The sequence below is a fragment of the Prunus mume genome, linkage group LG2 (genome assembly GCF_029339155.1).
Source record: "Prunus mume cultivar Tortuosa linkage group LG2, ASM2933915v1, whole genome shotgun sequence".
In the NCBI taxonomy this organism is placed as follows: Eukaryota; Viridiplantae; Streptophyta; class Magnoliopsida; order Rosales; family Rosaceae; genus Prunus; species Prunus mume.
The window spans coordinates 42,792,910-42,864,845 of record NC_142699.1 but is presented as its reverse complement, the minus strand read 5'-3'; the positions used below and the strand labels follow the sequence as shown (position 1 = coordinate 42,864,845).

The following is a 71,936-nucleotide window of genomic DNA, read 5'->3' as shown; positions in this document are numbered from 1 at the left end:
AAACCCAAGTGTTAAAAAACCAAAACAACATTTCCTCTAGTACCACGAGGGATCTAGAAATCCCCATAGCATAAACCAATAAGTGATCCACAACAATTTAAATCCGACCCACGTAAACAACATATAATCCATATTCGCAGTCAAAGCCGTACGTCCTGAAAATAAAAAAAATATTACCGGAGTCAAAATATATAAAAGTATGTAGGAATTGGGAATATAACAACAGAAAATAAAATTCCGATCAACCGCATAAAACAGATTATCGCCGCGACATTTTTTACTTTCACTACTATCAACACTTACTGGCGCCTGCATTTCTTTACTTCCTTTAATATTTTCTTCAGGTGCGAGTTCATTTATGGAGGATGTGAAAATATCTGATGAGACGTGGGATGACAAAATCCTTGTGGTATTTTAATAAATTTGGTATTGTAGTTTGGTGCCCATCTAGGCAAGTTAATAGTCCATCCCGTTGTAATCACAATGATTAATCATTACGGCGAGCACATGTATGGTGGGGACTGGGAAGGGTCGTGATGGGTAGGCGAAATATCTTTTCACAATGATTAATAATGTGTATTATCTTATGATTAATTCAGGATTGGGTTATTACAACATCCTCCATATTTGTTTCTATGTTGCCATTTTATCAAGCAACATACTCCAATATTTTTTGCACTTTTTAACGTCAAAATATCTTTTCACAATGATTAATAATGTGTATTACCTCATGAATGAGCTTCATCATTCCCTGGTCAGTGTTGCATATGTTTTAATGTAAACTTCGACATTAAAACTACATGGTTTATTGGACCACAAAAACCCAAGTGCTCCAAAACCAAAACAACATTTCCTCTAGTACCACGAGGGATCTAGAAATCCCCATAACATAAACCAATAAGTGATCCACAACAATTTAATTCCGACCCACGTAAACAACATATAATCCATATTCGCAGTCAAAGCCATAAGTCCTGAAAATAAATACAATATTACCGGAGTCAAAATATATAAAAGTATGTAGGAATTGGGAACATAACAACAAAAAATAAAATTCTGATCAACCCCATAACAACAGTTATTGCCGACGACATTTTTTTATTTTCACTACTATCAACACTTACTGGCGCCTGCATTTCTTTACTTTCTTTACTATTTTCTTCAGGTGCGAGTTCATTTCTGGGGGATGTAAAAATATCTGATGAGACGTGGGATGACAGGACTCGATGTGGGATGACAGAAGCCTTGTGGTATTTTAATAAATTTGGTATTGCAGTTTGGTGCCCATCTAGGCAAGTTAATAGTCTATCCCGTTGTAATCAGAATGATTAATCATTACGGCGAGCACATGTGTGGTGGGGATTGGGAAGGGTCGGGATGGGTAGGCGAAATATCTTTTCACAATGATTAATAATGTGTATTATCTTATGATTAATTCAGGATTGGGTTATTACAACATCCTCCATATTTGTTTCTTTCTTGCCATTTTATCAAGCAACATACTCCAATATTTTTTGCACTCTTTTAACATCAAAATATCTTTTCACTATGATTAATAATGTTTATTGCCTTATGAATGAGCTTCATCATTCCTAGGTCAGTGTTGCATTTGTTCTAATGTAAACTTCGATATTAAAACTACATGGTTTATTGGATCACAAAAATCCAAGTGTTCCAAAACCAAAACAACATTTCCTCTAGTACCACAAGGGATCTAGAAATCCCTATAGCATAAACCAATAAGTGATCCACAACTATTTAATTCCGACCCACGTAAACAACATATAATCCATATTCGCAGTCAAAGCCATAAGTCCTGAAAATAAATACAATATTACCGGAGTCAAAAGATATAAAAGTATGTAGGAAGTGGGAACATAACAATAGAAAATGAAATTCCGGTCAACCTTATAACAACAGTTATTGCCGCGACATTTTTTACTTTCACTACTATCAATACTTACTGCGCGCTGCACTTCTTTACTTTCTTTACTTTTTCTTGGTGCGAGTTCATTTCGGGGATGTAAAAATATCGATGAGGCGTTGGATAGCAGGACCCGACCCGAATGCCACTTTGGAATGAAATGAACCACATTGCTTGTCCGACACACGGCGTGGTGTAGCATTTACTGATAATTTCCTTCTAACGGACCAAGGTTACCTCAACTTTGACTTCTAAAAATTCGTGAGTCTCACACAGTAAATTGTCGTTTCCCAAAATTTTCCACTGTACAAAATGCAATATATAACTCCAATCGTTCAGCATGCATCAGATTTATATTCAAGCAATCCAACCTCAGAACTTTATGGCCCCAGGCCTTATAGAAATCATAGGGCAATTTCAGAGCAATACTAATCAATTTAATTACATAAATAGTGCGATTACAAAGAAATCCTACATAGTGGAATGGATGAGTGAAGAGTGGTGACTGTCCTGTGGTGGCGCTTTGGTACACGACTATTGCTGAGAGGTGCAAAACATTTAAAAGTGTGAGTGGACTAAAAATAATGTTTTGGAAAATAGAATATTAACATACTAACCGCATTGTTAAAACATTTAGAAATCCAATTATTCTGATGTACCATATTCGTACAAAAATTCAAGCTTGCGTATCTATATACATATAACTAAGCAAGCATTCAATCGAATCATCAAAATCTTTTTAAAGTATTGAAAAGAAATAAACTCTTTTCCACCTAGGTGTACCCATCATATATCCGTCAATTCCATGATCTATATATTCATTTCCCACATTATACCGTCAATTCCTGGTGTCACATAATGCGACACATCCTCGCAGGTTTAGGAAACAAAAAAGTCACCCGAGCCACATTCCTCGCAAGACTCGGGGGATTGGCTGCGCATAAATCTCAAGGCACATTGTACTCAGGCGGGGATGTCGTTAACACGTGACGCGTCCTTCTTTTGGATGCGGTGCGGTTGTGCGCACGTGCACGGTCTACCGTCGTCGAGATGGTGATGAGGTTTGGGTATAAGATGGTTAAATAATCGCCTATTTTGAGTTCGACTCGATCAAGCGATTATGGCGAGAGGAATCCGATCTCGGCCCGTCGAGTTCACTTTGAGCTAGAAGGCATTTAGTAGTGGTGTTGGTGGCGGGTTTTAGGTCATAGCTCGGTGCGTTGCTCAAAAGCAACGGTCGTATGATATATGGGATGAATGAGATGATATGAGAGATGGTGCTAAGCGCTTGAAAACCAAAGAATTCGTATGTGGCGTGAGAAATAACTAACGCTACAAATTAAACCCTATAAATTATGCAATGCGTAATACAGTAAGTAAGGATCGTTCTATTCCGAGGATTAGGAGGGATGCTAATCAACACAAATTAGACTTGTTAAACTGGAAACTAAGTTAAGGGACAATAATTGGGGAGAATTTGGACGATTTAGAATAAAGTAAAACTGACAGCAGCAAACAACTAAGTTGTGAAGGAAATATGGATTAAGGGATAGCTAGAGGATTCTTCTCCACACATGGAACATATGCACACAAATCGATCTCCAGTTACTCTTTCTATAAAGTATGAATGACAAAGCCCCAAATTAATTGTGAATGCACTAATTAACTCTCAGATTTTCCTAAGTTCATTGAATTGGACTCAGACGCAATCAAATTATCCTTATCAAGTTCCCTATATGAACAACATGATAGAGATACATATCAAAGATCATTAAGTTCTATGAAAATCATAAGCCTTGACAAGGCAATTGTAACTATGAAAAGCATGATACTCCTGCCAAGAATTTACTTAACATAATCATGACTAGTGACTTTACTACTTATGAATATAAGTTCATAACGATTAGGTGAAATTCCTTATATTCTAGCATCAAATCCTGCATACAAACTAAGTATGCATCCTTAATAAACATGCAAGAATAAGTCCTCAATAAAACAGAAAAGTAAATCACATTCATACTTTATGAAACCATAACTGGAAGTAATCAATTCATGTAAAACATATGTCCATGGCTTCGAATTCACCTCTAACTAAGAAGAAATTCAGTTACACATGTTCATAATAATTGAAAAGCAATCTAGAATAAACATTTGAACTAATCAAGGGAAGAACTCTGAAAAACCTAATGGATGCAGCAGGTTCCGCCAAGTTCTTCTTCTCCCTTTCTCCTTTCTTGCTACGGCACCAAAAAACTCCCTTCTCCTGCGGCAACCCCTCCTTTATATATGTGGTAGATCTAGCGTAAAAGGGCCAGTGAGAAACCCACGAGTAGGGTTTTATTTGCAGATTTCTTTAGGCATTATAGGGCCCAATAGAAACCCATGAAATTAGGGTTTTTAGGTTTCCTAATATGAAATTAATCCCCCCCTTTTCCATTGGAATTTAGGTCGAATAGGATTAGGATAAGGTAAAATAAAATAAAATCAGTTAGGGTTTTTTACTTCCCAGAAACTGATTCTTGAATTAATTTCCCCATCTTTTTAGCACATTCCTAGCCTATTCGAACTTCAAAAACGTCCATCCATCTTGGCCCATGCATATATCCATTTCAAGTCCAAAACTGCTCTAAAATGCTCCAAAATGCCCTTTCTTGCCAATCTTGCCATTTGGACCTACAATAGTACGAAAATAAGCTAAATCACTCTAATAAATGGGAATTAACTAAGTAAATGCAAAGAAATAAGATAGCAAAGTCGTATAAATTTGCTCCTATCAAATTCCCCCACACTTAGCTTCTGCTAGTCCCTAGCAGAACAAAGAAAACAAAACAAAACCTAAACCTTCCAACAATTGCCTCAGGGATTTCCAATGAAACATGACATGTTAAAAATCACTACTCACACAGATTTGAGCTATCCTTACCCTCGAGCTCATACTTAATCACAGTAAACACGCACTAGCTCACATTTAATCAATTAAAACAACATTTGAAAGTGGTAACATGCCTTAGAGAATTCACTCAATTCCTCACCCGATATACTCTCTATTTTCACACAGATTTTCTGACTACACTCCCTATACTAAGTATATGTGAGAAGATTGATGTAAATGTGTAGACTAGCACTCACATATGTTATAACAAAGAAAGCACTTTCTGGAATTATTAATACGAACGTGTATATGATCTCATGAACAGAATGCTACTACTTAGAAGCGAGAACCAGGGATTCCATAAGCTCATACCAATTTCAAACTCCACATATTGAAACACATAACAATCAAGATAGAAGTCTAAGGGTTGTATTGGGGCTAAGGTATTGGCTAACAAAGAAAGGTTGAGGATAAACAAAGGTTATTAAAGTAATAGTAAACAGAGCAATGAAATCAACACTTGGAATTCAACTTGTGATTGCAGCACCCTAATTTTTAGCACAAATGGGAGATTTATACAACTTTAGGGTCAGATTCACATATCCCTTCTTCTTCTTTTTCTCTCTTTTTTTTTGTTTTTTGTTTTTGTTTTTTTCTGCAAATCAGTAAATCAAAAGGAATTCCCAACAAGTCATGCTTGACTATTCTTTAAGAACAAGGGTATGGATATTCTTATACTAGGCTTGGTAGGGATAATGCAAGCTAACAAAGAAAATAAGCTAAATAAGGCTTCAAAAGGGTTAAACCTACAATGCATATGCAAGGGATAAGGCTTTTTGGCTCGATGGTAACTAAACAACTTCATCTTATTATTTGTTACGCAATCAATTTGATGCTTTGAATGGAACGGGCATGAGTTCTAGTATTTGGAACTAAAGAGATGAAAAAGCATTCTAAGTAGCAACAAGCAAAGAAATAATGAGATCATGCAACGACTTTAGAAAACAAGAATATCAAGATTAATAACTCTCCAAACAAAGAACAGGCTCAAGTCTCTCAGGGTTGTAGCGCTAGTTTGAGTTCCTTCCTTCCAAAGATGTTACAAAAACAAATGATCTTTTTTTTTTTTTTTTTTTTTGTTTTGTGTGATTACATGTGAATTCGTAATTGACAACTATAACTAAGTATTAACCAAAGAGCATATCAGACTTCCACCCATGTTTGTAACTTTCTTTAAAAGTCATGCAATTAAAAACCAAATCCTCATCATTGTGTTGGAAGGTACCCTAAGACACAAACAAACAACAAAAACGACTCTTGACTCTTTTGGTTTTTTTAAAATTTTAAATAAAGCACGAAAACACTTTTTAAAACAGTGAATAACAACATTAGTAGTGATAGGTGGTGAATTTTGAAAATAAATCACGAAAAGCACTCTGTTTACACCCCCACACTTAAACTAAACATTGTCCTCAATGTTTCAAAAGAAAACTTTAAACAAGAAAGCAATGAGAGACAACTAGCAAACAAGACAATCATAGCAAAGTAAAAATAATAAAGAGAAGAGTAAAAGAGAGCAAATCTGGTTATAGAGCTTGGAGATTCCGTTGTCTTTCTATTTGAACACATGGGTTGCCTCCCAAGAAGCGCTTGCTTTAACGTCTTCCAGTCGGACGGTACCTCCCTTTAAGCTTCACTAGGGCCAATGGCATGGAGAGGTACATCCTCCACTACATGCTCCTCAAAAGACTCATACTATGGCTTCAAACGGTGTCCATTCACTTTGAATTCATGTCCCATCTTAAAACTTTGAATTTGGACTGCACCATAGGGAAAAACATTAGTAACAACAAAAGGACCAATCCATTTAGAACGCAACTTACCCGGAAACAAACGAAGGCGAGAGTTGAAAAGTAACACTTTCTGCCCCACAGAAAACGTTTTAATACTGAATCATCTTGTCATGGACAGCCTTTGTTTTCTCCTTGTAAATATGAGCTTTCTCATAAGCTTCAGTCCGAATTTCCTCAAGTTCATTCAATTGCAATTTCCTATGAAGTCCAGCGGCATCAATGTTCATGTTGAAAGTCTTGACTGCCCAATGTGCACGATGCTCCAACTCAACTGGAAGATGGCATGGTTTCCCATAAATGAGCCGAAAGGAGACATTCCAATTGGTGTTTTGTAGGCAGTAATATGCCCACTGAATGCATCATTCAAACGCAAGCTCCAATCCTTTCGAGTTGGTCCAAACTGTCTTTTCCAAGATCTGCTTGATTTCCCGGTTGGAAACTTCGGCTTGTCCACTTGTTTGGGGATGATAAGGTGTTGAAACCTTATGCGTGACATTATACTTCTTAAGTAGTGCCTCTATGGTCCGATTACAAAAGTGAGAGCCCCCATCACTTATAAGTACTCGTGGCATTCCAAATCTTGCAAATATGTTAGTTTTAATAAAATCTGCAACCACTTTGGAATCATTGGTACGGGTGGCTTTTGCTTCCACCCATTTTGAAACATAATCCACAGCAAGTAAGATATAATTAAAACCATGTGAAGAAGGAAAAGGGCCCATGAAATCAATACCCCAAACATCAAAAATCTCAACATGAAAAGATAGGGGTTTATGCGGCATTTGATCTTTTGCACCTATATTGACCCGTTCTTTGACAACGATCACAAGTCATACAAAAAATTCTAGCATCCTTAAAGATAGTAGGCCAATAAAATCCACATTCTAAAACCTTAAGTGCTGTGCGTTGTGTACCAAAGTGACCCCCACATGCATAAGTGTGATGAAGGTTAAGATTGAATTAAACTCAGAATCATGCACACATCTACGAATAATTTGATCAGGGCAATATTTCCACAAATAAGGGTCATCCCACACATAAAACCGTGCAATTTTTTTAAGTTTATCGCGTTGGTGCCTAGTTATGGTGCTTGGAACTTGTTTAGACACAATATAATTCACAATATCAGCATACCATGGCTCACTTACCTCAATGGTCAGCAATTGTTCATCTGGGAATGCCTCTGGAATAGGTAGAAGGTCTTCTTCATGTACTAAACGGCTCAAGTGGTCAGCCACTACATTTTCACATCCTCTTTTGTCCCTAATTTCCACGTCAAACTCCTGAAGAAGAAGCATCCAGCGAATAAGCCTTGGTTTGGCTTCTTTCTTTGTGAGTAAGTACTTCAAAGTCTGCATGGTCGAGTAAATTATAACTTTAGTACAAAGTAAATAAGAACGAAACTTATCTAAAGCAAACACAACAGCAAGAAGTTCTTTTTCAGTGGTGGAGTAATTCAATTGAGCATCATTCAAGGTTCGGGATGCGTAGTAGATGACGTGTGGCTTCTTGTCCTTCCGTTGTCCCAAAACAGCCCCTAAAGCATAATCTGATGCATCACACATAAGCTCGAACGGAAGGCTCCAATCTGTGGAACAATGATAGGTGCAAGTTAACAATTCTTTGAGGTGATTGAACGCCTTCTCACATTCGTCATCGAACACAAATGGCACATCCTTTTGTAGAAGTCGGCACAAGGGTGTTGAAATCTTCGAGAAATCTTTGATAAAACGTCTATAGAATCCTGCATGTCCAAGGAAAGAACGAACCTCTCTCACCGAAGTGGGAGAGGGTAAGTGGCGTACAAGACCTATTTTTGATTTATCAACTTCAATTCCCTTTTCTGAAACTATATGTCCTAAAACTATGCCTTGTTTTACCATGAAGTGACATTTTTCCCAATTTAAAACAAGGTTGGTTTCAATGCAACGTTTTAATATCAACGTGAGATTAGTTAAACAGCCATCAAAAGAGTCACCAAAGACACTAAAATCATCCATGAAAACCTCAATAATCTTCTCAACGAAATTGGAAAAGATACTTACCATGCATCTTTGAAAGGTGGCTGGTGCATTACATAAACCAAATGGCATTCGTCGATAAACAAAAGTACCAAACGGACAAGTAAAAGTAGTCTTTTCTTGGTCATTTGGGGCTATAACAATCTGATTATATCCCGAATAGCCATCAAGAAAGCAATAAAAAGAATGACCGGCTAACCTTTCAAGCATTTGATCAATGAACCGCAAAGGGAAGTGATCTTTCCTTGTGGTGGCGTTAAGCTTCCTATAATCAATGCAACCTCTCCAACCTGTTTGGATACGAGTGGGGACAAGTTCATTCTCTTCATTTTTTACCACAGTGACTCCTGATTTCTTTGGTACAACTTGATCCGGTGAAACCCAACGACTATCCGAAATTGGGTAAATGACCCCACAATCAAGAAGCCTAATGATCTCCTTTTTCACAACTTCCATCATTGGAGGGTTGAGTCGGCGTTGAGCCTCTTGAGTTGGTTTAGCCCCCTCCTCTAGAAGTATGCGATGCATGCATGTTGTAGGACTAAGTCCCTTGATGTCAGCTAAAGTCCATCCAATAGCTGTTTTGTACTCTTGCAACACCCGAACTAGTTTTTCCCCCTCCACGCTGTGTGAGTGATGAAGAGATTATGACAGGCAAAAGTCTCTTTATCTCCCAAGAAGACATACTTCAAAGATTCGGTACAGTTTAAGCTCGAGAGTGGGTGCCTGAATCACCGAAGGTAACAACTTGTTAGTAGAAACGGGAATTGGGATTGGGATTGGAGACTTACCAACATATTGTGGCAGTGACTCAAGGGCAGCCACCATCTCGCCAATTTCTTCATGATTAGGTTCGGCCCCATTTTTGATGAGTTCAATTCCCTGAACAATGGTGGTTTCAAGGACATCCCTATCTAGGGATTCGAGATATTCCTGCGCCAAAGAATCAAATGCATCAATAGAGAAACATGAGTGATCATCAATAGGGTACCTTATAGCTTCAGAAATATTGAAATCAATGATATTACCATCAAATTCCATTGTCAACGTCCCCTTGAACACATCGATCTTGGTTCGGGCTGTTTTCATGAAAGGTCATCCAAGTAAGATTGGCAATGGTGTAGAATGGGCCGAATCCTCCATCTCAAGCACATAAAAATCTGCTGGAAATATCAAGTGGTTAACCTGCACCAAAACATCTTCCAAAACTCCTTTCGGATATGCATTAGAACGATCGGCTAATTGAATTATAACGCCATCATTTTTAAGCTCTCCTAAGTTCATAGATGCATAAATAGAGTATGGCATGACATTAATGGAAGCACCTAAATCTAACATGGCATGTTCAAACTTGGTGTTACCAATAACACAAGGGATTGTGAAACTACCTGGATCTTTGCATTTAGGTGGCAGTTTTCGTTGCAAAACTGCGGAAACATTCTCACTTACCCTTACCACTTCTTTGTTTGAAATCCTCCTCCTTGTTGTACAAAGCTCTTTCAAGAATTTAGCATATCTTGGAACTTGCTTTATTGCGTCAAGAAGTGGGATATTGACTTGTACCTTCCTGAAAGTCTCTAAGATGTCTTTTTCATTCTCTTCTTTCTTAGATTGCATAAACCTGCGAGGGAAAGGCACATTTGGTGGGATAGGGTTAGAATGAGTTGAATTTGGAACAACCTTACCTGAGTTTGGTTGTGTAGGAGCTTTGGGGGACTGCAGCAAGGGTTGTTCCTCCCTTGCCGTGGCTTTGTCCACCTCCTTCTCTTTGAGCAGCAGCTTTTCGTTCTCTTTTGGGCTTTGTTTGGACATTTTGGGATTGGTTCCAATCTCTTTACCACTCCTCAAGATGATAGCTTTAGCCGTTTCAAAACCTCCTTTTGGATTGACAATGGTTGAGCTAGGTAGTTTGCCTTCTTCTCTAAACTGTCCCATGAACTCCGCCATCTGCCCAATTTGCTTCTTCACTTCGCTCATCTCTTTGGCTTGATTTTGTAAACCCTGAGTCAAAGAAGTTAGTACTTTAAGCATTTGATCATTATCCAATGGCGAACCTGAATTTGATTGGGCAGTTTGTGGTTGAGGCTGTGGTGGTGCGAACGGCCTTTGATAGAGCCCTGGAGGTGGCTGTCTATATCCGCCTTGTTGTTGTTGAGGCTCCCTCCACTTCAAATTTGGATGATCTCTCCAAATTGTAGGTGTTTGAAAACGGGTCATACCTAGGTTGATTTTGGCCTTGATAACCTACGGCATTGGCACTTTCCCATCCCCATTCTCTATTAATTGAGGACATTGATCGGTGGGGTGTTCATGCATAGAGCACACGCTACAAGTGGCTGTACTTTGCACTTTGGATCCTTCAACAACCTGCGAAATAAGAGTAGAGAGATTAGCCATTTGAGATTGAAGTTCCGAAATAGCACTTACCTCATTAAGGACTGGCCGTGTATGATCTCTCCCTCCAACTCCTTCGTATTGTTGTGCATTCAAAGCTCGGTTTGCTATTAAGATCTTCGCAGCAACTGGTGTTTTGTCAACCAAAGCACCTCCCGCTGAAGCATCAAGCATTTGTCTCTCCAGTGGAAGTAGTCCTTCATAGAAATATTGAATTAAAAGCTCTTCCTTCATTTGATGTTGTGGGCAGGATGCAACTAACGTCTTAAAACGCTCATAGTACCCTGGAAAGGATTCTCCCGGGCCTTGTTGAATTCCACTAATTTTCTTCCTCAAAAGAATGACTCTTGAAGTTGGGAAGAATTTCTCTAAGAATGCTTTCTTCATACTTTCCCAAGAAGTGACGGTTCCAGTGCTAGTTCATAGAGCCAATCTTTAGCCTTGTCCATAAGAGAGAATGGGAAGGCTTTCATCTTCAAAATATTCCCATCCACGTTAATGGGTGTCATACTTGAACATACTACTTCAAATTCCTTCAAATGCTTGTTTGGATCTTCCATGGACAGCCCATGGTATTTGGGAATGTGATGTAGCAAACTCGACTTCAATTCAAACTCATCGGTCTTACCTGCAGCTGCCCTAGGGTATTGAATGCAAAGAGGGACTGCAGTGTCCAATCCAGAGGCTGAAAGTTCCTTGATTTTCGATTGTCTACAGCCATGTCTTGTTCCTCTTCCAAGTCCGTTTCACCTTCAGATTCAGGTTCGAACTAGAACTAGAGGGATTGAGTTCTGGCTGCTTCCTCTTCCTTCTCAAAGTTCATTCGAAATCGTCGTCAAAGTCCAATATGTGCGCACGAACAGGGTGTGAACTTCGAGTCATAAACTAGTACCTAAAACAAAACAAAACAAAATCAGAAACATAAGAAAAAGGAAACAAACGGAAGATTAGCAATTTTGCTAATCCCCGGCAACGGCGCCAAAATTTGGCACGAGAAATAACTAACGCACAAATTAAACCCTATAAATTATGCAATCGTAGTACGAGTAAGTAGGGATCGTTGTATTCCGGGGATTAGGAGGGATGCTAATCAACACAAATTAGACTTATTAAACTGGAAACTAAGTTAAGGGAACAATGATTGGGGAGAATTTGGACGATTTAGAATAAAGTAAAACTGACAGCAGCAAACAACTAAGTTGTGAAGGAAATATGGATTAAGGGAGAGCTAGAGGATTCTTCTCCACACATGAGATTTTCCTAAGTTCATTGAATTGGACTCAGCGACACAATCAAATTATCCTTATCAAGTTCCCTATATGAACAGCATGATAGAGATACATATCAAAGATCATTAAGTTCTATGAAAATCATAAGCCTTGACAAGGCAATTGTAACTATGAAAAGCATGATACTCCTGCCAAGAATTTACTTAACGCAATCATGACTAGTGACTTTTACTACTTATGAATATAAGTTCATAACGATTAGGTGAAATTCCCTTATATTCTAGCATCAAATCCCTGCATACAAACTAAGTATGCATCCTTAATAAACATGCAAGAATAAGTCCTCAATAAAACAGAAAAGTAAATCACATTCATACTTTATGAAACCATAACAGGAAGTAATCAATTCATGTAAAACATATGTCCATGGCTTCGAATTCACCTCTAACTAAGAAGAAATTCAGTTACACATGTTCATAATAATTGAAAAGCAATCTAGAATAAACATTTGAACTAATCAAGGGAAGAACTCTGAAAAACCCAATGGATGCAGCAGGTTCCGGCACCAAGTTCTTCTTCTCCCTTTCTCCTTTCTTGCTACGGCACCAAAAAAACTCCCTTCTCCTGCGGCAACCCCTCCTTTATATATGTGGTAGATCTAGCGTAAAAGGGCCCAAAGAGAAACCACGAAATTAGGATTTTATTTGGCAGATTTCTTTAGGCATTATAGGGCCCAATAGAAACCCACGAAATTAGGGTTTTTAGGTTTCCTAATATGAAATTAATCCCCCCCTTTTCCAGCTGGAATTTAGGTCGAATAGGATTAGGATAAGGTAAAATAAAATAAAATCAGTTAGGGTTTTTACTTCCCAGAACTGATTCTTGAATTAATTTCCCCATCTTTTTAGCACATTCCTAGCCTATTCGAACTTCAAAAACGTCCATCCATCTTGGCCCATGCATATGCTATCCATTTCAAGTCCAAAACTGCTCTAAAATGCTCCAAAATGCCCTTTCTTGCCAATCTTGCCATTTGGACCTACAATAGTACGAAAAGAAGCTAAATCACTCTAATAAATGGGAATTAACTAAGTAAATGCAAAGAAATAAGATAGCAAAGTCGCATAAATATGCTCCTATCAGTATGATATATTGATGAATGAATTTTCCTTACAATCTACCACTACTCCTAGGAAAGCAAATAAAGGTATTGAAAGTGCATGACAGGAAAATATAATTTGCTCCGTGAGAGGCTTTTGGTTTGGTGTTTGAACCCCTTGAATGTAGTCTTGAGCTTAGTATTTATAGGGGGAGTCCTGGAGGGACAATCGAGGCCGAAAATATCTGCATGGTGGAGTCTGATCGGGGCAAGTGGGTAGTTAAATCGGCATTTGGGATCGTGAAGCATGGTGGTGTGACCCCATAGGTCCTGGTAAATCTCGCCACCGCCTGATCGTGGGTTCGCCTCCTTGGCCGTGGGAACGTATTTAATGCCCCAGTGTCCGGTGGTTGTTGATCCGACCTCAAGTTGAAAGATTACTTGTGAGAATATTGCACCTAACCACTCGATTTCCATTACCAAATCCTGACGACTTCACTACTTCCCTCTCCCTCATGCATTAAATGTTTCTTGCGACTAGTGGGCTTGCTGCGATAGTCGAGGCATTACTTCATTAAATGGGGAGTGGGACCCCGAGGCCACGTGGCGATTTAACCACAATATCTTCAACGTGGCCTTTACGGTCTTGGCTTCGGCCTACAATACCGCGTAGCGAGGCCGAGAGGTTTTCGCTTTGCAGCTTTTCTTTTGTTTTTAGGAGGGTAATGCCTAACGAAACGTGGCGCTTCAGTTCATAAGTAGGTGCTAGGGCCTTAGAGGAAGTCCCTTTGGTCAGTTCATGACGGTGATTTATTATGCACAAACAGGGACACTTGGTCAACTGAGCCGCATCCTCGCTCCTCAAGGTCCGGATATCTCTAAGATCTGCGGGGCAATCTGTTAAACGAGCGCTAACTCAACTGAAGGCAACTAGGATGTCCGTGGACATCGTTATATCCGAAGGCCACAAGTTATTCGAAGGCAACATTTAATCTGAAGGCAACCTTTTTGGGCACTTAGGGTGGTTTAAAAACCTTTTTTGGAAAAATTAAAATTATATTTATCATTAAATCCTTAAATTCTGTTGCCATTTTCTTTTCTACTTTCTTTAGCTTAATCATGAAAAATCCTTCGAAATCATTTTCAAACTAGATTTGAAGATGCATAAAATTCTATTTAGAAAATTGGAAATCATAAATTATCCAATTCCATAAGCAAAACAATTAATGACCACAGTTCAATAATTTCTAAAAGCTAGTTTAAAACACAAATGTCCACTCACTGAATGTCCGAGCTAGCTTGACCCTTTGACGGTCCTTCATGCGGGTTCAACAAAGCCCGAGTACCTTGGCTCGACGATCAATTCCACCTTTAAAGCCATCGAACGAAGCTTTTTGTCACTTGAAAACCTAGAATTTTTTGGGTTTGATTTCGTCAATTCTACATGAAATTGGGTTGGGTCTTTGAGGGAAACTAGAAAGGGAAGGTAGGGGAGTGTTTTGGGCATGATTGCATGGCTTGGGGTGGCCGGAGTTGGCTCGAAAAGCACTGTTTTAAAGCTGCCTGATTTTGGGCGGAGTTTGTTAGTTTATAAGTGTATATGCTGAAATGTTATAAGAACTAAGAGTTGAATTTTGTTTAAATGTCAGCCCTTGGATGATAGTCCAGGTGTGCAGCTAAGATGTAATCTTAGAGTAAGTGATAGTTTATGCCATATGTCACTATCTTATAGGGTAGATGAATGGATGGCTAGATTTGAATGATGTAATGAGGGAATATGTTATTCCCAACGGTTTCATATGCACAGTGTGGGAGCAATTTTTGTCCAACAAGAATATTCACCTAAGATTCTTTCGTCTTCTTCACTTTTCTTTCTCCCTGGAAAACAAATCGGAGTAAAGGACCACACCCAGTGTTGTCCAAAGGCCTCCAATGCCTAAGTTAGGTTGGGTGTCCGAAGGAAAACCGGGTGGCGGAGCCGTGTGTGGTGGTCGGAGCCTTGTGTGTGAGAAAGAAAGAATATGGCAGCTAGGGTTTGTGAAGGACAATTTCTGCAGAGTTTTAGTCGGAATTTAGACGTACCTCAATCCTTGTGTGTAGCCAAGTATTTATAGGTGGCCTCAGAGGCTAGGGTTTCAGAAGGATAATTCCGTAGATTGAAAGGAATTATCCTTCCTTAATTTGGCGAGGTTGGTGTATTTAGGGATTTGATTTAAATCAAACGTAATTAAGTCAGGAATCGATACATCCCATTTAAAATCGCTCCCACGCACAGAGTGCGTGTGAATGAAAGGAAACATCTCATTTTACTTCTTCTACAAACTCTCTCTCTCTGAAATCTCTTTCTCTTGAACCTTTCATCTTCTTAAGATTACCAGCTCCATTGTTTGTAGATTTGGAGCTCACATACAAGATAATAGTCTGCAAAGTCTAACATGGTATCAAAGCCAGGTTGGATCAACTGATACTGGGTGTTTGGATCTGTGAAAGAGCTACCGAGAAACTCGAAATTGAGCTCAAGTTTTTGTGATCTGAGTCTAACATGGCTGGGTCATGTAGTGGCGAGTTGAGAGCGCCGATCTTTAACGGCGATAACTATGAATTTTGGAGTATAAGGATGAAAATCATCTTCAAGTCTCATGGGTTATGGGATTTGGTTGAAAAAGGATTTGACAGCACAGATTTGATGAAGGCTGATGAATCCGATGCAAACAAGAAAGAAAAAGAAGAATCAAGTGGTGCTTTGGGAAGATGACTCTTATAGAGGTACTCATGAAGGATGCTGAGGCTTTGGGACTGATTCGAGGAGCAGTTTCATATGTGATATTTCCTAGAATTTCTCATGAAGAAACCTCAAAAGGCGTATGGAACATTCTACAGCAAGAATATCATGGTGATAAACAGGCTAGAAGTGTTAAATTACAAGGTCTTTATAAGGAGTTTGAATACACAAGAATGAGAGATGATGAATCACTTTCTGTTTATCTTACAAAACTGTTTGATTTAATAAATCAAATGCGGAGTTATGGAGAGGAATTATCAAACAGTTTTGTAATTAGTTTGCCATCAGCTTATGACTCCATTTGTTCTGTTATTGAGCATTCGAAGGATTTGGATGTGATTAAGGTACAAGAAGTGGTAGCCTCTTTGGAAAGTTTTGAGCTAAGGCTAGATAGGCATTCTGAAAACAAAACTAAGAGTGCATTTGCTAGTCTTAGTGAGAATCCCAAACCAGTTAAGTTCACTAGAAATCAAAATGCTAAGCACCAGAAGAATTGGAAGGCAAAGGGTAAAAAGTGGGATAACAGCTCCACTGATGGTGCTAGAAATCCTTGCAAGCACTATGAAAAATTGCATTTTGGTGAGTGTCAATTTAAGGGCCAGCCAAAGTGCTACAACTGTGACAGGTCACCTTCCAAGGGACTGCAATAGTAAGAAAACAGTGCAACAACTCAATTATGCCAGTCAGGTAGAATCTACACCAACTATGTTTTATGCTAGTAATAAAACTAATACTAGTGTAAAAGGATATGATGATGTATGGTATGTAGATAATGGATGTAGTAATCATATGGCAGGTAGGGAGGATCTACATGATGATATTGACAAGAATGTGACTGCAAAGGTTGAAATGGGTACTAGACAACTTGTTGAAGTGACTGGTAAAGGGAATCTTGCGGTTGAAACCAAAATAGGCAAGCGATACATCAAGGAGGTTATGCTTGTGCCTGGACTGAAAGAAAATTCGCTCAGTGTGGGTCAAACGATGGAGCATGGCTACTACTTGGTGTTTGGAGATCACAAGGTGGAAATATATTATGACAGCTCATATTCCAACATGGTTGCAAGAGTACAAATGAGAGGAAATCGAAGTTTTCCAATGAAGTTGCAGTTTGGAATACACATTGCCTACAAGGCGAGTGTATGCCACTCTACTACTATGTGGCACAGAAGATTGGGACACTTGAACATGATCAGTTTGAAGTTGATGCAGGAGCAAGAAATGGTGGTAGAATTACAGTAAATCAAAGCAGTTAAAGGAGTGTGTGAAGGTTGTGTTCTAGGTAAACAATGCAGGGAGGCATTTCCAAGGGAAGCTACGACTAGAGCTTCAACTCCTCTAGAGCTTATACACAGTGACATTTATGGTCCAATGCAAATAACTACAAAGGCTGGGAATCGATATTTTCTCACTTTCATAGATGACTACACAGGGATGTGTTGGGTCTATTTTTTAAGACACAAGTCTGAAGTTCTTAGTGTGTTTAAAAGATTCAAAGCTATTGTGGGGTTGCAGAGTGGTTATAAGCTGAAGAAGCTTATAAGTGAGCGAGGAGGAGAGTACACTTTAGTGAAGTTTGACAGATTATGTGAAGATGTAGGCATGGAAATACAACTCACCACTCCATACACACCTCAGCAAAATGGTGCGGCAGAGAGAAAGAACAAAACTATTGTGGAAATGCCTAAGTGTCTTATGTTAAAGAAGAAAATTCCACTTGAATTTTGGGCTAAGGCAGTCAATACCTCTGTGTATATTCTGAATAGATGTCCAATCAAAGTCGTGATTAAGAAAACACCTTTTGAAGCATACAGTGGGAGGAAACCAGGAATTAAGCATCTAAAGGTGTTCGATTCATTGTGTTACTCTCATGTGCCAAATTAACAGAGACAGAAATTGGATTTGGCAAGCAAGAGGTGCATTGTATTGGGGTGTGGTAGTAGTGAAAAGGGATATAGACTATATAACATTGAAACTAGGAAAGTGATTGTTTCCAGAGATGTTGTATTCAATGAAGATGCATGTTGGGATTGGAATGCACAGAAGGAAAGAAGTGTGAGTGTTCAGATTACTGAAGTATTAGAAGGAGAATAAGGGCATGAAGGAAGTTCTTGTGATTCTGAAGCACAATGTGAACTAAGTGAAGTACCCAGCTCAAGCACTGAAATCTGTGATCAAGAAAGGATGATAGGTTCACAGGATATTGATCACACTCCTCTCAAGTACAAAAGTATTGCAGAAGTGTATGAGAAGTGCAATCTGTGCATTATAGAACCAGAAAATTTTGTAGAAGCTGCCAAGGATGAATCTTGGAGGTAGGCTATGGAAGATGAAATTACCATGATTGAAAAGAACAACACTTGGGAGCTGGTTGATAGACCATTTGATAAACTAATCATTGGAGTCAAATGGGCCTATAAGACTAAATTGAATATGGATGGATCTATGTAGAAAAACAAAGCACAGTTGGTTGCATAGGGCTATTCTCAGAAACCTGGAATAGATTTTAATGAGACCTTTGCTCCAGTGGCAAGACTTGATACTGTAAGGACCTTGGTGTCCCATGCTACATAAAAAGGTTGGAAGTTATTTCAGTTGGATGTAAAGTCAACATTTCTAAAAGAAGTGTTGAATGAAGAGGTGCATGTAGATCAACCATCTGGTTTTGTGATACAAGCAAAGAAGATAAAGTGTATAGGCTTAAGAAAGCTTTATACGGTCTGAAGCAAGCTCCAAGAGCTTGGTATGAAGAAATAAACTCTTACTTTACAAAGGCTGGTTTTCATAGAAGTCCAAGTGAAGCTACACTGTATACCAAGACATCTCACAATGGCATTCTTACTGTGTCACTATATGTAGATGACATTGTCTACACAAGAAGCTCGAAGGAAATGATGACTGAGTTTAAGAATGAGATGATGAGACAATATGTGATGACTAATCTAGGGTTGCTTCACCATTTTCTTGGCCTTGGAGTATTGCAAACATATACTTGTATTTTCTTGCATCAAAAGAAGTATGCAAAGACTTTACTTGAAAAATTTGGGCTCAAGGATTGTAAATCTATTGCAACACCATTAGCTGTGAATAAGAAGCTTTCAAGAATAGATGGAAGTGATCTGGCAGATGAGACTTTGTATAGGCAAATGGTAGGGAGTTTGCTATATTTAACTGCAACTAGGCCATATATCATGTTTGCAGCAAGCTTATTGGCTAGGTTCATGCATAATCCTACCAAGAAGCATATGGGGACAGCTAAAAGAGTTCTGAGATACATACAAGGCACTGTGAATTATGGTATTGCCTATGAGGAAGGTAAAGGTGCAGTGTTGATTGATTATTGTGACAGTGACTGGAGTGGAAGTGAAGATGACATGAGAAACACATCAGGTTATGCTTTTAATCTGGGTTCAAGGGTGTTTTCTTAGGCCTCAATCAAGCAAAGCAGTGTTGCTCTCTCAATCGCAAAGGCGAGAATACATCGGTCTGTGAAGCAGGTTTGCACAAGCCATTTGGTGAGATTTGTGCTCTCGATTTTGGAGAAGAGCAAGAACCAACTCATTGTTGTGTGATAACACTTTATATTCCCATATCAAAGAATCCAGTTCATCATCACAAAACCAGACACATCAATCGAAGATTTCATTTAATCCGAGATGCACTTCAAGATGGCGAGATTGATCTTCTATACTGCAAAAGTAAAGAACAGATTGCAGATATCTTCATCAAAGCTTTAGCAAGGGATCAATTTGAATTCCTGAGGAAAGCTCTAGGAGTAATTTCAACGCAACACTTAGAAGGGAGTGTTAGTCTATAAGTGTATATGCTGAAATGTTATAAGAACTAAGAGTTGAATTTTGTTTAAATGTCAGCCCTTGGATTATAGTCCAGGTGTGCAGCTAAGATGTAATCTTAGAGTAAGTGATAGTTTATGCCATATGTCACTATCTTATAGGGTAGATGAATGGATGGCTAGATTTGAATGATGTAATGAGGGAATATGCTATTCCCAACGGTTTCATATGCACAGAGTGTGTGTGAATGAAAGGAATCATCTCATTTTGCTTCTTCTACAAGCTCTCTCTCTGAAATCTCTTTCTCTTGAACCTTTCATCTTCTTAAGATTTCAAGCTCCATTGTTTGTAGATTTGAAGCTTACATACAAGATAACAGTCTGCAAAGTCTAACAGAGTTTGGCTTCAATTTTGGCTTGATTTTTCTTAGATTTGGGGCTGGAAACTGGTATAGATGTGTAGAGGAAGTGAAAGACGAAGAGAATGGGACCAATTTCGCGGCCGGAGACCATCGGACGTGGCCGGAATCGTCATCGCATAAAGCCACAGAGGTCGTGTCTGTTTTTTGAACAGAGGAGAGAGAAAGAAAGGCTACGCAGGAGGAAGGAGAGAGAGAGGTTTCTGGTTTTTAAAAACTGACTTTGCAAAAATTACGATTGTCCCACTGAACTTCTTTTGATCCTAACTTCTTTGTTACAACTCCGATTTGGGCCTGTTATGTGTCTACGGACTCATTTCGATGTGCTTGGGTAGAGAAGAAAACAGAGAGGAAGTGGAACTGGGTTTTGAGGGCAAAGCTGTGGGTTCTGTTGGTTATTCTTGATCTTCTTCTTCGTGAGAAGATGGTAGTTAGCTAGAGAGAGAGAGAGAACTAAATTTCAGAGAAAAGTGATATGTGTGCAATAAGTGGACAATAAATATATATTTATAGGTGATATAGTTGCAAAAAAAATTGGGGAGAGGTAGTATTTCCAGAAAAAATTATAAAAAGGGTGGCATTTAGAGCTATTTCCCTAATTTTTTTAAGGGCTTTAGCGAGGGGGTAAGATTGAGGTTGCGGCGGTTAGATGGGTGCCCGATGAGCGAAGAGAAGGTTGTTTGGCTTGAGAGACCATTTGAACAAGAGGAGGTTTAGAGAGCCATTTACGATTGTGGAAAGGATAAATCTCCACGCTCTAGTGGGTTTTCACTGGTGTTGTATTAGTATTGTTGCGTTGTTTTGAAGGTTGATTTAATGAGGGTATTTAAGGAATTTCATAGAACATGGTTAATAAATGCGGCTACTAATGAAACTTACATTTGTCTCATACAAAAGAAGTTTGAGGCAGTTAAGGTGGGGGATTTTAGACCTATAAGCTTGGTGTCAAGTCTATATAAAATTATTGCAAAAGCTTTGGCTTACAAGTTGAGATAGGTAATGGAAGACATGATTTCCAAAGCTGAAGATGCATTTCTGAAGGGGACGCAGATTTTGGATGCAATTTTCATAGCAAATGGGTGGAAGAGGTTCAAAAGATAAAAAAGGAGGGTCTCATTTTTAAGATTGAGTTTGAAAAAGCCTATAACCACGTTGATTGGGGCTTTCGAGATTATGTGTTAGAACATAAGGGTTTTGGGATTGGATGGAGGAGATGGATTGAAGGGTGTGTAGAATCTACCAATTTTCTGTAATGATCAATGGGAAGCCGAGAGGAAAATTTGGGGCTTCTAGGGGTTGAGGCAAGGAGACCCACTCTCACATTTTCTATTCATTCTTGTAGTTTGTTGATGCTCAAATTGGTTAGGCCAAGAATGAGTCCAACTTAGTGATGATGTGTGATGGATGATGGATGAAGGTGAGGACCTTAAGCATGTATGTAAAGACTTGGGCAAGCGATAAATGTAAAGAAGACAAGATATACGTGGTTCACCCTTAATGAATGGGCTACGTCCACGGAGAAGTGTGTTCTCATTATAATAGTGTATGATTACATTTGTACATTGGGTTGGACCCGAATATAAAGATGACAAGTGAGATGCCTAGGTCAGGGATCTAGAAGAGAGTCCCCGGCCCTAGGGTCTAGCTTTGAGACCCGGATCCTCTTCTAAGTGGAGAGAAGAAGTCCCCTTTTCATATGGATACTATTCCCTATTTATAGGGAGGTGAAAGTGGGAGGTTTGTGTAGATTTCCGATGTGGGACTTTGCGCAAGTCGCTGTGGTGGTGACATGTGTCATGGTGTTGATGCTCTTGGTGCTGGGTATGCTCGGTTGATTATGGTGTAAACAGTAGTCCCCCAAGTTCGCAGTTAAGAAGTGACTTCTGGGTTGGGAACTTGTGAGTTTTTGTGTAATCGTGGACTGAGCATTCCAGGTTCGATGGGAGCCGTAGGGCATTCCCTAGTCCCCCAAGTTTGCAAGCTAGAAGTTGCGTCAGATCGGGAAGGTATAATAAAAGCATTGTGAGCCTTTAGAACTGTTGGTAGTGGGCATTTTGCAAGGAACTTGGGCCACGGGTTTGGGCAAGGAGGTGTTAGGCTTGCCGAATCCAAAGAGGAGCTGGGCTTGCCGAATCCAAAGAGGAGTTGGGCTTTAGGAAGCTAGGTGCCTAGAGCAGTTTCGAGGTGAGTTGGGGGCTGTGAGTTTGACTCGGAAGAACTTCACATCTCGAGAGCTGCCCATTTTAGTGTTTGCTCAACCCTTGCCGTTCGGCAGGGGTTGATTGGGACTTTGGAAATTATTTTTCAGTTATTGGAAAAGACACAGGGTCAACAGGCTAGGCTTTTTGTGTAGGCACGGGAGCTATGAGTATTGGCCAAGGATTTGAGGAGCTGGGCCATTTTGGAGCTGGACTAGTTTGAATTGTGGTGAGCCATGCAAGCCATGCAAAATTTTTTTTTTTTTGGATGGCCATGTGGCTTGGGCTATTGATTCCTTTGGTAGGGGGCCATGTGAACCTTCTTGTAGTTTCAATGTCCAAGACACCGCACGTTGAAAAATAGTCTTGGGCCCTTTGTGAGCACAAGGGTTTGGTAGAGCTAACCCAAGGTCTTGTGTACAGGGTGAATGGGTCTTTGTTGGAAAGGGGAGAGCATCCTATACCAGTACAGACCCTTGCCGTTCGGCAAGGGGAGAAAATTTCGAAACAAAATAAGGAGCTGGGTCCTTGGGGTGTGTTTAGGTTCTTGACCAAGGCTTGGGGTTTTAGAGGTGGGCCTTTAAAGGTTGCCAAAGTCCGAGCTAGGCTTCGCAAGGGCTTAGAGGTGTGGTGAGCTAGGGTAGGAAGTTGTTAAGAGAGTATAAAATTAGTTTGACGAGATAGCTGGGATATCCTGTAGAGCACTAAAAAGGGCTAGGCAAAGAGATAGCTAAGACTTTCGAGTTCCTTGGCCACAGGAACCAGCGGTTTCAGCGTGAAGGTGGAGCCGGGCTCGAGACACCGCCAGGAGGAAGGATTCCGCGGCGGGTGCCGATCGCAAGGGACCCAAGGAGGGCTGATCTGTCTTCGGCAAGGAGTGGGTCTGAGTGCATGGTTTCGAGACGATCCGAGCTGGGTCCGTAGTGTCGCTCATCCCGTGAGCTGGTTCCTTGTCGGATTATTTGGAGCGTGAGCATAGGTGAGTGTGGAACCGAGGATGGGTGGCCCTTGTTTTGAATCCATATGGACCTTGCCGTTCGGCAAGGTCAGTTTGAAATTTTTTGGTGGACATCGACGCGTTTGTTTATTCGGCAGGTTGGTGAGGCCGAAGGCTTGGAGGGCTCAGGTCCGCATTTCGCAGTGCCCGGGCAAGTCTTGGCCATTTTGGTTTGGGCTCGGGGACTTGGTGAGTATGTTTTGAGCTGAACCTTCGGCAGGAGCAGCTAGGTGGCTTGAGTAGATGTTGGTTCCTTCGGCAAGCTAAATTGCCTAAGTGTTTGGTGGGTGTCTTGAGCAAATCGGAGCTGGGAGTGTGGCCTTGGAGCTGGGCCGAGAGAGATCCTTCGGCAAGCTTGTTGGAGTTGGTATTGTTGTGAGTTTCCTCGAATTCTTCCACGACCCTTGCCGTTCGGCAAGTTGTGTTGGTGTGTGGCTGGCTTCCTTGTAGCCGGGCATCAAGGAGAGGCCGGGTCAAATACCCAAATGAGTGGTGTTGCGTCTTGGTTTAGCTTGAGCTTCGAGGTAGGCACTTGAGCCTGGGTGCCCGCCGCTGGAGCTAGACCTTCGGCAAGGTGGAGCCATCCGTAGCTGGGTACTTGGCGAGTGTTCTAGAACAAATTTGGGGCTGGGACATTGCAAAAGTAGGCGGAGCTGGGCTTTCCTTGTGGCCTGGGTGTCTAGATCAAATCATGGCTCCTCTGCTTTGAGTTGGTTCCAAGTCCTGAGCAAGGTGAGTATACTTTTGAAGGTCATCGTGACTCCTCCGTTTGTCAAGGAAAGAGCTGGGTCCTTGTGAGATTTTTGTTTTTTTTTTTTTTTGGGAGTTAGACCTTCGGCAGGTTCAAAAAGACTGGGTGTGGGTTTATGAGGACCTAGGTCCTGCCTTGGGCTGAACCGTAGATGAGCTTTGGAAATGGTTGGGCAAGGAAGTGGAGGTGAAGAGAGGGGGTCCAAAAAAGGGTCAGCATGACCCTTGCCGTTCGGCAAGGGTAAGTTGGGAAAAGTTTTGGGGCTGACCTAAGTCTGTACTTGAGTCTTTGGCATGTCCGAGACCTGTCTTCTGTCCTAGAGTGGGCTGAACCAAGGCCATGGAGTCATGCATTTTTAATTATTTGTTTTTTTATTCAGCAAGGTAGCCAAGGCAATTTTGGGGCTTAGCTGTGTATTGGGGCTGGGCTTAGCAAGTTTGGTTTTGTTGATGAGCCTCCCCATTTGGTTTTGCATGGTCCTTGCTGTTCGGCAAAGACCCTGGAATATGTATTGATGGTTATTGTTGTGACCTTGGAGTGGGCGTATGAAATTTCATGGAGCTGGGCTCGGGAGGCTGGGTGCCTTGATCAAAATTTTTGGTTTTTGTTTGGCTGTGCTCGGATCAATTTGAAAGAAGGGGCAAGGTGGATTCGGCAAGGGAGCTAGCTGGGCACGAATGATTTTCTTTTGGAGTTTGGCTGTACTTGCGGTCAAGCACCTGGGCTATTCGGTTTGGTTGTTGACTGCCTGATTTGGCAACTTAGTGTGGGCCTTTGTGCCTTTCTTCAAATGGGCCTTGGGTAATTTGTCGCACGGGCTGCTGAGGATTCAGCGTAAATTGGAGTTGGGCTCGGGCCTTGGAGCTGGCCCGTGCCATTTTCGGTCCCCAATCTCTTTCATGAGTTGGCCATTCGTTGTGATCAGTTTGGGAAGCACTTTTGTGGGCCTGTGCAGCTGGTGCGAAACACTTGATCACTTGAAATTGGAGCTGGGCCATTTGAAATTTGGTGAAAATTTTCCGGAGAAGGTGGGGTATGGCTGCCATTCGGTGTCCTTGGGTGCGCCATTGAATGCCGTTGAATTTGAAGCTGCTTCCCATTGGGTGTTTTGATAGGTTTAGTGGCTAGGTGCCGTATGGCTCGGCCATCTAAATTGCTCCAGGCTTTCAGCTAGTTGTCATGTTGGCTTCTCATTAGATTGAAATGGTGGTTGGCCTCCTTAGCCCTGCAAAGTGATGCTGTCGGTGACTTGGAATATTTGGCACTTGCCAAATTGGAGCATCTTCAAAGTGGCCCGGACAGCTTTTACTCACATGCAATATTCATGAACCATATTGTTGAATAGAATTGTGCAATAAATTATTTAAATATTACATGCTCGTATGCAATATTTATATGTAAGAAGAGAAATCTTATCTGGAGTAATTTTTCCTTGGCCATGCGCAAGCCATGCATGGTGATATCCTTGGTGCATTTGGGATATTTGGCCACCTCTAAATTGAGACTCTTTCAATGTGACTGAAATGTGGTTCCTTGGGTTGAAATGATGGCTTGGAGCTGTGATTTTTTTTGAGCCTCGTGTGCACGGGCTGGGCTTTTTCGTTTTGGTAATGGTGAAGTTGCTGGGCCTTGGATGCCAAAAGCACAAGAATTGCACGTTGCAAGGAAATGGGCCTAGGCACGAGGGTGCCGAAGGCATAAGAATTGCATGTAGCAAAATGATGGGCCTAGGCACGAGGGTGCTGAAGGCAACACAAAGCTTGCGTGTCGCAGAGCGATGTAGCTAGGCACGATGGTCCTGAAGGTGACACAAGGCTTGCGTGTTGCAAGGCAATATGGCTGGGCACGATGGTGCCGAGGGCAACATAAAGCTTGCGTGTCGCAGAGCGATGTGGCTAGGCACGGGGGGTGCCGAAGGCAACACAAAGCTTGCGTGTCGCAAATGTGGCTGAGCACGAAGGTGCTGAAGGTAACACAAAGCTTGCACGTCGCAGAGCGATGTGGCTAGGCACAATGGTGCGAAGGCGACACAAGATGTGGCTAGGCACGATGGTGCGGAGGCGACACAAAGCTTGCGTGTCGCAAGGCAATGTGGTTAAGCATGATGGTGCCGAAGGTGACACAAGATGTGGCTAGGCACGGGTGTGCCGAAGGCAACACAAAGCTTGCGTGTCGCAGAGCGATGTGGCTAGGCACGATGGTGCAGGAGGCGACACAAAGCTTGCGTGTCGCAAGGCAATGTGGCTAGGCACGATGGGTGCTGAAGGCATCTTTCACGCGGTTGATAGCTGGGTGCCGAAGGCACGCTCAAGCTATATGATGAAGATTGTATGGGTGCCGAAGGGCACTGAGGAAGGAGAGAACGACATAAGCCTTTTGTATCGATTCCCACAGACGGCGCCAAACTGTTGATGCTCAAATTGGTTAGGCCAAGAATGAGTCCAACTTAGTGATGATGTGTGATGGATGATGGATGAAGGTGAGGACCTTAAGCATGTATGTAAAGACTTGGGCAAGCGATAAATGTAAAGAAGACAAGATATACGTGGTTCACCCTTAATGAATGGGCTACGTCCACGGAGAAGTGTGTTCTCATTATAATAGTGTATGATTACATTTGTACATTGGGTTGGACCCGAATATAAAGATGACAAGTGAGATGCCTAGGTCAGGGATCTAGAAGAGAGTCCCCGGCCCTAGGGTCTAGCTTTGAGACCCGGATCCTCTTCTAAGTGGAGAGAAGAAGTCCCCTTTTCATATGGATACTATTCCCTATTTATAGGGAGGTGAAAGTGGGAGGTTTGTGTAGATTTCCGATGTGGGACTTTGCGCAAGTCGCTGTGGTGGTGACATGTGTCATGGTGTTGATGCTCTTGGTGCTGGGTATGCTCGGTTGATTATGGTGTAAACATAGTTGATCCTTTAAGTAGGATGGTTCAGCGAGCCAGAGAGAAGGGCTTGGTAGAGGGTCTGATTGTAGGTACAGATAGAATTGAGATCTCTCACTTACAGTTTGCCAATGATACAATATTCTTTTGTTCCGGAAAGGAAGGAAATTTGAGCAACCTATCAAGAGGGGGAAGACCGACATTAATTCAGTCAGTTTTGAGTAATTTACTAGTTTATTATTTGTCATTATTCTTATTTATGTTAAAGTGACAAAGAGGTTGCAGCATCTAATTTTTGTGGGGAGGTGTTAGAGAAGGAAAAATGTATCATTTGGTGAATGGGAGAAAGTGGCTTAGTCGAAAGAAAATGGAGGAGTAGGGGTTCAGAATTTGAGGTAACGAAATAGGGCATTACTTGGCAAGAAGTTTTGAAGCCTCGTGGTATCTTAATAAATTTGGTACTGCAATTTGGTGCACATCTAGGCAAGTTAATAGTTCACTCTGCGGTAATCACATCTTCCTCTACAACACTCACAAGTCGACCTATTTAAGTAAGATAAGTATGGAATGGCAAAGACTTGCTATGGAATGGCAAAGAAGATGAAAATAAAACATGGTAAACTGGAAAAAGACAAAAGAAAGCAAATTGGATTCAAGTACAAGAATTTGTTAAGATTTCAGAGGGATGGATCCTTGGCCCACCACTAGCATCATCGATATTGTCCCCAATTGAACCACCTGTTTAGCAGGTGTGGGGTTTTATACAAAAGACCTCAATGATATTAGGAGGGGAACCATTTATTATATGGAACTTTTTATTTTGTTAAGTTTTCGATGTGGGAATCGTATATTCTTCAACACTCCTCCTCACGTGAGACCACTTTTTAGTGGGTCACACGTCCAACCAATTCCACATCGGTCACTTTTTTTAAAAATAAAATAAAATAAAAATAAAAATTTGGGGTTTGTTTGATTTTGATTCAATTTGGGGTTTTTTGTTTGATTTGAGTTTGTTTGATTTAGGTTTAATCGGGCCCAATCAACCAACCCACTCTGATACCATGTTAAGATTTCAGAGGTACGGATCATTGGCCCACCACTAGCAACATCGATGATGTCCCCAACTTAACCACATGTTTAGCAGGTCTGGGGTTTTATACAAAAGGCCTTAATGATATTAGGAGTGTAACTATTTATTATATGAAACTTTCTATTTTGTTAAGTTTTCGATGTGGAACTCATGTATTCTTCAACAGAGTTGACAATAATTCGGATAAACTAGCTTGTAGCAGAGCAACAACAATCAATAGTCGGATTGATCATCAACTAGAAATCATACCAACACGCGTGTGTGGTAGAGTAATCTTCAAAGAACAAATGGTGAAAATGAAGCTGGAGTAGTTAGCTGAAAATCTCATGAATGATTGTTGAAAGCTGTTTTGAGTTATTGTGACCGATGCGATCAGTTTGATATATGTTGAGATAGTTTGTGTTGTGTGTCTCTCTTCTTATCATCTTTTTATATACTAATCACTAACCTAACTTGAATAGTAGGTCACTTAACGTGCAAGACTTTTGATCACAACATACGTAATCCCTATTCAAGCTTTTACACGTAAATCCTTGCTAAATCATATCAAATCACCACAAATTGGCATAAAGATTATTACTACTTAAGAATTTTTTCCTTCTAATTATGAATCTCCTTAATGGATCAGAAACCATTGGCCTCACTTATTAATAATTTAAACCCTTAGTAGGCTAATATGTCAATAAAAACTCGATATAGGCTATATATCTTACATAGTTAAGCTAAAAATATAACATTGTTGATTATGCGTCGGTGACCATTTTAAGTCATACTAGTGGACCCAAAAAAATATGGTCATACCAACCGAAAAAAAAATGGTCATACCAGCAAAAAAGGGTCAAGTGGGTCTAGCCTAATGGAAAATCTGGTTGCCTACTAATTTGCAACCAACGACCAAATCGGGCGACCTTTGCAATCTCCTTAACTAATTGTAGCTAATAGGAAAGAACCGAGGAAGGGGAAGAAGGAACACAAAATAGTAAAGGCATTAAACTTCGAATTTAAATTGAAATCTTAGTGTTGGACCATGCATGCTGTAAAGCATTATATTGATGGCAGTCGAAGAAAAAGTAGGAAGAAATGCAGCCAAAGAAATTCCATTTTGAACTGAAATAAAATAGCAATAACAGGGCTAGATATTCAAAAAAGATGTATAACAAACTCAGGTCAAAGTAGGTCTTGTTTTAGGTTTTGTTCTACTAATTAAAGAGATCAATGAAGTCCACGACTTCAGTATTTTCAAGACCAGATCAACATTCAAAAAGATGTAGAGATAATACAGCTGCAAATCAGCCTTTGTTTTTTAATTTGCTTTTTAAATTCAACATGACCTCTCCCTACTCTTTATTTCTATTTGGCACTATTGGGATTTTCTTTCTTTTTCTAAAATAATTTAGAGTAGGGAGAGATCATGAGCATTCCAAAAGTCCAAATAGAAAGAGTAGACTCCCCGAAAATGATTGCCCGTTCATCGAGGGTTATTGTTGGTGTGGGGGATGTTTGTAGGTGATCATACCAACACGCTGTGTGTGGTAGGACTTGGGTTTCTTTGCCTCAAGTGCCTTCCCAGGAGGACATGTAATGAAACAGTAAATCCAGTGTGCTGATCTGGACTTGGCTGTCTGTTGAAAGCAGTGGGCCTTTGAAGGCCTCCGTAAACAATATATTCATTGGATTCACATATTTTTCATCTTCTGTTGCTTGCTCAAAGCTATCTCCTTCGGATGAACTCATGCTGTTTAAATCAATTGCATATGCAGCCCCGAAAAGCCCTCTCGAAGCCAACACTGTCAAGAATGCTGGACAAATAATATGGAAATTGTTAGTTGACAGAAGACGGGACTGATACCAATGAGGAAATGTGCATGTAAAAAAGGGAGAATTCCATTCTGTGTCAGGATCACTTCCCCAAAGAGTTATATATTACCTCAAAGGTTTACAAGTATAATAGTTTCCGCTACAGGCAGTAAGTTCCATGGTCAAGAACTCAAGCACTTGGAGCTGCAACGTTTTTATCATTTGATTCTAAATAAAATCAAGATGCAAAGTATCTTGTCATGAGATATGAATAAATGGTGCAACTCATTAATGGCATTGTTGTACAATCATTCCAACTATATTGATGAGAGAAATTGCAAGGACCTTCACCTTCAATAAGAAACAATTGTGGTGTAGTTAGGGAAATCGTTTGCAGGCTTGATGTCTATATCAAACTGACCAAAATGATAGTCATATCTTTGCTGAGCTGTGCTTTAAATAACGGAAAATGGACCCAACATACTGTTAAAGTTTCTGGTATTCTCGCTGGGTTTTTGCGAATGGTTTTGTAAGAGAAGAATAGAAGAATCGGATAGAATGAGAAAAGTGCTCTGCTTACACACAAAGTCTGTGTGCAAGACGTTTTGTATATATTTTGTCTGTATGTAAGAATGGATCTCAGCCATCCGACCAAAAACTAAAGTCACCACATATGACTATTTTGACCTCACACTTGGCAGATATGCTCAAGTGAATACACACATAAAGTTCATCTTATTACACTAATACTAATCAGCTACACACTTGGCAGAAGGTCGATACGACTAACTGTTTTCCGAAGGGAGCAAAATCCAACCGGTTAAGCTGGTCCAATATCTCATCACCGGACCATTCTCTGGGTCTAAGGCGACGCTCAGTGTTCCCGTCGAACTCTTTATCTTTTTCCCTCCACTCATGGTCCCATGGCAACCATCTCCGATGACCAAGGTAACAAACTTTTCCAGCATGCCAACCAGAAGTTACATCTTCCTTGCATACAGGACATGCCATATAACCTTTTGTGCTCCACCCAGAAACCATTGCATATGCTGGGAAATCATTCACAGTCCACATAACTGCTGCCCGCAAAGTGAACATCTTCCCAGTTGATTTATCGACGTGCGAACACCGCTTGTCCACAAATCCTTCACTCATCAACCAGCGGCCTTAAGTAAACATTGATTGACCTCCCAGGATCCTCAGTTATCAAAACATCATCATCATGTATTCTTTTTTCATGCATTTCCAAGGCGGCAAATTATATGGGAATACGAAAATCGGCCAAGTGCTGTGGTGTTGGTTTAGAACCCCATACGGATTGAATCCGTCAGTGGCAAGTCCCAATCTAACATTTCGGGGATCAGCAGCAAACTCGGGAACGTTCGATCGAACTCTTTCCATGCCTCCCCATCTGCAGGATGCCGCATCACATCATCGTCTACCCGTTTTTCCTGATGCCATCTCATGTCTGTGGCAGTATGCGTCGACATATACAATCGCTGCAACCTAGGTTTCAGGGGCAAATAACGCATGACTTTTTGTGGGATCTTAGTCGTCCTATTCTGAGATGTCATCTTGAACCTCGACTCATTGCATATAGGACATGTATCCAACGATTCATGCTCTTTGTAGAATAACATGCAATTGTTTTTGCAAGCATGGATTTTTTCATAACCCAATCCAAGACCATGCAATATAGGACATGTGTGTATTCACTTGAGCACATCCATCACATTTGGTTGCTCAGAAACACCGTGAATTGTTTCCACAATGGTTTTTGGATTCTGTAAGTTATCAGTGTTTGTTATTTGAGAAATATAAATTTTGTTAATAGATTTTGTCAGACTAACATATGAATGGTTTTGTATAATATTAGGTGAATAAGTTGAAATCATCGAATTCCCCAACTTACAGTGATGAGTTATATAACTTGGCGTTTGGCCCGATTCGCGCTGAATTGTTCTCGGGTTGTAATGTCAACGGTGTCAAATTTTTGGCCGAAGCACGAGATGACAAGTTGTGTACGCAAAACAGCGGTGTCCATGTCCCTAGGTGGAGGCGAAAGTACGGACATTGATTTCTATGGCAAACTCACAACTGTCGTGCAATTGCTTTACAAAGATCGATACCAAGTGATCATGTTTAAGTGTCGATGGTTTGACACCAACCCAAATAGGCCGGGAAGTGTTAAAATCGATCATGGCTTACTATCTGTGAACATGAACAGAACTTGGTATGATGACGACCCTTATATTTTGGCAAACATGGCAACACAAATTGTGTATCTAGATGACCCTAAAGCCGGAAGCGGTTGGAACGTTGTTCAAAAGATGGATCACAGGAACGTGTATGCTATACCAGAACTAGACCCAACTGACAACAACGTCAACAATGTAGCTGACCAACGTTTAGAATCTTCAATGGAAAATGATGCGGAAACACTTCGAGATACTAATGTTATACAAGAGCCATTTCAAATACAAGGAGTGTCTTCAATCGAAATACCGATTCAGTCAATTACAATTGACCTCGGTGATCTTCCGCGATATGATGTTGCAGTTGGCCCGAGCAACGACGATGATGTAGTTATAGAGGAGGCGGAGGAGGAGGAGGAGGAGGAAGAGGATTGGGAGACCGAAAGTGATGATAGCAACGATAACGAAAGTTATTATAGTTCAGATGATGAATGATTAATTTTTATTGTAATTTTATTATGTTAGTGGACATATTTTGTGTAATGCAAATGTTTTCATATATGTACTTGTTATATCCAAACATTATATATGATACCAAGTGAAACATTATTAAAATAATTGTAGTTATAAACCATTGGTAAATAAATATAGCCAACTAATTTGTATCATAAAGTTTAAATTTATTTTCACAAAAAACTTTTAAAAAATGAAAACCATATAACCGAAAAAATGAATACAAAGAACATAAGATTATCAACAATCCTTCCATTCTGAAATCGAAAGAAAATATAATAAATCATACTTTCATACAAGTAATTATATGTAATGTATAATACTTCAGATTAATAATATGTGAATACAAATAATCTTGCGCGACGAAGGCATAATTGTCGCGCAATGTTTGCGCGACGGATAACTTACACGTCGCGCATACTCTATAATTTGCGCGACAAATAATATCGTCGCGCAGGTATCTTTAGCGCGACGAAAAATAGTCCCCGTCGCGCAAACATATACATATATATATATATTTCTGAATTATACACACGTATATAGTTGAAATTGACGATCGAAGTAGTTCACTGTATTCACATAGGGTTAAACAGTATAGCTGTAAAAAATCATCAAAATCAGAGTCAAAATAACCGTTAAATCATGACTTTTCGTTTATAACCGTCGAAACGCTTTGTCCCGTTACTTGAGCTCTGAATGTTTTTTTTTTCTCATTTTTGACGTATAAGATCTCGAAGTATAAACAAACATATTTGACGGCTAGATTATCAAACTAGTTTCCTAGAATGTATTGCATAAAAACACAATATTCATAAAAACTGAATAATTTCTTTATACATTCCTTCAGTCAAACATACGATTATGTGATGTCTTGTACTGTAAATATCTGAAATTGAAGATCGAATTACATCTCTGTATTCATATAGGGTCAAGAACCGCAGCTGTAAAAAATTTCAAGATCGGAGCTAAAATCACCGTTGAATCGGGACAATTTGTTTACAACCGTCGAAACGTTTTGTCCCGTTCCTCAATCTCTGAATGTTCATTCATTATGATTTTTGACGTATACGATCTTGAACTATGAAAAAAGAAGATTGCCGGTTGGATCATTGAAACTAGTTCAGGAGTTCGGGTTTAGGGCTTAGGGTACAGGTTTTAGGGTTTAGGGTACTAGGGTACGGTTTTGCGCGACGAAGAGACACTTACGCGTCGCGCAAACCATATGCGACAAACAAAATCCATTCGTCGCGCAAAATCATTAATAATCCATTAGTGAAATTTTTTATCAAAAGCGGTTTGCGGCGATTTAACACACGTGCATTCGTCGCGCAATCTCATTGAAAAATTTCCCTCCCTCTCCGCTCCAAAGCACTTAGTGAAATTTTTTATCAAAAGCGGTTTGCGCGACGAACACAAGTAAGTTCGTTGCGCAATCTCATTGAAAAATTTCCTCCCTCTCCGCTCCAAAGACTTGGTGAAATTTTTTATCAAAAGCTAGTTTGCGCGACGAACACAAGTATATTCGTCGCGCAATCTCATTCAAAAAATTCCCCGCTCCAAAGCACTTAGTGAAATTTTTTATCAAAAGCCGGTTTGCGGCGAACACAAGTATATTCGTCGCGCAATCTCATTCAAAAATTCCCCTCCCGCTCCAGCACTTAGTGAATTTTTTATCAAAATCCAGTTTGCGCGACAAACACCCGTCCATTCGTCGCGCAATCTCTTTGCGTTGATTTTTCTCGCGCCAAATCAAATCCCAAAATTTTGGCCGGTTGGACAAGTATGCGCGACGACATTAGGTTTGTCGTCGCACAAGGTTAATCTGTTCACAACTTTGCGCGACGAAATCAAATTTTTAGTCGCGCAAAGGTCAAATTTTTATAATATGCGCGACGAAAAGTTTATTTTTGCGTCGCGCAAAGGTTATTTTAATGAAGTTTGCGCGACGGATATCGTTATTCGTCGCGCAAAGTCGAATAAGTATTCTGAAAATCGCGATCTTCTCCTTCGTCCCCAATTTCTGAAACCTAACCCTAAAACCTCCCAAATCTCTCCGCCGTGACCTCAGCCCCTAATCCGCCCCAAATCAGACCACGCCACCGTCGAACCCAGGAGCTTCTCCGCCGTGCCCGTCCATCCTGCCGCCGTGAATTGCTCCGTTTAGGCCGAATCTCCGCGCCGTTGTTCTCTCTCCTCGGGGCACCAAATCCGGCAATTGAGGTATGCTTTCTGGGCTATTTTTCATGCTCTAGCTGATGGTTGTGTAGGATTTGATTCATTGTGTGCATAGGGTAGTCAATTTGAAACCCTAGGTTTCGGCCGGTTTTGAAATTGAAATTCCGGCCACTTCCGTCCGTTTTTCGGGGTAGGTCCGAGAACAAAAGTGCCTCCAATTGATGTTTTCAACCTAGGGTAGGAACCTTGGCCCTTAATTTTTAGGATTTCCCGGTGATTGTTATCGCTTAGGGCACCCACGCGCTGCCGCGTGTGGTGGCAGCGTATCTTGTGCCATAGGGCATTTTGTCCCAGTGCAAACATTTCGTTGTCACGAGCGCGTAGGTGTGCTCGGATTGGAATTTGGTTATCGTTTGAGTCTCGAACGGTTCGAACCTATTGTGTGATTTTAGGGTTTGATATGTTCGGACCGTTGGATCGAGCTGAAACTCACGTATGTTGTACCATGTATTTATAGGATCGTTTAGGAATCGACGGATTGTGGATCGGAGTCCCGGATACTCCGAAATCGCAAACCCTAGGTCAAACTATGATTTTAATTAGTTAGTTCAATTCTTTACTGACATTGTATGTGCTACATTGGATTAATGAAATTGTGCAGATGTCAGACTTGATTAGACGTCGTAGGGCGGTGACGGCTACACCGAGTTCGGAGCCGGCTCACCGCCATCGCTCCAAAGATCGATGGAGCAGACCACGTGCTAGCTGGTCCTTGGGGATCTCAGGCGGCTGCATCATCATCTTCTTCGGTGGTGCAGCCTCTTAGCGCTAGGCGGCGACACCGGCCCGCTACCACCACCGACACCACATCCATCGATTGTACTGGTGCCTCGGGGCACCTGAGTAATACCCTTCCCCTTTCATTTTTTTTTTAAACATTTTTTTAATTGGGAATTTTATGGTTCAATTTGATTGTATATGTAACAATATTGTCATATTCCTTTGCAGCCAAGAGGAACACCCGAGGGCCGTGTCGGCACCTGAAGACGGCGAAGGTCACCCGGGTGACCAACGATCATATCAGCATCGGATATGACGAGCGCCATCGGGCTGCACCGACGGCGGATTTGCATAGCTCCTTAGCCCACGACATTGGGCACGTCGTTCGGACCCATTGCCCGATGCAATGGAAGTCTTGGAAGGTCATACCTGACGAGATCAAGATGCAAGTTCGCGGCCAGTTGTCGGTATTTTTCCTATCTTTTAATTATTTTTCTTTCAAACTTTATATATTTCTATTACTTAATGTATGTAATCAATTTATTGCAGACGAACTACGACTTAGAGGACATCAACGAGGAGACTTTGGCGTACGTCAACAGACTCTTCGGTGAGAGGTACAAGCAGTGGAAGAGCGACTTGCACCACCATTTCCAGGCGTTTGATGATCCGGAAGTCGCTCTTCGGGAGGGTTGCCCGAAGGAGCTTGAGGGGCGGGAGGATAGTTGGGCGTGGCTCTGCGCTCATTTTCAGGCGCCCGATTATGTGGTATTCTTTTAATAATATTTGTTTAATGTTTATTTTATTTTTTATATCTCATTATTATTTAATTTATTTATAGTTCAATTATTATGTTTTATTTTTTGTATAACAGAATAAAGCCCAAGTGAATAAGGGCAATAGGAAGAAGAAGACTCTTCTTCACCATTCCGGCTCCAGGCCCTTCTCATATAGGATGGATGCACGGCGTCGGGTAAGAATAATATAATTTATATTTAATTTTTAATACGTCATTATTATTAATTTCTTTTGTTCATACTAATATTTTTCTTCTCTTGTTCAATTAAGGGGGGGTCGAAATTCCCAGAGATCGACGTCTTTGGTGACGTTTATGTTCGACCTGGGAATGAGTTGGCCGAGTCCCTTCATGTAAGTATTATGTATTTTTAATTCTTATGTTACACTTTCAATTTATATGCATTTTTGAATTTATATTTTATGTAATGTTAAACAGACGACGATGGTGGAGAGGAGCCAGTTGGTTCTTCAAGAGTCCGCCTCCCAACTTCCTCCCGAGACTCCGATCGAGTCTGTGGATCCTCCGCATGATGCTGGATTTCAGATTTTGACGCAGACGTTGGATCAGACTCTCGGGAGGAGGCCGGGAACGTATTGTAGGGGGATGGGGAATGCCCGACAGAGGGAACCTCGACCGCGGTCTTCGTCGCGAGCAAGCAATCGGTGACTGTTTTGACATCGCGGGTTGCCGAGCTTGAGGGTCAGATGTCGGTGATTCTGCAGTCCCTTGCGCGGTCCGGCATTCCAATCCCGACTTTTGGTGCGTCGACCTCCGAGCCCGTCCACCCCGAGCATCCCCAGCACACCACGGCCCCTGCAGACACCCATACCTCCGAGCCGCATGTGGCAGATGACCAAGTAGATTTTGGAACATTGTTTGATTAGTTTTTTATTTTTATAATTACTTTTACAATTTGTATACATTTATTTTATTTTATATAATAGATGTTTTCTTTATGATTAATTTTTTTTATTGTAATTTCATTTTAATTATAAAAAAACCAAATTTATTTTTTTACAAAATTAAAAATCAAATAATAAATTTTTTTTAATAATAAATATTGCTTTTGCGCGACGAAACGTAAATCGTCGCGCAAAAATATTTAAATAACAAATCGACATATATATTTTAATCTTGCGCGACGCAGATTTCGTTGCGCAAAATGTGTATGCGCGACGAATAATATTTCGTCGCGCGACGAATAATATTTATCGCGCGACGGAAATTTCCGTCGCGCAGTTTTTTTGCGACGACCACTATTTCGTCGGCGCAAATATATGTGCGACGGACACTGAGTTCGTCCCGAAATGTTTTTGAAACGAAGTTGTTATACGTAGCGCAAACTGCGCGACGAATGACATTTGTTCGTCGCGCAAATCCTTTCTTCACGAACTTTGCGCGACGGACGATGCTCGACGAAACTTCTGTCGCGCATAATGATGTGCGACTAAAATCATTTTTGCGCGACGAATACCCTTTCGTCGCGCAAAGACTAAAATGTAGTAGTGACAAGTCTTGTATTAGGCAGAATTTCACCAAACGTTTTCATCTGATTTATCAACTCATTTAGCCTAGTAAGATACCCAGACAAGGTTTCATCATCACGCATTCTAGCATATTCAAATTCGCGTCTCAGATTTTGCAATTTCACAGATCGCACCTGATCACCACCGTGATATTCTCCGTACAACAAATCCCATGCCATCTTCGCTGACTCAGAATTGGCGATTCGAGGGAAGATTTGATCCGAGACTGCATTCTGAATGATTCCCAAAGCCTTTGCGTCTTGCATCAACACAACAGCCATTTTTCCATCAACATCATTCTCTGATGATTCTTCAGCCTTCTTCTTCTCTGAATCAGAAGTTTTAACTCCCTTCTCTACCAAATTCCACAACCCATGTGATTTGAAAATCGTCATCATCTTGATTCTCCAGAACTCGTAGTTCTCACCGGAGAAAATTGGAGTTCTCACTTCGGAGCCTCTAGATCCAGACATCTTTATTCCTCTTCTCAGATGATAATGGGTCTCTGGCAGCTTCCACCGAGCTTCAACTCAGCTAAATGGGTTCACAGATTTACGCCCAAGCTCAGATGATCGAACCTGGCTCTGAGGCCATGTTAAAAGTTTCTGGTATTCTTGCTGGGTTTTTTGCGAATGGTTTTGTAAGAGAAGAATAGAATAATCGGATAGAATGAGAAAAGCGCTCTACTTACACACAAAGTCTATGCGCAAGACGTTTTGTATATATTTTGTCTGTATGTAAGAATGGATCTCAGCCATCCATCTGACCAAAAACTAAAGTCACCACATATGACTATTTTGACTTCGCACTTGGCAGATATGCTAAAGTGAATACACACATAAAGTTCATCTTATTACACTAATACTAATCAGCTACAGACTTATAATTCAACACTTACAAGGCACAACAAGAAAGTATTCAAGAAGTGGAATACTAACCTACACAATTCAAGCCGACATCATCGCTTTGGGGTTTCATGAGGGCCTCTAGAGACGAGCGCAATAGCTTGGGGCAAAAGGCAAATGAAAAATCAGTTCCATCACCAACCTCTGATGCGTATTGGAGAACAGATACCTTAAATAGAAGAAACAGGATGATGGCAGTTTAACAAGGCCCCTAAGCAGTGAAGCTGCACTTAAAGAATGGCAGAATTGTTAGCAGGGATATATATTTTTTGAGATCAATATGATGCAAGTCTTAAAGATATTGTTGTTGAAAAACGTTTCATTAGTAGAAGCCACTGGGTGCACAGATGCTTATCGTCGTTGAGACTTCCTTGTTTTATTTTTTGATCGAATCCTTGTAGACTCCAAATCATAGGCATTACACTTGCATACGAACAAAGTCATGATGCACAAATTTAGCCAAAAAGTAACCAAAATACAAGGATCAGAGAGTTTCAGGTATAATAAAAGTTGAGGTACCCCTAGCTTGCCCGCTCAAATTTCATTTTGACTGGTAGAGTAGAAAAATCTAATTTGAAAGAAACAGGACAAGAATGACTTTGAGCCCCTAACCAAACCAATTCAGAGGCATAACCCTTTGTTTGATTACCGAAAACTCACAGAATTCATAATTTTCCTTCCTACTCTTAGGAAGCAAAGAGAAAATAAACATTACCCAAAGCATGTATCTAAATCTCAAAATTGATATGTAAATTTGCAAACAAACAAACAGCAGAGTTTTGATATGAGAAACAGTAGAAGAATGAAGCTCGATTTCACCAAATTCGTCCGGCCGTAACAAGTCATACACTGTATGGCTACCGAGAAACACAAATCATTTTCTCAGGAACCAAACAGAAAACAAATAACAACCAGAAATTTTTATCTCAACAGCAACTCCAGAATTCACAGACAAACAAAGAGAGAGTGTTGGAAATACCTATAAACCTGACGGCGACTCCAGGCCAAGGCGCCAAAAGAGAGGCGGTCGGAAACCCTAGCGACGAAGTCGGCAGTACGGGGCTCCGGCGGAATCGCAGAGAGCGGACATGAGATGGACGACATGTCGTGCGATGGGGTCGTCGTCGAAGGAAGAGAGAGCATGAACGAGAGGCGAGACGAGGAAGTGAGGGTTGAAGGCGAGGAGAGAGCGGAGGAAGGCGGGGTCGGAGGTGATGGCCTGAGAGAACCGAGAGAGGGCGTAGGACACGTGGACGGTGGGAGATTGGGGGTTGGAGAAGCAGAGCAAGCAGATGGAGCAGCCTTCCGCCTTGCTTGGTTCTAGGAGGAAGAGCGTGGATCTGTGACCCTCTGAGCACGTTGTGGTGTTCGATGCGTAATCTTCTTCTTCTTCTTCTTCTTCAGGGTTAAAACAAATTTAATAATTATACATAAATAATTATTTTATTTCCTCAATTTTAGGAATTATTCTTCTACTCCCACGATAATACCGCAATCCAAATCCTAATAAACTTGCCACTCCTTCTCCCCAAAGAAATGTTAATTGATTTGGATTGATCAACTCCTCTTTTAAGAAGGTTTTGGAGTCGGGAATGCTATAAATTAACCTTAGCATTGTAGTTTTATATCCATTAATTTCTCCAGCTATTTATTGCATTTTTTTAGCCATGTTTGCAACTGAAAGTTCAGACGTCAAGAATACAAGTCATCTTTGCAACAAGATATCATGTTGTTGTGCCTATTCTTCATTGTTGGTGCTTACACCTGCTTCTTTATCGCGAATATAGGGTACACACAGCCCGAATTCAACGTCAACGGTGCTTATCTTAGTCGATTCAATAATTATACCGAAATCAACCATACTCTCTCCTACACTCTCGTTCTCAACATCACCCTCACAAACCCTAACAAGAAAGTGGAATTTGTGTGGAGTGACACCCAAGTCATTGCATACTATCAAAATGAGAGATTTGGTCTTGTGACCTTGATCGATAGGTGGAAATCGATTCACCAAGACCCCAAGAACACAACTATTTTTCAGAATGCCCTTATTCAAGGTCGGAACCCGCTGCTGTTTGAGGAACATGTGCTTCCCAATGTTACTCACTACTACCGTATTGATCTAGTAATTGCTTTCCATGACAAGATTCATCAATCGTTTGCCGAGGTCACGTGCAACCTAACAATTCCACTGAATTTTAATGTAACATCTTGTGATGGTTTCAACACAACAAAGTGCTCCTATATTCAAATTAAACTTGAGCATGACTTAGCTCCTAAAAATTAAGGAGGAGCTCCTCCTTAATCATTTTAATAATTACTTTCAATTTTCTCCAAGTGCCTTACTTCAAATAGGTTATTTGATTAATATTTATTTATTTGTTAAGAAAGTTTGTGTCTTCCCCTTAAAATTCATTTTTTTTAATTACCTTTAATCCGTTATATTTATTTATTTACTTTTTATGGACAACCATATAGCTCATCGAGGACAACTCGAATGAAACCATATATCTCCTTCCAGACCTCTCTTATTAACATAGCATAGCCGTCTATCTTTTCTATATTCAGCTTAGCCAAAAAGACTCCCAAACCCGTCTTTGACCTGCTGCCTTTGGCTTAAAACAATGTATACCAAAGACTCAGGGGCTGAATTAGAAACAGATGACCAACGGTGGAGGAACACAATCTCTTTAACCATGCAGGCTTGATACTGAACTACATGAACTTTTTTATTTCCTACAGATGACCCGGAACTTCCTCTAATGCGTTTGTCAACCCTATCTGCCCAACCAGCGCAGATAGCCTAGGAGCTCTTCCTCATACAATAATAGAGGGTTCTTATCATGGGAAACCCTCCAAACGTGGCCTTCCCTAAAGGTGTCAGTCTTCCATTGCTATCAAGTGCTTGAAGGATCTTCAAGCAACGCTCAGCTTCATCCAAGGCAGCACCCTCTGGAGGAGTTGGAAATGGAAAATTGGATACCTGGGATGGACACAAAAAAAGTTCATATACTATAACAGCGGTCCTCCATACGTAAAAGATGAAACACAAGAAACATGATCTCTAAATAACATAATGGTAACAAAATAAAGCATACTTTCAGGTGAAACAAGCCAACGCTGCCCAAGAACTTAGTAAGAACCATCCAAAACCATGAACATTAGAAGATGAATGATACATCTACAAGCAATAAGATACACAAACCAACAGGTTCAGAACCGCAAACCTAACCCCAATGAGATCAGTATTGTCAATTTTATGTATAGTCAGTGGGCTGCACATGAAAATCTTGTGAAATTAAACTATATCCCCACCTCACAAATCAAGCTACTGAAAGAAACTTTCAAAATGTTTAATTGCATATTAATAGCTTAAAGTTTGGCCAGGAGACTTTTTGGACCCATCTTATCAATATTCATGGATTTCATGTAAAGTACAACACCATCAACAGGGACTTTAGATATTTTAGCCAGAGAAAAGTCAGGAAATATGTTACTATATGCTGCAGAAGAGTACAGACGGTAACAGTATCCAGGCCCGGTTCTTCCAGCACTTTCTGCACGTTGAGCAGCTGATGCCTTACTTATCCACTGTACTTCATATATTTCCATGTCATTTGAGGAATTGTAGCTCTTCACTTTCTCTCTTCCAGTATCGAAAACGTACTTTATCCCAGGTATGGTTAAAGATGTTTCAGCCACATTGGTGGCCAAAACAACGAGCCGTTCTCCTTCCCTGACTTCTTCAACGACACGAAGCTGATTTTTCGAATGCAGCAAGGCATAAAGAGGGAGAACCTGCACTACAAGAAAATAGGCCTTAGTTGACACTTAATAGTTGACGCTTTTTGCAAAAGCCGGTGATGTTAAGAGCTAAATTGCTGTTGGAGAACGTGGGTTTTGTAACAAAATCATCTATTCCTACAGATAGGCCTTAAAAATTGCAAATGGAGGCAAAAAAAAATTTATGGAAGAAACCAAATGCAGTCCCACCATAGCTCTTTTAGTACGTAGCAATTGTTTCAAGCATTGAAAAGAAAAAGAAGAAGCAAGAAACGGCTCATCATCATAACAATTCCCAGGACATATAATGGAAGCCAAAAACAAAATCAAATTGACGGTGTAAGTAGGCCATCTCTTGATAGTACACCGACCAAAGAGGGAAGGGGGTCTAGAGACCCAAACATGGTGGCACACCCTCGCAATGGCCAAAGCTGCAGCATGATCAAATTCATTGATAAAGTCTTGGGTAAATTAGCAAGACTTTTGGTGTTAAGAATTAGGCTGAATTTTTAACATTCCACAAGTGAAGATGGTATCTTTAGAATATTAAACACCAGAAGTTGTGATGCATGCTCGTTAAGATCCATGGTATCAAATTCTAAATCTCGCATGTAGAATTGGACTTAGATGCCTTACATTCACGCATTTTAGGTTGTTAGGTTCTTGTCTGTATATTTTAGAATAAGTTCTCAGGTTGTTTGCTTTTGAAAACATGTTGTCAAACCAAAATTTCTGCAAAATATGTATATGTAGAATTTTAACAGGTGAAGGTACATATATTCTATGGGTTGAGATTTTCTCAAAGATATTTTATGGTACTTGAAAAGTGAAATTTCTAAATTGCAATGGCCAATTCATCAACCATTAGGAGGCTCGTTGATCAGCCTTTGTTATATGCATTCCTTGTTTTGTTCGAACAGAATTGTTCACAGAGTTGGCCTATCAGTTTCGACTTTCGACTGGATGAAAGTTTTAAAGTATTTTTTGTTACGAATTTTCCACACCTTCCTTATTTGATTTTGTGAATGTTTTTGGATGTCCTAGGGCTTAGGAAACTACGGTTTCATGCAAATATATGTTTTTACAAATCTGTGAGAGCTTTTGCAACCTAAAGCCTCCTTTGTGTCTCTTAGACTTTCACTTTTGGGTTCCATTTAGGTTGTGCCCTCCATTAGATTCTTTGTGTGTGTATGTGGTAGACCCAACAATTTTTTTAGGAGTGGGCTAAATTTTTTTGGGAGATCTTTTATAACCAGGAATTTTTGGGTAATTAATATTATATGGTAGGATTATATATATTTTAGTGGGTAGAAGAAGAAAAAAAAATCTGATGTGGGTTGCTAGGATAGGCTGAATTCTAAAAGATAAGAGGACTAATATTTAATTGTAGTAGATGTTGTTGTTCAATTACGACTAAAGTACAAAACCGACATTGGGCTAAAGCCCAGTCAAGCCCCTTTGTAGGTCTGCCCTTGTGTGTGTGTGGACATTCATGCTCCAGAATACCTCTTTGGCTTCTGTTGTCTTGGAGCAGGGTTTAGTGGGGTTAAGGGCTTAGGGTTTAGGATACATTAGGGATAGTAAACCCTAAGCCCAAAAATAAAATCCAAAAATGAAAAATGCAAAACCATTGATTGGTATTGACGTAATTCTTACTCAATTATATTAGTGTTCAGTGCAGTAGAGTTAAGTATGGTTTAGAAAGTTTAAGGGTTTAGAATTTAGATATTCCCACTAAATTACAATTTTGTTTGCATCATTGTCACTGGATTGTGGATTGCCAGCTACTTGAATAATAGATTGTAAGCTAAAACTAAATTTTTTTTTTGGCACCCATTGCAAAAAATAATAACTAAAAAAACACCCAAAAATTAATTCAATGTTGATTTTTGCATCACTAAGAAAAACCTTGGATCCCTCCGGTGCTGATACTTTAGTTTCATCCTTGTGCTTTCATACTGTCATGACCTCACTACCAAACCAATCCTTTTATGAAAAGATGTTGAAATAATGCACATTTCTGCTATTAAAAATTTGGAAACATATAGAAGAATCATGAATACAAAGATGGTTCTAGAGTTGTGGAGAACATTATGGTCGGCCAAGAGGGCCACACAAGTCCCAAAACAAAGAACACCACCTAAACAGCCTAACACATTACAAAATTATAGTTTTCGAATCCAAATGAATGGAAGTAAAGTTAATATCCTTGAATATTGAAGAAGTCAATGCCCACAATGATGCCAAAAACGAACCCGGTCTAAATCGTCACCCTTAACATCATAAAAAATTGTTCTCTTATTCCTCTCCATCCACACCACCCAAAACACAGCGATCATAGCACAACTACCCAGCACCATCTGCCTCCTTTTGGCATAAAAAAAAGGGAGTTTCACTAAAACACCCAAAATGGGGGTTGAAATTATAAAAAAACTCAAGCACTATTTAAACATATAAACATACCCAAAACCCATCATTACATACACTCAAAACCCATTTATAAACACACCCAAAAAGTTGACTTTGGGATTAATTTTGGGTGTGTTTCTATGTTTAAATAGTGCTTGGGTTTTTTTATAAATACATGTCTAGAATTGGGTTTATTTCTAAATTTGTAAAAGGAATTCAATCTTTCACCTAGCAAAGCACCATAGGATTCAAAGTTCCTCCATGAAAAACCTGCGTCCCTAAATAACCAACTACACAAGGAAGAAAATAAGCATTCCATATTCTCATTATCGTACTCACACATAACGCGCTCACCAATTAGGGATGAATAAAAGGAATGTCTCCTCCTTTCAATTATATCATAGGTAATGAGAAGGAGAAAAGAGCGAAGAAGTGGGAAGTCCCAACAAGTACCTGAAAAAGGATTTGCATGAGTACGCTCATGAAGCCTCCAAATTCCAAATTCTACTATCATCTCTGTGAAAAAACAATACCACACATTCCAATCTTAACAATAATGCAGATAAGTCTACAATTTCCTTATCGTTCAGATTTCTAATATACATATATATTTTTTAAACGGGTGTTCACACACACAAACAAGCTCAAAAATTCTTATATCTATTTAGGACAGTTGAAATAATTTTTTCGACATGGGTATTATTGGAACTTGACAAGGAATCTAAATTATTGCTTTGCCTACACTAAATTACAAAATCTTATTGTATTGGCTCAAAGTGCTACAGAAAAAGCGGTTGTTGGTTGTTGACATGGAGACTGACTGAGCCGAATTAACCACTAGCGCTGCGATGTGGACTCAAAGCCCACACCCACACTCGCTGAGGCGGACGACTGACCACTCGAACCAGACGAGCACTAAAACCACACAGCTCCGTACGTAATGTAAATAAATAATTACTCATTGTCAGATCAGTTCGGGTAATAAACTGTCACACAACAAACTAAAGAGAGCCAAAAAAAAAAAAAAAAAAAAGAAAGAAAAGAAGCAAAACTAGAGCAAAGTGCTCCACCTAACAAACATGGAACTGAACTCCAGCCTCTTTCTTTATTCAGCAGCGCAGCTCCCTTACTTTCTCTCTTGTTTATTTTTACCAAAACTTATACCATGGCTTCTTGCTCGTTCCTTCTTCTTTCCTCGAGTTGTAGTACTTGTTGCCAAATTTGCCGATCCCAACAAACTCCCCATCTTTTGAATCAATCTTGTTGCCATCAATGTTGTAGTCAGTTTTGTTTTGACCATTCCTTCCTTGATGATGATCGACAGCACCACCTTCATGATATTCGTTGCCGAAGTTGAAAATCCCAACGTTTCGGCTTTCTGCTCCGGTAATTACGTTCTCACGAATGTTCCAGGTCTGGTTATTACTATTTTCTGCCTCACTAGTTCTGTTTTGCGGGAGCTCTGATTCAGTTTCTTTTTGTGGGAGCACTGTTTCAGTTTCTTTTCGTGGGAGCTCTGTTTGAGTTTCAGAAACTTTTCTAGAGGAACCAGTAAAGGGTTTTGTTGCCATCTCCTTGGGCAGGTATTCAGCTTCATTTGGAGACCCATCTTGTATAGAGGTGAGGATAAAAATGGAGATAATAAATAAATAAAAGTCCTGATAATCAACTTGGATTAGTATAGTCAAAGAGTCAAAAGGTATTTTATGCCGCTGGAAAAATTTCGTTTTTCCTATTGGTGTTCATGTTTCTTTCACATGATGGGACATAAAAAATTAGTTAAACTACAGTAAACCTCCAACCCATATGGTCATTTATGAGTCCATATCCGATTTTAGGGACATTTATGGGTACATACTCAACGTCGTGGAAAGCCTACAGATTGTCTCATCCGTTAGCGAGTCTGTTAAGAAATCTGTTATTTGCCTATGTGGCATTTGTGGGTTTCATTTTGGATTAAATTTTAATGAGGTGTCATACACAGAGTAAAAGTCCAGTAAATAATGGCAGAGAGAACCTAAACCGAGAATTTATATCCCATCTATTCACCCCAGAAGGATGTTCGGTTGCCATTAGGTCATGCCTTAGGCTGGTATTTAATTATTTGTATTATTAATAAATGTTGATAATTATTCAGGTCAACAAATACCAACGCTAATTTAGTGAAATATTTCTTTGAATTTGCTTTGGAATATTTGCTCAAAGTCCAATTATTTGAGGATATAGGTATGGGGTGTGACAGTTGAAATAATTTTTTCGACATGGGTATTATTGGAATTTGACAAGGAATCTAAATTATTGCTTTGCCTACGCTAAATTACAAAAATCTTATTGTATTGGCTCAAAGTGCTACAGAAAAAGTGGTTATTTGTACCATGTATTTGTACATGGTAGTTGTTGATTAAGGGACTGACCGAGCCGAATTAACCACCGCGATGTGGACTCAAAGCCCACACAAGCCACACTAGTTGAGGCGGACCCTTATGATTGACCACTCGAACGGGACGAGCACTAAAACCACACAGCATTGGTGGATCCCGAAATTTTTTAGCAGAAATGCAATATTGACTAAGTATGAAAAATGATTTTTTGGAATAATCATTTTCTCAAGATAATTTTTGGCGGCTTTTATTCCTTACACATCAAATAAGAAAACTTGATTTTATGGGATTTTAGTATGAAATATATATTGACTTAATGAGCCATCATTTTTAGCCTAAATCATATTTTGCACTAAAACCGAATTTTTATATTTTGATTTGGTGGGAATTTGATTTTCTAGTAACTTTATTTGAATCCAAATGAGGGGTACTTCCTTATTTACATTGTAAACTTAAGTAAATAGAGTAATATAAAAATAAATAAAAGTAAAAGAACAAAGACATTTACTTAAATGTTGAAGATAAAAATAAGGTAATCTGTACAACAGTTGAGCAAAAAGGCAATTTGAAAAACTTATAATGGTTTTTCCGACTAGAGGAGGTGTAGCTCCTTGCGCCTTACTAGATCCGCCAGTGGCTGTCACCACATCGAACCCTCGGGTTGGCCTATATGGTTAGGAGAAATCAAGGTATCTTCCTACATACCTTGGAATGCCCAGGTCAACCACCTGGGGGATGGCTCACTCAGAGACTTTGGAGCTGCAAATGATCGAAGACGTCCACGTATCTGATCACCAGTGGGCCATTTCTAGGACAAGACGTGCCTTTACGAGAGGAGATGCCATTGGGTCTCACACATGACAAGACGGAGGTAAGCGACTATTAAGATCATCGTCGCCTTAGGAAACTGTATAAAGCATTCATGACCATCCACAAATTAACCTCTTATTGGGCCCCTGCTCAGAAGGGATAGATTACCAGAAGCTACTTTCAGCCTAGTGGGCTGTGCCTCCCCAGCCCATGCAAACCACATGCGCCTGACTATCTCCCTTTTACTTAGAGGCCCGTTTGGTTTATGAAAAAGGAAACTTGAGAGGAAAAATCAATTACTTTATCATATTTGGTAAATCCAGGTATAAGAAATCGTTGTCTAGCTCATGGGAAAGTAAGGGGAAAATAAACCAACATCAAACACATATTTTTCATGACCATTTTGTCCCCATTAACAATTTAAAATTATAATATATCATTAAATGCATTATTTTTGTATTTAATTTAATATGGGTATAATTGAAAATTTATAAAAACTTTATTTTCCATTCATACTCAAAACAAACATGGGAAAGGAAATAAAGTGTTATCTCCCGATTACCTTCCCAGCATTATCAAACGTGGAAAATGAATCTTTTATCTCTCATCTCTTGGGAAATGATTTCCCTTCAAATTCATTCCGTGAACCAAACGAATTCCTATTTCTTGTAAACCCCTTAAGCTCCACGCTCTTTGTATGAATCATTTTGAGAAGATCAATCAAAGCATCAACTTCACTTTGTGTTGAGTTCTTCTTTCGCTCCAAAAAAAAAAAAAAAAAAACCTTCACTTTGTGTTCTTCCATATCCCAATCTTTATTTTCATTTTGATCCATGTAACCTTGCCACCCCTCTAGGATCAAAGTTTTACGTTGACCGCTGATTTCACCAGTCAACACTGGTGATTATTCAAATTGCTGCTTTCCAAATTTGATGGACAATGTCTTGTAGAATTTTTCCACAAGACATGCCTTTTAAAATGTCTGTCCGGTCCCCCTCTGCATTCGGACAAGAGTGGCCTCTTTTGTCCTGCATTTGATCAAAACAAAAGTTCAACGATATTTTTTCCACACGGAGTACCTTTTTTGCCTTTTTGACTAAACTATCCATGATGATTATTTCAGATATATAGCAAAGATTAACTTTAAAAATCAACTTATTTGAAGCTTCGTTCCATTGGTATCTTTACCTTCGATTAGATTTAGGTGGGCTGGTAATTGCTTTGGCAAACTATTTTACCTTCGATATCTTTTCACCTGGTAGGATACTGCCCGTGTATTTATCATTTTTTGTGTGATTATGATTGATTTGGTTTGCCTAATTTTGATTTTGCTTAATTTCTTTTTGGATTGTATTTCTTTTATTTTATTTTTATTAAATATACTCGCACAGTCAAGATTTTAAGAAAAAAAAAATTGAAAATCTTGAACCTTTCTCCACACACAGTCCTTTTCTACAAGACATTTCCAAGTTTTTTTTTTTTTTTGTTTTTCCTGGAAAGACTTTCCCAAGTTGATCATTAGGAATATTGCAGATATAACAAAGACTAATAATATATATATATATATATATATATATAGAGAGAGCTTCCATTGAGGGATCCTCTAATAAGCTTATTTGAGGACACCCTTATAGGGCCCACTCTAGATTGTATTTCACTAATCCAAACAGTCTATTTTGTAGATACTCATTCAAAGATCATCTCTACAAAAAATCACTTGAATCCAATATCATTTGACCATTCAATTGAGTTATTGAAGTTTTAGTACTTTTTTAAAGCACCTTGTTCATTGATTTTGTAGGACACAATTGGATGTCGAAACGGTTTCTGATTTATCTAATTTTTTGTAAGGATGATTTATGAATGAAGACCTAAAAAATAGATGGTTTGGATCATTGGAAAAAAAATTATAGGATATCCTAAAGGGCGTCCCTCAAATAAAATTATTTGAGGGATCCCTCAATAGAAAGGGATTGTATATATATAAGATGGCAGGTAAACACACTATAAAAAACTTCTAGTCCCTATTGCTAATTGAACATAAGAACTCTACAGAGAATAGAAGACTTTTCTTTTGAGCTTTCATCAATGGCAGGTAAGTACTATATATTCTGATTAATATTTTTATTTGATTCAAGATCTTTTCCTTGATGTGATTCTATGTGTGTATAGGGTTTAAGGAATTTATGTAATTAGTTTACAATAGTAACTTCCATTTATTGAAAGATTGTCTTCCATTTGATTTTAGAGTATTTGCTTCCACTTATTTGAAGATCTTTCCATTTTTATCTTTGCATATACATAAGATGGGTCTCGATCTCGATCTGAAACTGAACAACTGAACCAGAGCTCTCAGGAGAGGGTAAGAAACCGCTTTCCTGGTCGTCCCAGAACACTTTCTGGAGAAGAGCCCCAAAGAGAAAGAACTGAACAAGAGCTCCAGCAAAATGAAAATAGTGAGGCAGAAAATACCGATGAAACCAACGAGACCTTCAACATTAATGAGAATGATTTCCGCGCAATTGAAAGCACAGATGTTGGGATTAACGATGCTTACAACGAAGAAGGTGAAGGTGGTGATCAACCAAGGAGGGTTCGAAACCACAACATTTGTGGCAATAAATTTTATGCAAACAAAGGCCAGCGTGTTGGGATTAGCAAAGTTGGCAACAAGTACAACAACAAGTCGAGCGTACCATTTCTTCTTGGTCTTCTTGGTCTTCTTGTTCTTCTAGTTATTGCTTCTTCTTTTCTCTTTTATATATCAATGGTGAGTAAGCAAAACAAAAAATGAAGCAAGCGGCTTGAGTGAAAAAAATGGCACGACTGAGAAGAACAAAAATAAATAGTTGGCGAAAAACTAGATCTTATGGGGCAGGTCAAGACTCTACCACATGTTATGGGGCAGGAAAAACTAGATTTATGTATGGACTGGTTTTGTGGCAATCAATAAGTCAGATTTCTTCGTTATTAGTTCTTTCTCATGCTCAGAATAAAGCTTTCAGATGTTCATGGCATTCAAATGCGGGAATGTTTCCTCTTCTTGTTTGCGCAAATTAATAATAAATCCAAATACACACAGATTACTGATTAGTATATGTTAGGGGTTGATCCTTCTATGATTTTGATCAAGACCCACATCCCTACTTTTACCAAAGCTTATACCATGGCTTTGTGCCCGTTCCTTCTTCTTCGCTCGAGCTTCTTGCTTTGTCTTTCCTCGAGTAGTAGTACTTGTTGCCATCTCCTTGTTGTGCAGGTATTCAGCTTCATTTGGAGACCCATCTTGTATAAAAATGGAAATAATAAATAAAAAAAGTCCTGATAATCAACTTGGATTAGTATAGTCAAGACTCAAAAGGTATTTTATATGGGTGGAAAAATTTCGTTTTTCCTATTGGTGTTCATGTTTCTTTCGCATGATGGGACATAGAAAAAGGTAATCGCATGACGACAAATGCTAATTAATTATGTGAACTTTATTAATCATAAACAACTAAAAACAACAACCCCATCAAATTTCTATTGTTATCATGAACCGCAATTGTTAAACAGGTTCACACCCACATGAGCAAAAGTCTTACTCACTTCTGTTCTTTATTCAACTTACTAATGAGAGAGTAGTTGTGTGGTAGGGTGGTGTGAATATTTGGACGATTTGCTCCCGCATGGTACTCCTTTCACACAACCTAGGTAGATTTATGTCATTTATAAGTCACAGAGTTAAAGGTATGGGTGAAGTGAAAGTGTGAGGTTGTGTTTAATGATACTTTTCAAGTGTCCGAAAAATTGATATACTTTTATTTTTACTTTTGATATACAAGCCATTCACCTCATTGTGGTAATTTTAGTTGTCATTTATGAAGAGAAAAATTTTACTTGTCATTTTATTACAAACAAATTTATGAGTGTGAACACAATTTCTCAAATTCCTTTTGTTTTCTTTTATTGAATATTTTGGACTTTGAGACTTCACATTTCTTATGGTGGAAAGTAAGTGCGAAGTAGGGGCTGTTCACGTTAGAGTCATTTTTGGGTACGCATACGACAACTCTCTTATAGTGATAGGGTTGGGATTAGGTAGGGTTGAATGTAACCAAGGTGCAAGGGGTCCTAATCTTCAGTGACTACAATTGCGCACAACCCATGTGATCAGGCGGCCCATAGGCTATGATAATCCTAAAAAATTCGAAACTAAGAATAAATTTTTTTGACGAACATGACCAAGAATTATTGTTAGTGATGACACAAAAGAGATTGTGGAAAACCCATGCCAGTAGTAGGAGATGAACAATCCCCATAAAATCATTTATTGTTTTCATTTCTACTAGAGGTGCAGGTTGGATGTAAATTTCAATTTCGGCCGATTCCAATTCCAAAATTTCTAATTTTTGCACTTCTAAATCAAATATGACATTAAAAAAAGTTTTGAAATCCGAAAATTCTGAAAAAACTGGATTGGAATTGGAACACAGCTCAAGACTATGAAATTTCAGAATTCTGAAATATATTGGGGTTTCAATTTTGAGCCAATCTTAACGTTTCAAATGCTTAAAGCATGTTTAAAATTTGAATTATTTTCTGAAGTTTTTCAAAAAAATTCTGCAGTATATAAGTTTCGTAGTTTTCCAAATATTCCGAAAATTTAAAGTTTTTCCGAATCGGAATGGATGTTGAAATTCCAAAATTCTTTTAAACATAAAATTAGTTCGTTTTAGGGTTTGACAAGCTATAAATCTAGAGATTCATTTCGGACAATTAAATGTTTCATAGACGGTTTGTTTTTAAGAACCAAAAAGAATAACTAAAATTATTAATGAAAGCAACGAGACCTCGCAGGAATGTAATCATGGCGCAAGAAGGCAAATACGTTGGCATTTTCGACTTTAACAACGAATATAATGAAGGTGGAGGGGAGGTGGTGTTGAGATGAGCATCAAGCATGCATGTAAGGGTTGAAACTACAACATTGATGACAATAGAATCGGTTCAAACAAAGGCGAGGGTGTTGGGATTGGCAAATTTGGCAACAAGTACTAGAACAAGTCCAGCGCATCATTTCCACACATTTGCTTGAACTAAAATTCCAAAAAATTTCATGGGCTCACATTACATATATGTATAGAATTGGGGATTTTACCCCTAGCAAAGATACATTAATATTAGGGTTGGCATGTATAAAGTTTTTAATTTTTTTTTCTTAAAAGAAATTAACTAAATCATAATCCAAGTGAATTCTTATTTAATACTTTATTACGTGGCATGTGCCAGATCATTTGAGACTCAAATTTAAAGCACAAATTTAATATCCCTAACATTATTTACTTAAAATTTTGTAAAAAGCAATAATCTGTCCCTAGCAGATCATTTGTAAAAATCATAATCTGTCCCTAACATTTGGGATAGATTATAATATCATACAATGAAAAGTATATATGAATGATTGGAGGACACAACAATGGCCACTTCGAAATGTCTCACTCGTTTGCATTAGCAGGCATGTGGCTCTCCTTTGTCCTGCATGGGATGAAAAGTTTCACCAATTAGCTGCACAAGAAGGAATCAGGAGGGTGGTCAATTAATCTGATTCCAATTAGATGGAATTAGATGCTGCATGAAACTCAAAGGCTTGCTGGGTCTTTTGATGAAGTTCAGTGGTCCTGGGAAGAGAACTAGGGCGGCCCTTGAAGCTGCAAGGCTTGGTTTGCGAGCGGTGGAAGGAAGTGGAGACTTGGGCCAATAGGCTACTACCGTCTCTAATATTATAAAGCATATTCTGGTCATTGATGGACTCCTACTACTACAAAAATCGTAATAGATGACGGATTTTCGTTGTCGTCTTTATGCCTTGAAAACCGTCGATATATTTTGAATGTCAAACTACGACGATTTTTCATGTCGTTTAGCGCCTCTTAGAAGTACGACAGTTCCTGCTTAAAATCAATTCAACACAGTTTATTTTTTCATACCTTATCACGACGGTTTTATAACAACTGTGAAAAACCATGACAGATTTTATTTGTACCGTCATCTAATGGGCGTGGTGGTTTTACACCATTGTAGTAGTGCACCTTTTCAACCTGTCTTTTGATTTGTTTTATTTTGGTGCTGGCATGTTGGCTAAGCGGTTGTCTTTGGCTCTAATCTCCCAGTCTTTGTCTGTTCTTCCGGTTTCCCCTTTCCGGGTTCAATGAAGTATAATTTGACCACAAAAATAAAAAAATCAATTAGCTGACCTTTTCAACGCATTGCGCCAGAGAAAAATTAGATTGTCTTGTCTTATTCTCTGTTTTAATATGAGCAGTTTCACCTAATCCATTATCCAGGCCAACCTTTCTTATTCTTATTTATTTCAAGCTTTTATCCATTGTTATCTTTACCCAAATGAAGCTGAACAACTTCGCTATTGAAGATGCAACAGGAGGTGGAGGCTCTACTGGAAATAAGGATCAACCAGAATTGTTATTTTGCCTTGTTCTACCAAACTATTTCACACTTGCTTTCTTTAGGATACCGCCCGTGCATCTATTATCCGTCTTTTTTTCTTTGTGATTAGGATTGATTTGGTTTGCCTTAATTTCTGTTTGGATTATGGTTAATCTGTAAATATAGTTCCTAGGTTTGAAATAAAAAACAAGAACAATATTAGGTTTTCAAAAAACTATTGAGTCATTTTCAAAGAAAAACCTCCCTATTGGTTGCATTGCCAGCAGTCAAGTCAGCAGTCTAGTTAGCTGCTCAGTCAATGGAAGTTGGAACCTTCTCCACACAAAGTACTTGGTTATTTTATTGAAACTTATCGATGAAGGCTTAAACAGTGCCTTTCTCCTGGTTTTAAAGAGATCCATTCTCTATTCCAGACACACATTCAAAACATCTAGTCTGTATTGGCGGTTGAACACAAGAACTCTACAGAGGATAGAAAAGCTTTCTTTTCAGCTTTCATCAATGGCAGGTAAGTAAATTTATTTGATTCAAGATCTTCTCCTTGATGTGATTCTATTTGTGTATGCCTAAGGAATTTATGTAATTATTTTACAGTAGTAACTTACAGTTATTGAAAGATTTTGGAGTATTTGCCCAAAGTTCACTTGTTTGAAGATTCTTTTTCATTTTTATCTTTGCATATATGTCAGATGGATCTCGAACTGAAGCTGAACAACTGAACAGGAGCCCCGAGGAAAATTCTGGAGAAAGAAATGAGCAAGAGCTTTCGCAAAACGAAAATAGTGAGACCTGGAAGATTCATAGGAATGAAATCAGCTCATCTGAAGGCACAGACGTTGGGGTTTTCGACTTCGGCAACAAATACGATGCAGGTCATATTGATGGTCGTGATGCAAGGAAGGGTCGAAACTACAACATTGAGGGCAATAAAATCGATTCAAACAAAGGCCAGCGTGTGGGGATTGGCAAATTTGGCAACAACTACTCCATGTCGACCGCATCATTTTTACTGGGTGGGCTTATTGTTCTCGTTTTTGCTATATGTAAGCGAAGCTAGCTGTACAAACAAGAAGGAAATATAAATAAGATAAAAAGGAAAGGAGCTGCTGAATAAACAGGCTGGAATTTCCAAGAAGAAAACAAAACCTGAGATGTATGGTTTGGAGATTTATGGCCACCAGAACTCCTACACTCGAACTTTTCTCTGAATCTGAATGTTTTTTCTCTTATATTTCTGTATTTCTTTTCTTCTTCTTCTACATGCTATCAGTACATTAGTGCTGAGTAAGTTTTTTGTTTCTTCTTTGTCTATATGCGATCAGTACTGTTTCCTCTTGTTCTAGCTTTTTTCTTTATATCCACCTATGAAGCAAGGATACTCTTATTTATAAATTATAATAGGTTGTTGGATACGCCGTTGGATACGATATGCATGGTATACTCTCCGATACACGTCGGATACGTATTAGAGTTAGGTCTGGCAGACCCACAGAGGCGCAAGGAGGTGCAGCTCCACCTCCCCTTGCCGGAAAAAGCTATGGAGTCGCCGGATGTCGCCCCTTTGCAGGTGCCCGCCAACTGTTTGAGCAAATGACTGAGTGACCTTCCTTTTCTCTTCTTTGCTGTGCGCCCTGCGCGCATCTCTTTTTTTTTTTTTATTATAAAATAATCCTGACCAAAATGATGCGTTTTGGACCATGCCAAATATTTTATAAATAAATTAAAAAAAAAAAAAAAAAAGCAAGATGAAGAAGAAACTTACCTTCCACGCAGAGGAGTCTTGAAAGAAGACTTTAATTTGATTTTAATTACCAAAAAAAGAAGCCTGGCTTGGGCGTGGCGTTGAAGGGGAGTAGGCTCTTCCTAATGCAGACCCATCCTTCGCCACCAAGTTGCAAGTTCGACTTTGAATGTATTTTTTTTCTGGGTTTTTTCCTTCTGTTTTTTTTTTAATATTAAAAAAAATATGTCTTTCATTATTATTATTTTCCAATTTATTTTTTTAATTGATAATTTGATTTGCATTTTGATTAGATTAATTAATATTAATTTTTGTTAGATTAATTGATAATTTAATATGAATTTTGGTATACTAATATATGTAAATTGTCATGGATTTTGTTCATATTAATTGATATAGACTTAGTCAATTAGTCATAGTATTGGTTGTCTATTTTTATTTTTATTTGTTTTAGTTTTTAACCTTTTAAATATTGCATTTCTCCTGAAAAATTCCTGGATCCTCCATTTTCGGACATGGGTTTAGGTATCAAATATATATTTTTATGTTATTTAAAATATGTTTAAACGTAGCCTAATTATAGGCTTTCAGTTTAAAAATTCAAACCCAATACACTAAAAGCCTTTCCTCATCCCCTCAATGTTTCTTGTATATTAAGAAAGAGAAAAAGCAATCAGTTTAAAAATACAAATTTAGTACACTAATAACATGTTTACTAATCTGAAATTGGATTAGGAGGAATTGAATTTATGAGGAGTTGGATTTTGGATTCCTATTGAAGTTGTTTACTAAACCATGTTGTTTGGGCAAAATTGACACATCCGCCAGGCCCATCGAACAAACAATGGTGATTTGGGCCTCATGCCCAACATAATAGGAAGAAGAGTCGAGACAGGAAGAGGAACAATCCCACATGGCAACCTCGGGATAAAAAGTCAAGAATGACTAAGTCACAGGATGAAAAGTCGAATAGCAACTCGGGATAAAAGGTCGAATGGCAATCGCCATAGAAGAAGTGATTGAAGGGTTCGTGACATCAAGAAGAATGAAGATTAAATCCCCCTTATATATGTATATACAGAGATTTTTCCTGTCTTTACAGAGAAGGTAATTCTCCCAAGATAGATAAGCAAGTTACAATCTCGAGAGAGGATAAGCGAGAAGCAGGAGTGTCGGAAAAGAATCAAACTAACCATCACGGGTAAAGTATCACAAGGCAGTGAAAAGCAGAAGTGATCGCCTATCCAAGAACCTATCTGCCAAAATTGAAGAAGAAGAGGAAAAGGGGAAAATATCTTTGCCGCCCAATAAAAAACACAATCACCCTACTCCGAGAAGAAAGCAGTTTTTCTATAAAATACAAGAAGGAGTAAGCAGGGTAGAGGACACTCAAAAAACCAAAAATCAATCAAAACAAAAACTCAAAATGACTTCAAAACAAAGCAACCAAAGCTCATTGAGCCAAGACACAAACAAACAACTCAACCAGAAGCTCACTTGAATTCCAAGTGAAAACCACTTTAGATTAGAATTCCCAAGGTTGGACTTAGAAAATAAGTCATTCTAATTTCACAGGCAGTCTCTAGCCCACTGAAGTCCTCGAAACGACCATACGCCCAAGAAGCCGCGATTCTGCCCACTCAGAAGCTTCACAAAAGCTTAAAGTACATTGAAGCTCTGCCAGAATCAACCTTTGGTATCGATTTAAAGTTGAAACTTAGCAATCGAGTTGTCAACATTCCAGTCTAGCCGGACATTTCGGTCCGGCCGGGCAGATTCGATCCGGCCGGACATTTCGATCCGGCCGGGGATTTCCGGCCGGACATTTCCAGTCAAGCGAGCCTCCCATCCAGTAAATGGAATTCCAATTGTATCTTCATCTCTCTAGCATGAGTATTTATTGTCATAATTTTGTAAAAGCGATTCGCACAAACGATTTAAATTCCATCGATTCTGAAGCAGTTTAAATTCCATCAACCATTCGGCGCAGCTTTTATCTTGAGATAAATTGTTAAAGTCCTCACCCGTCTGAGGCAAGAAAAGAACTTACTTGGGAGATATTCCTCACCCAAATTCACAATCGTTTGTTTGCGAAGTCGAGTAACTTAGGCGCAAGTTATCTACTCCAAACTAAGTCTGCTAAATTTTTATTGCTAGCGATGTGGCACGCTCGCACACCAAAGAAAGCTGACTTGTCGACCAGTTTATGGTTCTCAAGGCAGTGAGGAACTTTGCCCTTCCATCACAGGAGTAAACACAAAACGGGCAAACACATGTAGATTGAGGGGAGTTGGATTCCGGATTTCAAATTTTTTTGCAATTTTTTAGGAGAAAAATATTTGGTGTGGAAGTGAAAAATATTTGAAGGAGAAGATTTTGTATGAAGATTTGTTGTGGAAAGTGAATAATATTGGCAAGTATGTATGGAAAAAGAATTTCAGAATTTTTTGGTATGTTTTAAAAACAATTTCAATTTTTTTTGCAATTTTTTAGGCAAAAAAAGCTCGTCCGTTGGATTTATCAGAAATCCATGATCGGAGCATCCAGGAAGCGCCACGTGGCTTCTTCCTGTTGGTTTCTATTAGCGTTAACGTCTACCGTGACGTCATGCTACATCAACAACCTTCAAGCCACAACCCAGGTGATTCTTTCCCGTGAAAAAAACACAAAGGGGATTTGAACCCCTCCTATTTTACTCCTCCAACACCTTAACCACCATATATCACTTATGTTTTAGTGATAATATGCTAAAATATTTATTTATATGGGTGACATGTTAACAATTACATGCAAAACTATTTTGGGGATTTATCATTTGATGAATACTCTTCACAATACACTTACTCTACACATAGAGATGATGAAGATAGTGTAAAATTTAAACCTCATAGGAACTCTATGTGGTACTAAGTCATTCATGTATCTTACTATGCAATGTATAAAGAGTAAAATGTTGTAATAAATCATTATATATAAATGATTATGGTGTGTTTAATCTTTTTTTCGTTAATTACTACACATTTTCTACACTCACAGTGTTTGCCAGCTCGTTGTATAATCAACTTAAATCAGTTAAATTCATCATGTAATGCATTTCCTTCTTCTTCTTTTTTTTTTTTGATAAACTAATAGATAATTGACTAAATAAACATTCTCCAAAGTTTCAATAAAAATTTCCAAGTTTTTCTTACAATTTCCATGGTTTTTATTCAATTTTTATCGATATCGATAATATCTCGGTATTTCCATAAAATTTTTCATGTTTTAAACTATTGATATTTCTGACATCATCGATATTTTAGACCATGGGTCCTCCTTTGAATATTTCTACTCTCCACGACGACTCTACCTCCTTTAATTTCACCTCCTAGGAAACGGCCGGTGTATTTATTTATTTTTTTTGGGTGTGATTATGATTGATTTTGGTTTGCCTAATTTTGATTTTTGCTTAATTTCTTTTTTGGATGTTAATTTGTAATTCTTGAAATGTATATAAACCGCACATATATTTCCATATGGATGCAATGCAGCTAAAATACCTTAAACCAAAACAGAAAGTTACAAAATCTCTACAAAGAATTGTTGTTCAGTTTAAGCAGAAGCGAGCCTGTGGTGACCAGGCCACCCAGGGCCAAAAGCATGGTAGGCACAAAAATATGATTTTTTAGCCTATATAATTACATTTATTATTTTTAATTTAAAAAAAAAAACCAAAACCATTACTGTCCTAGAAGGAAGTAGACGTAATCATTAATCATGGCAGCACAAACCTCTTTGAGATTCTCTAAGAAACTAAATATAAATTATATAATACAATATTTCAAAAAACCAAAAATTAATGAAACTAAACATATGGAAACAAAGAGTTCTTAATAACAACAAAAACTAAACAAACGTTCTTACCTTAACCAAAAAAAAGACCTGGCAGTGACAGCAACACACATTGGAAGCTTTAGCAATTTGAAGGTCTTTTCTTTGTGTCATTCTTTTTTATAAATAGATGTATTATAGGATTTTTGTAAGAGATATCTTTGTTAACTTATTTTTCTTTTTTATTTGATTTAGCAAACAACAGAGATTCTTGTTTTTCATAATTGAAAATTTGAAGTTTCGAGTTGAAGAAAAAAATTCTCAAAATCCAAATTTTATTATTCTTTGTTCATTAGTTTTATTGTTATTGTTCGTGTTTTTATAAAAATTAAAAAATGTTACCTAATAAAATTAATTTGTTGATAAAAAAATTTGTAATTTTAGTTTTTAATTTGTCTAAAAGGGCACTCTCTAGAAATTTGCCCTGGGCCTTAGAAAACCTAGGACCGGCTTTGATTCTAAGAAATATCTCATACAATAACCACATGACAACTAACCTAAACAAAAATTACAACATCAAAATAATATACCAAATTAAAAAACTAAAATTAAAATTTTGCGTGAGGAGAGTAGGGTGGTGTGAAAACTTTGAGTAGGAGAGATCTAATTGCAGATAAGATGTAATAACAATATTCAGATACATTCACTTGGACTTTTTTTGGTTGGCCATGGAGTTAAAAGAGTTTATGGCTTGCTTGGGGCACTTCGGCACTTATGATATCTTAGGGATCAATGCAAATTCTCTCCCAATTTCCTCGAGCCAAAATCAAATGAAAAACATAACTAAATTATACCATTTATCTCATCTTATCCCTTTAAACCCATAAATACAAGTTTTTAAGTTCAATTTGTTTATTTCAATATCAGTTTAACTCTTTTACATGACATATGAAAAATTAAATTTAGCATTGGGATATATTAAAACTAAAAATTAAAATTAATAGTCGGTTCGGTTCGGATCAATTTATTTTTTATGGTGTAGAATCAAAACTAGAACCAAACAAAACTAGTCCAATTCGATCTTTTGAATTGGGTTTGACTTATTTGGTCAACTCTTTATTTTTTTCTCAACCCAATTTGGTTCGGTTGTCAGATTCTTTGGGTTCCGATATGTCAGTTTGTTATTGCATGCAAATAAATAAGAATTAGAGTGAACTTAGACATGAACATTGCCACATCAATTTTGATAATAGATTGTCACAAAACAAAGCTAGAGCAGGAAAGAAAAAAAAACTAGAGCAAAATTATCTACCTAATTGATTCTCATACTTAATAAAATAATAAAAAAGCATGAGAGGGCGCAATAAAATAAGACAGTGGTAGGAAGTATAGAAAATTGAAATGGCAAAGCCCCTACACTACTGCAAAAAATGAAAAAGATGACAAGAAAAAGACGACGGTAGAAGAAAAAACCGTCGTTGTATATAAAAAGACGACGGTAACAAAAAATCGTCGTGGATAAGTGACTTAAACAACTAAAAAACGGAGGTACTGTTGATTTATTTTTTTATAACGACGCACACAAATAAAAAAGCGTCGTCTTATTAAAAAGGTTTTCTTGAGTTAAAATCTGACCAAAAAAAAGCGACAGCAGGTATGACAAGAGTCGTCTTTTAAAAATCAAGTGTCCTTTTTTTGGTAAAGACATTGTTGTTTTGAAAGAACTGTCGTTTATTATATGTAAATATGACAGTTTTTTTTAAAAAGGGTCGTCTATTATGAAGTAAAAACGACCTTTAAAAAAAAAAGGGTTGTCTATTATATGGAAAGATGATGGTTTGTTTAAAAAAGGGTCGTCTATTATGAAATAAAGATGACGGTTTGTTCTGGAAAAAAGGTCGTCTATTATATGTAAAGATGTATGTAACTAGTATGAGGCTGTTACATTCAATAAAGGGCTACCAAATAATGTTTTCAAGAGGCATGTAACCAGTATGGGGCTATTATCCGGTTTTGATGCATAAAAATAGTGGAAGCAGAAGGGACGTAGCGGGAATTTTCAGTTTTGTCGTTCGAGCTCGATTGAGGTCCATGATACCTTTTGAAAAGGGAATGAAGCCAGAATCAAACTCAGTCTTTTGTACTGACATATGGTGGTTTTGGCCATTTGAGTCGTTTAGCCTTCCAAAAACGCATTTAAAGAGTTGAAAGGAAAGACGACGGTTTTTTTTAAAATAGCCTTTTTTAAAAAACAGTCGTCTTTACCTATAATAGACGACTCTTTTTAAAAAAAACTGTCGTCTTTACTTTCAACTCTTTAAATGCGTTTTTGGAAGGCTAAACAATCTCAAATGGCCAAAACCACATATATGTCGTGCATAGCACTAGGTTTGATTCTGTCTTCATTCCCTTTCGTAAAGGTATCATGGACCTCAATCGAGATCGGATGACAAAAAACCAAATTCGTCACGCCCTTTTGCTCTTCATTGTTTTATGAAGTAAAGACGACGGTTTTTTTAAAAGGGTCGTCTATTTTATGTAAAGATGACGGTTTTTTTTTAAAATAGGATCGTCTATTATATGTAAAGATGACGCATCTTTTTTTAAAAAGAGTCGTCTTTAAAACAAGCTAAAAAATGGCCGTTTAAGTGAATTCGCGCTCGACAAATTTTCAAATTTTCACCCGTCTTTGAAAACTTTATCTCTCATTAACAAGCGTCGTCTTTTAAAAGAAGCTAAAAAAAAGCTACTTAACTGAATTCGCGCTCGACAAATTTTCAGATTTTCCCCCGTCTCAAAACCTTATCTCTCCCTCCTTGAAAACCTCCTGCACTCTCTAAAACACCCTCATGAAACTCTCTAAAATACCTTTCTATATCTTGCTAGTGAATTCTGGATTAGTCTCTTTGCGTTTCTGGTATGTTCTTTGTCTCCCTAATTTCAGATTTTGTTTATCTTGATTTGTCTGGTTTGTTTATTTATTTTTAATTATTTCTGATTTCTTTTTAGATTTTCTGATTTGGTTATCAGGAGATGATGAGGAAGCTTACAGATTTATAACTTTTTCTTTTGCAGGTTTTCTATGTGAGTTGTATGTTTTTTTGTTGTTGAAAATTTGTTACCTTCTCTTTTCACCATCATTTTATTTATATATTTTTCCTTTTGCAGGTTCTCGATGGTCTTTTTTATGCTCATTTTACAAGTTTTCTATGGAAATATGGACCAATGGTAAAATTTCTCTTCCACCTAATTTTTTATGTTTATAATCTTAGCTTTTTTTCTCTCTTTGTCATTTTGATTTATTTACAGGCATGATGGAGGAGACTTCAGTTGTGCATCATTTGTATGTTTGGATGAGGAATGCTTGGATTAGGAGTACTTAGGTCTTGTTAGGAATTATGTTTGTTGTAGAATAAAGATTGTTTAACTATGTAATAACTATTGAATCTTCAAGTTTTATGAAAGAAATTATTTGTGTATATATTCATTAATAAAGCATTATGGTTGGTTTTCTAGTTAAAATCGTTGTATAGCATCATAGGAAATAAAAAAGAACTAAAATGCAGCAGTTTGAAAACTTATTAGATGACGGTTTTTATAATAAATCATGGTCTTTACAGATAATTAACGACGGTTTTTATAAAAAAGTGTCGTCTATTATAGGTAAAGATGACCTTTTTTTAAAAAAGAGTCGTCTATTATATGTAAAGATGACGGTTTTTTATTAAAAAAACAGTCGTCTTTATAAACAATCCACGACGGTTTTCATAAAAAACCGTCGTCTTTACATACAATAAAGCGACGATTTTATTAAAAACAGTCGTCTTTCCTCCTATAATTAACGATCTTTACCTCTAAACAACGATGATTTTCTTTAAAAACCGTCGTCTTTACAGATAAACAACGATGGTGAAAAGTCGTCGTAGTTTGAAACCCAAATAGATGGCAGTCGATTTCACGACGATTGGAAAACCTTTTACACGACGGTGGTTTTCCGTCGTCTATTTCGATTTTTGTAGTAGTGCTATGAGCCCACAGTGCACATGGATTTTATTCAGCAATTCGAGACTTACGACAACGAGTTAGAGAAGACTACGTTTGCATTCACTAGATGGTACTTTAAATCTAATTGCAGAAAATATGTAATGATAATATTCAAATACACTATTTCGTGCCTTTTTGACACTTAGTTAGGGGGGTCTCCACTTTGATGGTGCATCTAGATTGTTGAGAGTATGTCACACTATGAAAAGTTAAACGCATTTAACATAAGTTTATAAAGAGTTAGGCTACTCTATATAGCCCATTAATTTTAAGATGAAACTTCAACGTCCTTTATGTTATCATAGTAGACAATCGACGTATTGGGCACAACGCCATTTCCAATTGGTTGCTTTATCTTTCGAACTTCACTTTCGAGAAAGGATAATGTATGTGGAAAATACATGACTAGTGCCCATGGGATTCTACCTTCCCAAGTGTGTTTGTCCTGAGATGTCTGAGGTTCAAACCCATCCCTAGACATGTATGAGTAAAACCTCGCCCTCCACCCCATCCCCTAACTAGTGGGAAAAAAAACATAATTAGTTAGTTGACAAGCATAAAAACTTGTATGAACAGGGATAATACTATTTTGCAATCTCGGTAAACCACAGACTGCATGTGGAAAAGTTATCACACATGGCATAACATAATTGGCTGGGGATAGCAGTGCTATTCCCGTTTCATGTAAGTGTTTCTCTTGGACAGGGGCTGGCAATGTGGTGTTGTCGATTCAGTTATGCCAAAATTGATTTAGCTGCATCCTCAACTTGTGATACTTGCAAGTGCACAAGCCATTGGGTAGTATAGCATGTGTAAGTGCTAGGTCGATCCCACGAGGATTGTTGATAGATTGATTCAATTCGATTCCCTGCACAAAAGAGAAATGGAAACAAGGTTTAAAGATGATTGACAAGAGTACATGAATTGAAAACAAAAAGTTAAACAAACAAAGAAGAAAGATACTAGGGAACAATCCAATTCTAAGTCTCAAACAATCACGTTAACAAGTTCAATTCAAGTAAAAAGATTAATTTTCTCTAATGTATAATTTAGCCATGGTGTATGGTGTAAACCTTGTATTCCTAATTTTTCAATCAGATCCTTTGTTGTCAAACCTAAATCAAGCATTAGAAATTCATTATGTATCGGAGAAAATTTTAAACAACCAAACATTTATCTAATCCCTGTTGTTGATGGTCCATACATACGCTTCCTATTCATAGTTCAATTCGAATTAAGGCATATAGTGTCTACACTTAATTCCAACCAATATAGCTAACATACAAGTTTAAATTCCCTCATGTGTGTTGTGTAGCCATATATTTATAGTCTCCTTGCTTGGCTAGGGTTTAAAGAATAATCCTTATTTAATTAGGATTATTCTTACTCAAAAAGATTATGAGAATTAATCAAAGAGATTTGCTGAAAATTGGTTCCATGATTTAGGGAAGATACTCATATCTTAAATCAAAGATAAATCTCTAACTAATTAGGGTAATTAGCTGAGGCCTAAGGACTATCCCATTTTCCACGTGTCATTCTTATTAGTCGCAAAAATATGTGTTCCTACATTGTGCACACAAGCTCGCCTGAACTTGGTCCCTATAATGGTTAGTCTCAACTACACAAAAGATCATTCCTATTATCCTATTTTCCATAATTTCTTTATCAACCCAACAATTCCAACCATCACCCATAACAAATGAACATGTCAATATTAATAAAATAATATTATAATAATTAGCAACATGTAAACACCCAATATCAAGAATAATAATCAAATAATAATATCATGCATAATATAGTGTTCACAAAATTTAATTAAAAAAGCTCCCTAAGAAACCCCCTACCTCGATTCCAAAGCTTTGCTCCAAGTTAAGAAACACATGCTAAGCCCTCAAAGAATTTCATCACCACTTCCTCTCTCTTGCTCTCTCACTTTCTTCTTTCTTTCATTGTCGCTTCTCCTTTCTTACTCTTATTTCAATTGTGGAAGGCCCTGTTTATACTAGCATCAGGGGCAGCCCGAGTGTGCAAGTGATGCCACATAGAACCTGATTTTTTTTTTTTATATGTGTATATTATATATATATATATATATTAATATTATAGGTATTATATAAATACTTGAGCGTGCAGGACAATAACACAAGCAAGTATTTGGTTGAGTTGGAAATCAATGCCTTGATTTTAGTAGGCAAGTCGGGTTTGAGTCAGTATTGTGTCATTCAGCAGTTGTATATTTACATTTCTTCTCTTTTTGTTAACAACATAAGGAAAATAAAAAACTTGTTAAAAAAAAAGAAAAGAAAAAGGAAACACTCCAAAGAAGAGGAAAACAATATGTACAAGCTTTTGCCAATCAATCAAAAAAATTTGTAGTGTATGTTTTCACTCACTCAAAACAAAACAAAAAAAGTTCATGTCTTCTTCTTCCTCTTCTTTTTTCTCAAATTGAAACATTAAAATATTTGTGAATTTGATTTATGATTGCCATTGCATGCTAATCGATGATGAATTTTAGTTATTAAAAAAATTATCTTATGGTATTAAGTCATGACAAATTTTTTTTAATCATAATAATATTTTCATATTAGATTAATATACTGTTAGCGAGATCCTAACTTAATTAGGATATTTATTTCCTAATTTATTAGGATTATATTTCTTTCCTTTTTGTACAGATATTGTGTAATTAGGTTTTTTTTTTATCTTGTTTCCTAGTTTGACCCTACTAGGGTTACATCTTTGTACTATAAATACATTCTTTTGGAGAATGAAATACAACCTGAAAAATATTCTACCCATATTGTTTGACTTGACATCAGAGCCAACTTTTCTGGTGGCCTGTTTGTTGTGCCCACCTGTGTTCTATCCCCATATTTTTTTTTTCTCTACTAGTGCCATGTGTGCCCTCCTGGGTTTGTGTGTTGTGTTGTGGTGTTCGTGCCTCTACTATGTTTGTGCCATTCTTGTCTTTGTGCATCTATCGTATTTATGCCTTTGTGTGTTCCGCTGTGTACTCTATTGTGTTCGTGCTGTCTCTTTTTGCATCTACCATATTTGTCTTTGTGTTCCATTGTATACTACCGTGATCTATTGAGTTTCAGTTGTAATCGTGGGTGATAACTTTATTGTTGGTGCTGTTGCTACTGCCTCTGCAAATTTGTGTGTTTCTGAGTCTATTCCTGGTACTGGCTCTAATACTTGGATAATTGACACTGGTGCTTCTGGTCATATGACTTACATGACGCTAAATTTTTTGATGAGTTGTCTAGTAACACCCGTGACCCATACATAACTAGTGCTAATGACTTCCCTCTCCAATTACTGGTGAGGGCACAATCTCTCACGCTCCTACTTTGTCCTTATCTCGTGTGTTACTAGTTCCTAATATCCATTGTAACTTGTTATCTATTGGTCAATTACTTACTTGATACATTTAATACTTCTGCTACTTTCTATCCTATGCATTGCTCTTTTCAAGATCTCAAGACTCACGAGATGATTGGGCATGGTAAACGGATAGGGGGGTTATATTATTTGACATGGCCTTCTGCATCAGTTCGTGATTGTGTCATTAATACTGTTCAAAGTTGCAATGTCAAAGACAAACAACAAATTTGGTTATGGCATCGTCGCTTGGGACACTCGTCATTTGGCTACCTTAAGTGTCCATTTCCATCTTTATTATGCTCTTGTGATGAGTCCAGTTTTAAGTGTGAGACATGTATTTTGGCCAAGAGTCATCGCGCTGTGTTTCCTTTGAGTGACAGTAAAGCTGCAAAGCCTTTTGATTTAGTGCATTCTGATGTGTGAAGTCCTGCTCGCATTACTTCGAATGGATTTCGTTGGTTTGTCACATTTATTGATGATTGTACCCGACTCACTTGGGGTTTCTTGCTAAAAAAATAAACATGATGTTGCTTCTATCCTTCCAGAGTTCTATACTATGGTGTCTACTCAATTTCATGCTCGGGTCAAAGTATTCCGGACTGATAACGGAGGCCAATATGTGAATAACACTTTGACATCTTTCTTCCTTGCTCGAGGTATTATTCACCAAACGACAACCTCATTTACTCCTCAGCAGAATGATGTCTGAACGCAAGAATCGTCATTTACTTGAAGCTGCTTGCTTCTTTATGTTGGACATGTCTGTTCCCTATCATCTTTAGAGGCATGCTATTTTATCTACTGCCTATTTGATTAATCGTACTCCCTAGCCGGGTCCTTCATTTCAAGAATCCATATGATGTGTTTGGTGACCATGTTTCCCCTATCTCAGTCTCCAAGTTGCCCCCTAAAGTTTTTGGTATGTTACATATGTTCATGTCTACTCTCATCAACGAAGTAAACTTGATCATTGTGCTTTGCGATATGTCTTTATTGGTTACTCTTCTACTTAGAAAGGTTATAAGTGTTATCATCCACCTGCCCAGAAGGTGCATGTTACTTTGGACATGACTTTCCATGAAGAACTACCCTATTATGTCTCTCTCTCCTCTCCAATTCAGGAGGAGAGGGGGAGTGAATTGGAGAGTCTTGGATTGGAGAATGATGTGTTTGAAGATACTGCTCTCAGGAAGGAAACGACTTGTCGCACTGAAGCAAGTGACTAGTCACCCATATATGAAGATGAAACTTGTTGTCCTTGTGAAGAAACGATTGATCGCTCTTTGGAACTCGACCAGTTGCCCATATCTGGAGATGAAGAAGGAGCTCTCGGTGTCGAAACGACTATTCACACTACAGCAAGTGACCAGTTGCTGGTATCTGAAAATAATGACAGTGGTTTTTGTATGGATGAATTCGATGCAATACGCCCCTCTGGCCTGCCAGTGCCCCAATCTACTTGTGATAGTGAATCAAGTGAGGTAATTTTTAATGATCTATCTATGTCAACTTATCAATGACCCTCATGAACCACTCATGGGAAACCTAAAGTACAATATTCTCCTTATATACATGCCAAGTCTAAATATCCCATTAGCCATTATGTGTCAAATTATCGTTTGTCTAAGTCATATGCTTAATGCTCTTTTAGGATCTCAAGACTCACGAGATGATTGGGCATGGTAAACGGATAGGGGGGTTATATTATTTGACATTGCCTTCTGCACCAGTTCGTGATCATGTCGTTAATATTGTTCAAAGTTGCTGCTTTCCAAATTTGATGTACAATGTACTGTAGAATTTTTTCCACAAGCATGACCACTTGAAAAAGTCTGTCCGGCCCCCTTTGCATTCGGACACGACCGGTCCTTTTTACAAGACTTTTCCAAGTTTCTTTGGTTTTTGCTGGAAAGACTTTCCCAAGTATTTGTCTGTCCGGCCCCCTTTGCAGTAGTCTGTCCGGGCCCCTTTGCATCAGGACAAGAGTGGTCCTTTTTACAAGACTTTTCCAAGTTTTTTTGGTTTTTGCTGGAAAGACTTTCCCAAGTTGATCATTAGGAATATTGCAGAGATAACAAAGGCTAATAAAATAAATAAATAAATAAATATATATATATATAATAGTAACTTATTCCATTTTCAAGAGCAGGTCACATGCTCTCTTATAAACATACGTTAAAAAACATCTAGTCCCTATTGCTAACTGAACATAAGAATTCTACAGAGAATAGAAGACTTTTCTTTTGAGCTTTCATCAATGGCAGGTAAGTACTATATATTATGATTAATATTTTTATTTGATTGATTAAGATCTTTTCCTTGATGTGATTCTATGTGTTTGTATTAAGGAATTTATGTAATTAGTTTACAATAGTAACTTCTATTTATTGAAAGATTGTCTTCCATCTGATTTTAGAGTATTTTGCCTCCACTTATTTGAAGATCTTTACATTTTTATCTTTGCATATACATAAGATGGGTCTCGATCTCGATCTGAAGCCGAGCAACTAAACCAGAGCTCTCAGGAGAGGGTAAGAAACCGCTTTCCTGGTCATCCTAGAACGCTTTCTGGACAAGAGCCCCAAAGAGAAAGAACTGAACAAGAGCTCCAGCAAAACGAAAATAGTGAGGCAGAAAATATTTATGAAACTAACGAGACCTTCAACATTAATGAGAATGATTTCTACGCAAATGAAAGCACAGATGTTGGGATTCACGATGCTTACAACGAAGAAGGTGGAGGTGGTGTTGATGTTCATCAACCAAGGAGGGGTTGAAACCACAACATTTGTGGCAATACATTTTATGCAAACAAAAGCGAGCGTGTTGGGATTAGCAAAGTTGGCAACAAGTACAACAACAAGTCGAGCGTACCATTTCTTCTTGGTCTTCTTGGTCTTCTTGGTCTTCTTGTTCTTCTTGTTATTGCTTCTTCTTTTTTCTTTTATTATCAATGGTGAGTAAGCAAAACAAAAAATGAAGCAAGCGGCTTGAGTAAAAAACTGGCACGACTAAGAAGAACAAAAATAAATGGTTGGCGAAAAACTAGATTTTATGGGGCAGGTCAAGACTTGACCGCAGGATATGTATGTACTTGTTTTGTGGCAATCAATAAGTCAGATTTCTTCGTTATTAGTTCTTTCCCATGCTCAGAATTAAGCTTTCAGATGTTCATGGCATTCGAATGCGGGAAAGTTTCCTCTTCTCGTTTTCGCAAATTAATAATAAATCCAAATACACACAGATTACTGATGAGTATATGTTAGGGGCTGATCCTTCTGTGATTTTGATCCTTACTTTTCTCATGTAGAACGTATTTTTCATGCTGAAAATCAATATATTAAATTCCACAGATCAACTCCAACACTATAACAAACCACATTCAAATAGTAGACACTACAAAGAAACATAGACATGGACTATAAAATGGAAATGAACTCCAGCCTCTTTCTTTATTCAGCAGCTGAGCTCCCTTACTTTTTCTCTTATTTATTTTTACCAAAGCTTATATCATGGCTTGCTCGTTCCTTCTTCTTCGCTCGGGCTTCTTGCTTCGTCTTTCTTCGAGTTGTTGTACTTGTTGCCAAATTTGCTGATCCCAACAAACTTCCCCTCTTTTGAATCAATCTTGTTGCCATTAATGTTGTAGTCAGTTTTGTTTTAACCCTTCCTTCCTTGATGATGATCAACAGCACCACCTTCACGATATTCGTTGTTGAAGTTGAAAATCCCAACGTTTCTGCTTTCTGTTGTCGTAATTACATTCTCACGAATGTTCCAAGTCTGGTTGCTATTTTCTGCCTCACTAGTTCTGTTTTGCGGGAGCTGTGATTCAGTTTCTTTTTGTGGGAGCGCTGTTTCAGTTTCTTTTCGTGGGAGCTCTGTTTGAGTTTCAGAAACTTTTCTAGAGGAACCAGTAAAGGGTTTTGTTGCCATCTCCTTGTGCAGGTAGTCTGCTTCATTTTTGAACACCCATCTTGTATAGAGGTAAGGATAAAAGTGGAAATAATAAAATAAAATAAAATAAAAAAGTCCTGGTAATCAACTTGGATCTTGGATTAGTGTAGTCAAATATTTAAAAGGTATTTTATGTGGGTGGGAAAATTTCGTTTTTC

The 71,936-nt window shown here is 38.5% G+C and overlaps 5 protein-coding genes, 1 long non-coding RNA gene and 2 pseudogenes across 7 annotated transcripts; 5 read left to right on the top strand and 3 right to left on the bottom strand.

Moving 5' to 3' along the window:
* Positions 1 to 6,482: 6,482 nt before the first annotated feature.
* Positions 6,483 to 11,946, bottom strand: LOC148920445 (uncharacterized; annotated as a pseudogene).
* A 4,197-nt stretch (positions 11,947 to 16,143) lies between these two features.
* Positions 16,144 to 18,268, top strand: LOC148920444 (uncharacterized). Its single transcript, XM_089044628.1, has 5 exons — positions 16,144 to 16,753; positions 16,971 to 17,197; positions 17,242 to 17,412; positions 17,690 to 18,019; positions 18,062 to 18,268. The coding sequence occupies exons 1-5, from the start codon at positions 16,144 to 16,146 to the stop codon at positions 18,266 to 18,268; spliced, it is 1,545 nt and encodes a 514-aa protein (XP_088900754.1).
* Positions 18,269 to 36,156: 17,888 nt separating this feature from the next.
* On the top strand, positions 36,157 to 37,460 carry LOC107880685 (uncharacterized). The gene is made up of 5 exons (XM_089046634.1): positions 36,157 to 36,237; positions 36,320 to 36,538; positions 36,645 to 36,743; positions 36,839 to 36,919; positions 37,005 to 37,460. The coding sequence occupies exons 1-5, from the start codon at positions 36,172 to 36,174 to the stop codon at positions 37,233 to 37,235; spliced, it is 696 nt and encodes a 231-aa protein (XP_088902760.1). The 5' UTR covers positions 36,157 to 36,171; the 3' UTR covers positions 37,236 to 37,460.
* A 601-nt stretch (positions 37,461 to 38,061) lies between these two features.
* On the bottom strand, positions 38,062 to 38,568 carry LOC148920443 (uncharacterized). The gene has a single exon (XM_089044626.1). It carries the CDS (start codon positions 38,566 to 38,568, stop codon positions 38,062 to 38,064), a length of 507 nt encoding a protein of 168 aa, XP_088900752.1.
* A 192-nt stretch (positions 38,569 to 38,760) lies between these two features.
* LOC148920442 (uncharacterized) lies at positions 38,761 to 40,538 on the bottom strand. The gene is made up of 2 exons (XR_016124202.1): positions 39,980 to 40,538; positions 38,761 to 39,224 (listed from the first exon to the last, which is right to left on the bottom strand). It is a non-coding gene; the product is annotated as an uncharacterized LOC148920442 (long non-coding RNA).
* Positions 40,539 to 50,393: 9,855 nt separating this feature from the next.
* LOC148920441 (uncharacterized) lies at positions 50,394 to 51,356 on the top strand. The gene is made up of 2 exons (XM_089046524.1): positions 50,394 to 50,478; positions 50,690 to 51,356. The coding sequence occupies exons 1-2, from the start codon at positions 50,472 to 50,474 to the stop codon at positions 51,175 to 51,177; spliced, it is 495 nt and encodes a 164-aa protein (XP_088902650.1). The 5' UTR covers positions 50,394 to 50,471; the 3' UTR covers positions 51,178 to 51,356.
* A 3,691-nt stretch (positions 51,357 to 55,047) lies between these two features.
* On the top strand, positions 55,048 to 56,069 carry LOC148920440 (uncharacterized). The gene is made up of 2 exons (XM_089044753.1): positions 55,048 to 55,338; positions 55,520 to 56,069. The coding sequence occupies exons 1-2, from the start codon at positions 55,332 to 55,334 to the stop codon at positions 55,885 to 55,887; spliced, it is 375 nt and encodes a 124-aa protein (XP_088900879.1). The 5' UTR covers positions 55,048 to 55,331; the 3' UTR covers positions 55,888 to 56,069.
* Positions 56,070 to 69,949: 13,880 nt separating this feature from the next.
* Positions 69,950 to 71,079, top strand: LOC148920439 (uncharacterized; annotated as a pseudogene). The gene is made up of 2 exons (XR_016124779.1): positions 69,950 to 70,085; positions 70,297 to 71,079. The product of XR_016124779.1 is annotated as an uncharacterized LOC148920439 (transcript).
* Positions 71,080 to 71,936: the final 857 nt, after the last annotated feature.

Coding starts and splice junctions, on each gene's coding strand:
- LOC148920444 (XM_089044628.1), top strand. CDS start 16,144: ATGACTCTTATAGAGGTACTCATGAAGGATGCTGAGGCTTTGGGACTG. Junction 16,754..16,970: donor CTATGAAAAATTGCATTTTG/GTGAGTGTCAAT, acceptor ATCATATGGCAG/GTAGGGAGGATCTACATGAT. Junction 17,413..17,689: donor GAAATGGTGGTAGAATTACA/GTAAATCAAAGC, acceptor GTGGGGTTGCAG/AGTGGTTATAAGCTGAAGAA.
- LOC107880685 (XM_089046634.1), top strand. CDS start 36,172: ATGCAATGGAAGTCTTGGAAGGTCATACCTGACGAGATCAAGATGCAA. Junction 36,238..36,319: donor AAGTTCGCGGCCAGTTGTCG/GTATTTTTCCTA, acceptor AATTTATTGCAG/ACGAACTACGACTTAGAGGA. Junction 36,744..36,838: donor GGATGGATGCACGGCGTCGG/GTAAGAATAATA, acceptor TGTTCAATTAAG/GGGGGGTCGAAATTCCCAGA.
- LOC148920443 (XM_089044626.1), bottom strand. CDS start 38,568: ATGTCTGGATCTAGAGGCTCCGAAGTGAGAACTCCAATTTTCTCCGGT.